Here is a 71375-nt window from a genome sequence, read left to right as displayed (position 1 = left end):
CTTTCAAATGCTGTGTTTTATGCTTTGTTGCCGTTTTTATGTGTATCAATGATGTAAAAAATGTATGAGCTGTTTTTAAAGGAAATGTGTCAATAAAACTTTTCCACAAAAAAAATAAAAAATAAACTTCAACATACCAATTAGGATCTGGCTAAAAATACTTGAATCAGTTATAGAACCCTTTTTGCCTTTGTGGTTGTGAGTTCTGGAGTCACCAACCAAGAATTCACAAAATGTGACAAACACCAAATTGAGACTCTACGTAAAACACCAAATAACGCATGCAGAGCAGAATTAGGCTGATACCTGCTAATGGTCAAAATCCAGAAAATAGTCGTTCAATTCTTCAACCTCCTAAAAGGAAGCGATTCTCAAACCTTCCATAACAAAGCCATCACCTACAGAGAAATTAACCTGGAGAAGAGCCCCCTAAGCAAGCTGATCCTGGGGCCCTGTTCACAAACACAAACAGACCCCACAGAGCCCCAGGAGAGCAACACAATTAGACCCAAACAAATCATGAGAAAACACAAAGATAATTACTTGAGACAATGGAAAGAATTTACAAAAAAAACGAGCAAACTAGAATGCTATTTGGCCCTAAACAGAGAGAACACAGTGACAGAATACCTGACCACTATGACTGACCCAAACTTAAGGAAATCTTTGACTATGTACAGACTAAGTGAGAATAGCATTGCTATTGAAAAAGGTCGCCTAAGGCAGACCTGGCTCTCAAAAGAAGACAGGCTATGTGCACACTGCTCACAAAATGAGGTGGAATCTGAGCTGCACTTCCTAACCTCCTGACAAATGTATGACCATATTAGAGACACATATTTCTATCGAATTACACAGACCCACAAAGATTTAGAAAACAAATCAAATTTGATAAACTCACAGATCTATTGGGTGAAATATCACAGTGTGCCATCACAGCAGCAAGATTTGTGAGATGTTGCCCCAAGAAAAGGCAACCAGTGAGGAACAAACACCATTGTAAATACAACCTATATTTGTGTTTATTTACTTTCCCTTTTGTACTTTAACTGCATATTATTACAACACTGTATATAGACATAATATTACATTTGAAATGGCTATTATTTTGGAACTTTTGTGAGTGAAATGTTTTATTGTTTATTTCACTTTTGTTTAACTATTTCACTTGCTTTGGCAATGTAAACATATGTTTTCCATGCCAATAAAACCTGTTAAATTGATATTGAGAGAGAAAGAGAGGTTCTCAGAGAATCACACCTCTCCATCTGGACAGGCCCCTTTCCAAATCTTAATCACAGCAGGGACCCCCATTTTTCAACCTACATCAGGGACAACTCTCTTTAGAAGACTTTGGGGGTAAACAACTGCTGTTTTTTTTTTGGGGGGGGGGGGGGGGGGTTGTTGGTTTTTGGTCCTCACTTTCTAGATTCACTTTCTAGGACGTCAATCATCAACTGTTGTCAATCGTCAACAATAATTTCCACATCAAGTTACACTGTGTCTTACGTTTAGACAATTAGTATAAGTTACAGGACCATTTATAAGATTATATACGTACTTTTATAAAACTAACCACACATGCATTCCATGTTTAAAACTTTGTGTTGTTCTTGCCGAGAGATAAAACAATGGTCTTTAAATACCTATGCTAAACTTTGACCCATGGTAAAGCACACTGGGTCCAGATCAACTCAGCCTTTTCTGTGTAAATCTGTGAGTTATATGTGCCACCTGCTACAGTATATCGATCAATGATAAGGTAAGCCTACAGAGACCCATCAACTTTATTTTACCATAAGATTCAACCTGTTCAGTATAGTCATCTTGACTCTGACAAACGTATATTAGCACTGGTGTGTGTCTCCCCCCTTGTGTTTAATGATGAACTAGGCAACCCTTTCAAGCTCCAATAACTCTGTTCCTGTTCCCAGGACAGAACAATCTACCCCGAGAGAAGGGGAATCTCAAATGTTGTAATAGTATTACAGAGTTACAAGAAAACGGGAGTCAGAATCATTAGACTAAACAATAGGAGCAATACTGACAGCAGAGGACAAGATATTGGCACTAAAAATATTTTTTTTTTAAATATTTTTTTTCCCCCATCGACTGTTATGTATGCTTGGGTACAGTGAAGAAGTGGGTATACTCTAATTTTGTAAAACATTTCCCAAATGGCTCGCCCGGGGAAGGAAAGAAAAATTATTTGAGAACAGTGACAAACACTCTGAATTACCTAAAATTATAAATCCCATATTGGTCTTTCACAGTAATGCCAACCCAAACTGTACTGTGCAAGTAGGCTAACAGTAGGCCTACTATTGAAACAGATAAATGAGGCTGTCAACTGAGTAAAAAAATGGCCGCTGGATTGAAGCAAATAATCATAATATCTTTATGCTAGATAGGAATAGGCTACTTTATAGCTAGTTAACATTTAATTGAGAAGTTTACTGGGAAAGCCTTTCTATCTACCAGAAGATGGTTAGGCCTATCATTAGCATTGCTATATTTTTCCTGTTCCTCAATTGTTTGAAACCTAAACATTTTACTTGTCTTACTTTGCTTCAAAGTAGCCTATAGCCAAAATTCCACCATAGAAACTTGGAGGCAATTATATTATAATGACTTCCTTATATGCATTCTGTTCTATTGGTTTTCTTTCAACTTTCTTTCATTGTCTAGCAGCCAAAGCAATTATCCTACTCATGTTAGCATCCCATGATAGTTATTGCATCTTTAGATCTCCCCTCTTTCTAAATTTCTAATGGGTATTTCCAAATCTGTCCATGAAACCTCTCGCATGTATGGTGCACATTTTAGAACATGTTTCCCTCAAGTTGCATTACCGCCATGAGCACATTGTTGCTCCTTAAATGTGAATAAATAATAGTTCATCAACATTTTAAGCTAAACATTCAATGCAGTCATGCAGTCTTCGCGATTTTCATTTGAAGCTTTTTTTATATATGTGGCTTGTTTGTATCAATTGTAAAGACATTGGCAATGTTGTTTCTGTAGTCAACTTTGTTCTGAAGTTATCAGTGGTCAAATCTAACAAAGCACTTTGCTGTTCTACCAGTGGTCTGAAGCGGGTGTTAGATTTTATCGTTTTCAAGCGCAACTTTAAGAAGGATGGTTTTGGGAAACAGCTCGGAGATTAACGATGCTCCTATAAAGGTTTTAATGATGAACCTAGCCTTAAAATATAAACAGTACCCTAGGCTATATAGCCTATTTCAATCATATTGAAACACGTCATAATCAATCAATTGACTTATACTTTGCTTCTTGTAGGCTCTATCTGAAACTTGTCTCAATATATTTCATGATGTGTAGCCTAACGTGCGCAATGATGTGCCAAATTAGTCATTTTGTGCATTTTCATTGGATAAGCTTCATAATAAGCAGCCTCAGTATTTGCAGTCATGGGTGGTAAAATCTCTCTAGGTCTCGTCAGTATTGTGAAATAATTATAATGTTAAGGTAAGATTTGAATGGAGAAAGCTGATCAGAGAGCCTTCATTTCAATCCTATCAGCAGCCCTATCTACACATGCTCCAACTAGCACTTAGCGAACATTATTTTTGTGTGGTGTTTTGGGAAATGCATGTTAGGCCTACATCTTCAGCGGTTGTAGGAAAGATACATCGTTAACACTCGTAAGTGTTCCATGCCATCGAGAAACCAGGCCCTGATCTGCTCCATCAGCTTTATTAATTCATATGGCGTATAGCCTACTTCCGCTACACTACTTTGATATGCATCGTGGGGATAAAGAAGTTAGCAGGCCTATACACAATGCCCATTGAAAAATATGTGGGTATACAACGTATACCTGCGTAAACCCTCCACTACACCACTGATTGCGTATTTAGCCTCTCTCTCATGTCTACCGATGAAATAACTTTATGTTAAAAGTAAAAGAAACGAGCAAAGGAAATAGCAGTGGTGGAAAAAGTACCCAATTGTCATACTTGAGTAAAAGTAAAGATACCTTCATAGAAAATGACTCATGTAAAAGTGGAAGTCTAAAAGTATTTGGTTTTAAATAAACTTAAGTGTCAAAAGTAAATGTAATTGCTCAAATATACTTAAGTATCAAAAGGAAAAGTACAAGTGAAAATAATTTCAAATTCTTTATATTAAGCAAAGCAGGTGGCCACATTTTGTAGTTTTTATTTATTTACTGGTAGCCAGGGACACACTCCAACACTCACATAATTTACAGATGAAGCATGTGTTTAGTGAGTCCATCAGATCATAGGCAGTAGGAATGACCAGGGATGTTCTCTTGATAAGTGTGTGAATTAGACCATTTTCCTGTCCTGCTTATCATTTAAAATGCAACGAGTACTTTTGGGTGTCAGGGAAATGTATGGAGTAAAATTACCATCATTTTGTTTAGGAATTTATTGAAGTAAAAGTTAAAGTTGTCAAAAATATAAATGACAAAGTAAAGTGCAGATACCCCAAACACCTACTTTAAAGTATTTTTTACGTAAGTACATTACACCACTGGGAAATAGGGATCTACTCCCACATTTGTTGGCCACACTAGAATCGGTGGCTTTGGCGACACCACATGGACATCTTCGTTCATTGCAGATAAAGTTTTGGCGCACTTTCTGAACCGACCCTTTCTGAACGCCCCTGCTCACAAATAGGCATGCGTGTTTCTCATTCATCACAGCGTTTCCGCTTCCTTTATGTCTCCCGTTCTTTTTGAGAGGTATGTTTATAGCTAGCTAGCTATGTTGTTAACGTTTGCAGTACACGTGCTTGTATTTTCCCGTACAATGTTCAAATTGTGACTCACAGGCCAGAAATGTTTTGATAGCAACTATAATCTTCCGGTTGATGGTGTTTGAAGTTTTCCATTTGGCTTCTCTGTAATGGAAATGGCTCGTTTGCGAGTAACAACTGTAGCTAGCTAAGTTCGTTTGTTAGCCTAGCCAAGGTTAGCTATCAATAATAATAAGGAAGCCCTTTGCGACAATTGCAATGTTTATACTCCACTGTATGATATAAGGAATTGTAAGATGAAGTTGGAGCATCTGTGTAATTGAATTGATCACCATGTTTGTGTCCTGCTAACGTTAAATCGGATTTTCCAACACCAACCAGATTGAAACCCACTGTTTTGTTGGTGGCTACATCATGGGAGCTTACTTGTCGCAACCCAACACAGTGAAGTCCTCTTCCAATGGTGGAAACCAAAAGATGAGCTTCGGCTTTGCAGCCATGCAGGGCTGGCGTGTCTCTATGGAGGTAAGATGATCTAAAGACATTGCTTGTTGGATTGGATTCATCAGTAGTTCTTTGCCAATGTTGTCTAGTTACCACCTAGCAAAAATGCGAATGACATGATTTGGTTTAGACGGCAATAAAAAGCTTTATCTAACTGGCTGTAAGGGATAGGTAGTCCTTATATAACTTTAACGTTTGGCATCTTAGGTAACTAGCTATATGATTCCAACCATTCATGTGTCAGAGGCTTAGATATGAAACTCAACGTTGTTGTGCAGGAATACTTTGTTTCTAGCTATCGTTAGCTGGGTAGCTAAATTGTTAGCTAGCTACAAAGCTAACTAGCTAGCTATGTAGCTAACGTTCCTGCATGTACTGATATGGAGATTCCACGCTAAATTTGATTTGGTATGTTCCCCTTTAAAGCCACGTCTGTACGATGTGCATACCATTAAGACTGTACCAACAAATGCATCCCATTACATTTTCACATTCAAATGGCACTAGTCTGATTTAATGATTTATAAAATCCGATGGAAGGCTCAAAATGTGTCTATTTATTTTACCAGGTAAGTTGACTGACACATTCTCATTTACAGCAACTACTTGGGGAATAGTTACCGGAGAGAGGTAGGGGGATGATTGAGTCAATTGGAAGCTGGTGATGATTAGGTACAGTGGTGGAAGAACTACCCAACTGTCAAACTTCAGTAAAAGTAAAGATACATTAATAGAAAATGACAAAAGTAAGTCACCCAGTAAAATGCTACTTGAGTAAACGTATTTGGTTTAAAATATACCCTAGTATCAAAAGTAAAAGTGTAAATCATTTCAAATTGCTTATATTAAGCAAACCAGGTGGCACCATTTTCTTTTTTTATTTACAGAAAGGGGCTGAAAGCCAGGGGCACACTCTGTCATAATTTACAACCAAAGTGTTTGTGTTTAGTGAGTCCGCCAGATCAGAGGCAGTAGTGATGACCAGGGATGTTCGGTTCATAAGTGTGTGAATTTGACTGTTTTCCAGTCCTGCTAAGCATTCAAAATATAACAAGTACTTTTGGGTGTCAGAGAATTTATGGAGTAAAAAGTTAAATTTCTTTAGGAATGTAGTAAATTAACCCCCAAAAAACAAATTCAGTACTTTTAAAGTATTTTTACTTAAGTACTTTACACCACTGATTTGGTATGATGAGGATCAGATTGGGAATTTGGCATTCCATGAGAGTAAAATGTTTTTGTTTCTTGCAACAGGATGCTCACAACTGCATTTTAGAACTGGATGATGAAACAGCCATGTTTTCTGTGTATGATGGACATGGAGGTACTGTGTATTCTTACTATCCCTAAGATCAACTTTTTTGAGCATACCACAACCTTGTTTTTGTTAATACCGGAGACTATTAAGCTAGTTACTTTACTTAAATGAATCATTACTTAAAATGCTTTTGCCTTCACAGGTGAGGAAGTTGCATTGTACTGTTCCAAGTACCTACCTGATACCATTAAAGAACAAAAGGCTTACAAAGATGGCAAACTGCAAAAGGTGAGTGGAAGAATTCATTTGGGCTAGGGAAAGGAATCCTTTTGACATGGGCAGTTTAAAAAATACAATTTAACCTTCATTTAACTAAGCAAATCAGTTGCTTTGGGGAACAGTGGGTTAATTGCCTTGTTCAGGGGCAGATTTTTACCCTGTCAGTCCGGGGATTTGATCAACAACCTTTCAGTTACTGGCCCAAAGGTCTAACCACTAGGCTACCTTCTGTTGGATATGTAACAATTAAGCAGGCCTACCAATAAATAATGCATTTTGGGAACCCTTAAAGCTACAATGTAACATTTTGGGTGACATGACCAAAATATTTTTTACTTTAGTTTGTTTAGTAAATATTTTCTTTATTTCTTGAACTGCATTGTTGGTTAAGGGCTTGTAAGAAAGCATTTCACGGTAAGGTCTATCTATACCTGTTGTATTCGGCGCGTGTAACAAATACAATTTTATTTGAAATATGCGTAGAAATGTGTTTTTATAGAATGTCAGTCATTGAAAGCAAGTCGATGCGGTGTATGTTCTATGTGCTCTATTTCTATGCTTCCCGTAAAGTTTTGTTGTTGCTGCTTTTGTCCATCAGCTGTAAATATACTAGATTTTTGGTTATGGAAAATATATTTCACAGCGGTTTAGACGGTACAATGATTTTCTACACAATGACTGCTTGTGCTGTCACAAACTGAAACTAGGCAAACTATTAGAATTTAAGCAACTAGGAAATGGTGGAGCAATTTCTGCAATATTGCATCTTTAAACGATATTAAAGTGAGTACCAATTTTGGTTGTAGATCTTGTGCTCTTTGTCAAACTTTCCTCCATAGGAGCATACATTGTCTTACTGGGTGGATGCATGTCGATGTGTTTCAGGCTTTGGAGGATGCATTTCTGGCAATTGATAGCAGGGTGACCACAGAGGAAGTGATCAAAGAGCTTGTTCAGATCGCTGGCCGCCCACAAGAGGAAGCACCAAATGAAAAAGTTGCTGAAGAAGATGATTGTGAGTAGACTCCAACTGCCCAAGATCTAGTCAAATTATTGGTCACATGCGTGTTTAGCAGGTGTAGCAAAATGCTTCATATGTAGTTAGACATTCCTGTGGCTGGAATCATAAACCATTATTCAAAACAAATTATTTGTAATTCAAACCCGTGTGTTCTTTTCCCTCTGTTAGTGGACAATGAGGAGGCAGAACTTTTGCATGAAGAGGCCACCTTGACCATTGAAGAGCTGCTCGTTCGCTACGGACAGAGCCGCAATGCACTCAAAAACAAGAAGCTCTGTCCGGAGGACAATAAAGAGTCTGGGGAAGGTGAACCACATTCCTATGGGGAGAAGGGCATCAATGGAGAAGTGGAGGGTGAGATGGACAGCAATGGGAAGGCCAAGGCTGGTGGTGGTGCAGGATTTTCCAAGCTGCGGGCCTGCAGGAGAGCAGGAGCGGACAGCTCTTCAGCGACAGGAGCAGCAGGGTCCTGTGAAGGAGAGAAGGACACCGGGCCTTCTTGCTCTTCGTCAGCGGCCCCGGCTCCGGGAGATACCAGCTCCAAGTTCTTTGAGGACAGTGACGAGTCGGGGGAAGAGGAAGATGAGGGAAGTGAAGAGGAGGTGAGGTGGAAGAACAAGCCTTCAGGAATTACTGTAACTCTGGCCAACCCTCTACCTGAAGAGCTACTGGGTGTGTAGGCTTTTGCCAACGGTTCTTACTCACCTGGTTAAGATAATCATCGTCCTGGTGAGCAGCTATTGTCTGAGATTCTGGTTGGAGAAAATGCCTGCAGAAGGACTGCTCTCCAGGAGGAGGGTTGGTCACCTCTGCTGGATCTGATTTCCCCCACTGGATTTGAACAATTAAACAGTCTTAAGCTTTTTATACTTTTTTGAAAGAATCGTATGTGGGTTAATGATGTAATTATGTTTCTACAGGATGGCAGTGAGGAAGGTGAAAGCAGTGATGATGAAGAGGAAGACACTGAAGAGGGAGAGGATGAGGAGGAAGAGATGTGCTACCCCGGAATGGATGGAAAAGAAGAGGTAGAATACACAGCTTAATTTAGATCCTGCCATAACCCTGAAGGAAACATAAACCTGAATGGAGAGCCTGAGTAGCCCTGGTTGTTGTAATGGGGCTATTCATGTCTATCTGGAGTAGTGGTCACTTTTTGTCTCACTAATGCAACATTCTATCCTGCCTTTGTGTTTTGACCTGGATTAAACTGAAGGCGGCTATTCTCCGATAAGAGCTCTGTGTCTCTACCTCTCCTAGCCTGGCTCAGACAGTGGCACTACAGCGGTGGTGGCTCTGATCAGAGGGAAACAGCTGATTGTAGCAAACGCCGGGGACTCCCGCTGTGTGGTGTCTGAGAAGGGCAAGGCCATAGACATGTCCTACGACCACAAGCCAGAGGATGAGCTGGAGCTGGCCAGGATAAAGAATGCTGGGGGAAAGGTCACCATGGACGGCCGCGTCAACGGAGGACTCAACCTCTCCAGGGCCATCGGTAAATGGATCCTCCTGCATATCCTAGCCCTGGCATTGGTGTTTCGATTGAAATATCAGGCATAGTTTCCAGTAAAGAATGGCCTTGCTGTTGAAGAACGGGCATCAGACTGAAAGGACATAACTGAATGGCCTTTGTTGTGTTTTCAGGCGATCACTTTTACAAACGAAACAAGGCCCTTGGCCCAGAGGAGCAGATGATCTCCTCAATGCCTGACGTCAAAGTGCTCACCCTCAACCCGGAGCATGACTTCATGGTCATTGCATGCGACGGAATCTGGTACAGCTTGTTTGATACTAGCGTTTTATAGTAATGTTTTCTCTTAAATTAGGCCGTACTTCAATAATCAATTTGTGAAATGGAACCACCTCTGAATTGCTCCTTAATGAGTGTCATCAACAGGAATGTCATGAGCAGTCAGGATGTTGTGGACTTTGTCAGTCAGAAAATAAAGCCTGATGCCAGTGGCGTTGCCAGGCCTCTGTCCTCCATTGTTGAAGAGGTAAGAGATATAGCTTTTTTAATATATATTTTTTTACTTGATCCATCAGTCTGTCCACCTGTATGCATAACATTTTTCATTCTTTAACAATGAACTATGAACTTTTTATTTGGTCTCCGTAGCTACTTGACCATTGCCTTGCACCTGATACGTCTGGAGATGGTACAGGCTGTGACAACATGACCTGCATCATCATCACGTTCGGCGCTCACCCTGGCAACAGCATGGCCGACATCACCAATAAGAGAAAGCCTGAAGAGATTATCCCAGAGAAGAACGGGAATGACAGCAAGAAGTCAAAAAGCGAATAGAACTGCCAACAAGTAGAATAGCTCCAGTCCTTTTCACAAGCCAGGACTTTTTCTCTGGAAACTTTTAAAGACAGTGGTCTCTGGAATAGGATGAGTTTTAGTTAATGTCCCAAGATACAAGAATAAATGGAAAACAGAAAAACATTTTCTTGGTGTGTAGTTGATTTTGCTTATCTGCCCCATTGGAAATGTGACTCCTAGTGTACTGTTTGTCACCACGCCCTTTATGTATATACTTGTTCATTAAATAAATGCATTTCTTTAATTATGGATCAATGTGACATTTGGTGCATACTTCTGACACCATTGTAATTACAAATACATTTTAAATGTGATGAGTGACATCTTGTCTACTTTACCAGGACAATCCCTGTTTGCATTGGGCACGTGTCCTCTGACAGAACACTAAGAAACTACTCAACAGTTAAAAGATTTAAACATATAAAATGATTCAATTCATGTAACATTTTATACTAGCTGTATTTTAATGAATACATTTTACATTCCTTGCACTCACTGATTCCCGGAACTTAGCCAACCTGCTGAGTTAAGGCCACTTGCTATTTAAATGTATCTCATACCTTGGTTTGCACATCCTACCTTGGTTTCTCTAACTATGCCTTGAATTTCGCATTACTCGATTTTGGTCCAGGTTTAGCAAATGCTTTTGTTAGTAAACTATTCAAGGGACAGAAGCTCCACTTAATCTGTTTTATGCTGGACTAAAAGGTCCACTCAGTTAAAGGGATACTAAAATATATTTTAGTACATTTATTACTTTCAGAGAACATTGTGAGTTCCACATGAACAATCACATGAATATTTTTTTCCCTCCCTAAATCAATAAAGTTGACAAACCTGTAATTTTGTTTCTATTTAATCAGTGATGGATATGGCAAGGTTGCACAATCATGTAGCAAAGCACTAAAGCATGATGCCAATAGTTTCATACCTAAAAAATAAATGGTTTGTAACTAGCCTGTTTATGTGATCATTCTATGCCGTCAAGGAGTGGAATGAAAGCACAAACTGACTGGTACACAGGCTAGTTGGAACTACTGTTCCCAAAATACGAGTGAGATTATTTTACTTGGTGAACAAAGTTTTGATGCTGGTATCCAAAAGCAAATGGAATTTCCATACCATTCAAACTTTCTTCATCTTAGATTTTCAAGATATTTAACAGTTAAAATCCGATACAAAGATGTCATAATAGGTATTCATTAACCAGATGGAATGGAAAGTTCCTTAAACACGTTGGGCCTAGGTGTTTTCTTCTACCACATAGGTGTTCTGATGAACATCCCCAACCAGCTGTTGTGAGAATCAGCCATCTGAAACAATATCCTATATAAAACACATTCTGAATGTCACATAGCCAGTAGACTGTTTGTGGTACACGTCTTAGTGCTCGAATCGAGTAAACCCTCATCCTGTATGCAGTAACAGAAAATCTATTTTTTTAATCTGAAAATCACACTGCCCATATTTGTCATCAGCAATGATTACCTGCATTCTTTTATGAATACATCAACTGTAGGTTCATCAACAATTTCCTATCAAAAAAAGAAAGAATAATTGAGTCGACATGGATTTACATGTATGATAATACTGTAATTCGATTATAATTCGATTATAACCAGCTGAACCAATGTGTCAGAGAAAACACAGTTTAACTGACGACCGAAGTCAGCCTGCAGGTGCCCAGTCTGCCACAAGGAGTCGCTAGAGCACGATGAGCCAAGTAAGGCCCCCCTGGTCAAACCCTTCCCTAACCCGGATGATGGTCCAATTGTGCGCCACCCTATTGTACTCCCGGTCACGGCCGGTAATGACACAGCCTGGGCTGTAGTGAAAGCTCGAACCCCAGGCTGTAGTGACTGCGCAACACTGCGATGCAGTGCCTTAGTCCGCTGCGCCACTCGGAAGGCAGATTTTTTCATTTATTTAATCCATTTTAGAATAAGGCTGTAACAAAATGGAAAAAAAATGAAGGGGTCTGAATACTTTCCGAATGCACTGTGTGTGTGTGTGTGTGTGTGTGTGTGTGTGTGTGTGTGTGCTATCCTTAACGAGGCATGTGGTACACAACATTACGAGCTATCATGACTGGCTAATATCTTGGCTAGCAGGCTAGAAGCAGCATGACTCACATGGAATAGGAATAACTTTATAAACCTTATGAATATGGTAAATACTTTTCTGTCTTAGAAATACCCAACTAAAACTCCATGACATGTTGGAGAATACTTACATGCACACACTAAACACAGGTCAAATAAAAGAAACATGAGGAATAGTCCAGTGAGTCCATTCTTATTTGACCTCGATCTCACTCTGACGGCATTTGCTAGATTGAGTGAGGAGAGCGGGGAATTGCGGACTATGGCCAGTACAAGTGGTGTGACTTGCAGGTACACTAATAAGATATAAGGGGTGTTTGGCAATTACAACAAATTAATGGTTATGGGGTGCTGAAACTGCTCAATAAGAGCTGGCCTTTTCAACTCGCTCTCCTGTTTGTGTCTGGATGGCACAATGAGCCAGAAGAGGCGGGCTCAGGTCATCTAGGAGATACAGAGCGGCGCACTCGGGAGTCCATTGATCATGCTGTTGTCACTCAAAGCCGGAGGGGGGGGGGGGTAAACCTCACTGCCGCCTCACGTGTCTTTCTCATGGACCCAGTGAGTGTGAGTACCATGCAGTAACTTACATACACACCGAGATGTGTGTACCATGCAGTAACAGACACTCTGAGATATGTGTGTGTGTGTGTGTGTGTGTGTGTGTGTGTGTGTGTGTGTGTGTGTGTGTACCAGGCTTGTCACCCCTGTCACCGCCTCAGCCAGAAGAAAGATGTTGTCATCACTAAGGTCAGAGGTTACATGGCTGGAGGTTGACGGTAATGTAGTCACTAAAGTGCATAGTTTTGGTGTGTAGTCTAGACTGAAGGACAGAGCGGCAGGAACACAGAAATAGAGTTTCTGTGACAAACCAGATATACATTGGTCTTGTTTCTTTAAATATTGCAAACATTTTTGTTGTTGCCCCTGACAAACTCACCTGATTCAACTGGGGTGGCAGGTAGCCTAGTGGTGTTGGACTAGTACCCGAAAGGTTGCAAGATCGAATCACCGAGCTGACGAGGTTCAAATCTGTCGCTCTGCCCCCAAACAAGGCAGTTAACCCACTGTTCCTAGGCCATCATTGAAAATAAGAATTTGTTCTTAACTGACTTGCCTAGTTAAATAAAGGTAACAAAAAAAACTCAAGGTCTTGATGATTATTTGACAAGTTGAATCAGGTGTGCTTGTCCGGGACTACAACAACAACGTGTGCTGTTGGGAAACACTCCTATAGAGAATGGGCGAGGCATGGTTCTACTGTACAATTTACTGACTTGCTTTTCTTTAGAGGCCAGATGAAAATGTTCTGAAGCTAAACGAATGTGATTCCTAACAAAACCAAGATCTGAAATAATCTTGATACCAGTGTTTGCTTCCCCTTTTTGGCCAACTGCCATATAATGCTAAACCAGCAGAAACTCACACTGGCATGTAGGCTAGAGGGTATTTGTTGACAACACTTATTGACAATTACTGCATCCCAAACAGTACCTAATTCCCTATATAGTGCATTACTTTTGACCAGGGCCCATAGGAGACACACATATTTGTTTGTAATTTATCAATTTCATATGGCTGTTAGCCTATAACCAGAGAATATTCCCCACTGTAGTTCTAAAGGGAAGTAACAGTTAGTTTGGTCACAGACTCCCAGGAAACCAGATGATGTTTCATAAGGGACTGAATAGAACTATATATTGAGTCACTCCCATTTTTCATAGCTCTCTGCGTGTGTGTTCTTGTTCCCCAGTCTCCATTCTCTCAGTGTTGTTCCTATACACAGTCAGTAGAACAGGAAATGATACAGAGGCAGTCAGGCAAGTTGAAACCTGTGCACACACACACAGCCCCGTGGTAGACAACTAGGCTTTATAACCGACACTACAGGAGCTCAAAACTTTCTTGGACAAGTGAACTGTAATGTGATGGAAAATATATGCTAAAAGAGAAATAATTACCAGGTGTAATATGATGGGAATTAATGCAAATGGTAGATTTATTAAACTTACTCTAACGTCTGGGATCCACTGAACATTCAGAGAGTAGAGGACAGAGTTTGTACAAGTCTTCTGGCTGTATGCCCACCTCCAGGTATGAATACCTACTGTATTGTCAAGCCTTGAATTACATTAGTTTTATTGTAAAAGTTTGATGTACTGTTAATGTGCATTATTATTTTAACATGAGATTCCCTTTGAACAACACTTCTGCTAGACCCCCTTAGTGTGGATTACATCATGTTTAATGTATTCTAGTCCCCCTTACTGGGGATGAAATCATGTTTAATTTCTGCTAGTCCCTTTTAGTGGGGATTAAATCCTGTTTAATTTCTGCTAGTCCCTTTTAGTGGGGATTAAATCCTGTTTAACTTCTGCTAGACCCCTTGGTGGGGATTAAATCATGTTTATCTTCTGCTAGGCCCCTTTAGTGGGGATTAAATCATGTTTAACTTCTGCTAGTCCCCTTTAGTGGGGATTAAATCATGTTTAACTTCTGCTAGTCCCTTTAGTGGGGATTAAATCCTGTTTAACTTCTGCTAGACCCCTTGGTGGGGATTAAATCATGTTTACCTTCTGCTAGTCCCTTTTAGTGGGGATTAAATCCTGTTTAACCTCTGCTAGTCCCACTAAGGGGGAAATCATAGTTCATTTCTGCTAGTCCCCTTTAGTGGGGATTAAATCATGGTTAACTTCTGCTAGACCCCCTTAGTGGGGATTAAATCATGTTTAACTTCTGCTAGACCCCCTTAGTGGGGATTAAATAATGTTTAACTTCTGCTAGTCCCTTTTAGTGGGGATTAAATCTGTTTTCCATGCACTATTTTACCTTTAGTTAACTAGGCAAGTCAGTTAAGAACAAATTCTTATTTTCAATGACGGTTTAGGAACAGTGCCTTGTTCAGGGGCAGAACAACAGATTTGAACCTTGTCAGCTCTGGGATTCGATCTTGCAACCTTTCAGATACTAGTCCAACGCTCTAACCACTAGGCTACCTGCCACCCCTATCTGACTCCTTATAATTTAGGGTTGGATTGTTACTGTACGCTATAGCAAGTTCAAAAAGTTACCCTTTCCTAAAGAAAATATTTAAAATTCACTCTTACTAGAACAATTGAACTAAGTATTATGTCAGTTGACAACAAAAAAACAACTGTCATGTTGACAGATCAGTTGGTCCACTCACTTTGAATGGGTTAGTATGGAGAGGGAATAGACTTGGACTTCTGACCAGTTATTGGTCCTGGTTGTCAATGATGTCACTACTGAAATTAGTTTTCGGAAGTTCTCCCCGTGTTTCTGGAGGCCTTATATGGCAAACTGAGATTGCAGCTTGACAATGGAGTGAGCTGTGCATCATCAACCCAGGTTGGTGCTGGGCTACAGGCTTCCTGTTCTGTGGGCTCTGTGTTGTGAGTCTATAGAGCTCTTTAAGTTTTGACATTCTGAACTGTAGTGACTGCTGGCAGCAACTTCCTGTAATAATATTTTTATGCATAGCAATGGGAGACAACCTTTACTGATGTCTGCTTGTCCATTGTTCAGGTTAAAATCATGAAACAGAAACAGCCTTACTGGTCACTGCATTCTTTATGATGATAATCTGTAAGGCAGAAGTGGATCATGTTGATTGAGGACAACTATGACGTTAGTAACTGAGTACTCCCACCTCAGAGATCCTATTAAAACACATGTATATAATTCAATGACTCCGATAATGTTGAGGTTTCCAAATGTCTACTACTGTATGGCCGGAGTCCTGTCTCAGTGTACTGGATCTGAATTTGTTTTCATCATGTTTTTAATGTGTGTATGTCCCAAATGCCCACCCTATTCTCTATGTGCCCTGGTTAAAAAGTAGTGCACTATAAAGAGAATAGGGTGCTGTTTGAGACGCACAAAGTTAGATATGCCCATTTTAAATGTACTGTTTTGAATGTTTCCAGCTCCAAGATGAACTCTTTTGAACCGTGACCATCTGCATTTCAACATAGAGGCTCCAGCCAGCAGAGCGGCTAACTAGGCCTAACTACAGTAACTGTAGGCCTAACTACAGTAACATGGCGATGGTGCAGGTGCAGTTTGAGTATGAGTACACAGCCAAGGACGGGGCTCTGGTCTCCATCAAGCCCAACGAGAGGTAATTGAATTGAAAATCTTTATATTCCAGAAAATATTTCACAAAATGGAAATTAGTCTTTAGGTAAAAAAGTAAAATTACAAAGGAACAGATCAGACAACATGATATAGATGATAGAACTTAACAATACATGCACAGTACACGCATCATTGCACAGCCCAAACACATTCTTCACGTTGCCTTTCTGGGCCTCTAATGTTCACAGGTACATCCTGGTCTCCAGGACCAACAACTACTGGTGGCATGTCCGGAAGGACCAGAGGACCAAACCCTTCTATATCCCTGCCAAGTATGTGAGGGAGCTCTCTGTGAAGACCCAGGGCCCACTGGACCTCACTAATTCTGGGACTCAGAGTCGCACATTCTTGCAGTCAACGACTGACAGAGAGCCACTGGACATGTCTAACAAAGGTCAATGGTCAGGTGCTGTGACGAAGGTCCGCATGTCCACGGATCACTCTGCGAGAGCCACCACTCTCAGGATGTCCACGTTCGGGGTCTCACTCGACATTGATGATATCAAGCATTATGAGCACATGAAGACCATGGTGGGACTGCAGACCTCCAATAACGAGACTAGAGATATCCCGCCACATGATCTGAAGAGGCGAAGTTTAGCTCCAGGTTTCTCATTCACCTCAGCCTCAGACGCTCAAGGTCTTGGTGATATGTTGCAGCACTGTTCCCTAAAGCTCCATGTTTCACCTGAGTCCACAAGCGGACTTCCCCAGTTGCAGTCAAGCCCTCCTACACGTATCAAGGATCAAGATAAAGAGCTGATCTCAGATGGCCGGATAACGAAAACACTGCCAGGGGATCCTAGTGGGCTATCTCATTTATCTCAGGACTCAGATATCTATGAGACTATATCAGATGCCCAGCACTCAGAGTTGACAGACTTTGTGGGAACAGAACTGGCTGGATCTTTGGGTTCAACTGAAACACCAGCAGAACAACAGCAGAGCCTGGATCGAACTTCTGGTCTGATTGACATTACAGCCCCTTCCCCTACAGCTCAGGTAAGATTAAGTTTCACTGTAGACATTCATAACATCCTACATACATTTAGAGTATGCAAGTATTTTATTTGACTTTATAATGATTTACATGAGGCCATTTGTAAAGGATGTGAGTTGGATGGGAACGTCAGAGAAAATAACTGGAATTACTAACTTCTGACATCAGTGTGCTGTTCAGTCATGGTAGAACTGGCATCCAGACAAGCATTAGAGGTCTGATGGATAAGCACAGAAGTAATCAAGACTTGCAATGCTCTGTCAATGCTTTTTTCCCTCAGCTTTTTTGAAGAAATTATTACTGAGGTTGGGAATCACTATGTTCACTATTTGATTTGTTCATTGTCGTTACCCTGTTGTGTTTATCTTAAGAAAATGAGAGATTTTATCCAAGATTCACAGAGGAATTATTGTTATACTCTGGGAAATACTCAATGGTTTGCTTCCCCAATGGCACCCTATTCCTTATATATCAGGGGTACTCAACTCTTACCAGTGGTCCAGGGCCTGCTGGTGTTCTGTTCTACCTGATAACTGATTGCATGCACCTGGTGTTCCAGGTCTAAAGGGGAACAATGAAAAAACGTAGAGGAACTGGCTTTGAGGTCCAGAGTTGAGTTTGAGGGCCATATACAGTGCACTACTTTTAACCAGGGCCTCTGTTCAAAAGTAGTGCCCTTTATAAGGAATAGGGTGCCATTTGGGATGCACAATGAATCACAAACAGATGAGAACTAGGCATATGACTTATTCTGTCAGATTTCCCAAAAGTTAATTTGGTCAACAGGACTCAGCTAATGAATCACAAACTATATCACATTCAGGGAAATAGTTATACCATCTGGTTTCCAAAAGCATGACTCAAAAGATGCTTTCAGTAAGTGAGCCTTGTGATCTGCATTAAAGATACATGGTGAGTTTGTGGATAACAGAATGCAGTGAGTTTGATTGAAGGTTGTGCTGTTGTCTTGTACAGACATGTACAAGTTATCCATGAAAGGGTAAAATCCCTGCTAATGTATGGAAAGATTCCTAACATAGCATATACTAGCTATAGTAGACTCCATGTCTTATTCTGTGGCAGCTCATATACACAAGCCCTTTTGCTTTTGTGTGCCAGTCCAATGGGGTAAGGGGTGCCACTGCCCCTAGAATGCAACTGTAGGGTCTGGACCAGCTGATTCAAGTGCTCTATCTGGTCCTTTCGGTACACCTGTCTGGAATACGATTCGCAGGACACAATCACTGTTAGGTGTATGGACCTATGCAATTTGATTGGAACATTTGACTATCTGAGATTTCCCAAAAGCGGAATCCTCTTTCTACCTTTTCTTTCCTCTTCTTTTTTACTTTCGTGAATGTGGGTTAGGGGAGTTGGTGGGGCAACCACGGAACAGGTTGGAAACCGGTTAGTTCGGCTGGTTCAAATACATACCTACTGTAACCAGAAAGGAAAGAGTTAATCAGAAATGTAGGCTACCAACAAACCACTCCCAAACGACTGGCTGTAGCTTCCAGCTGCTACCTGTTTCCAGAGCACCGGTGACGTTGACGAGAATTATACCGCCGTAAAAAATATAAACATTTTGCAAACGCAAATTACATTGACTTCAGTTGGTTGGTTTGACAGGCGTCACAGTGAAGCAACATCGTTTTTTTGAGAAAGCTGAAACATTCCGTGAGTCTGCTTTTCATCGTTGGTTCACCTGTTCCGAGGTAAAGTGACGTAGGCCGCTCCTAGTATCAGGATGTTGTCAAGCATGGAACGAACATTTTATAACCTTCTCAATGCTGAGAATGAATGTATTACATTGTTGCGCTTGCGGGTGGCAATGTGTACACATTTACATTTCTGTATAAACTAGTGTGCAGTGTTTGAAAGTAGTCTGTAAAGTAGGCCTACATTGTTGTTACATTTGCTATAACAGAATTTGAACTAGTTTGCTAACTTGAAACTTCCAGAGAGCTGGTTTGTGGCTCTCCACAATCCTCCTCAGTGGAATTAATGACCCCCTCACTTTCCCCTGTTGGGACACTGATATGCATCCCAAGTGGCACCCTATTATGATAGACGAGCTGTTACTTATGTGGACTTGCCAGGACCCCTCAAGTGGAGCCCCACTGTCCCACAATATAGGTTCCGTTTCCATGATGATGTGGGGGGATTAGAGTTTAATTTAGTCGATGAAGCTAGCCAGGGCTTAGGTTAGGTGGCAGTGCCAACCATGCCGTGTGTGTGTGTGTGTGTGTGTGTATAGGCTGTGCGCACTGGCAATCAAGATAACATTATTGGTAATTTCTCATCGCTACTCAGTACATGTACCTTAGGCTAGTTCCATTGTTTCCTGATTTTAAGCCTTCTAGGTAAATAGTTCATTTGCATACACTGTATACAGATGTTCTATTGTGTTATTGTCTGTAATTTTGTTTATCCCATGTGTAACTCTGTTGTTGTTTTTGTCGCACTGCTTTTCTTTATCTTGGCCAGGTCGCAGTTGTAAATGAGAACTTGTTCTCAACTGGCCTACCTGGTTAAATAAAGGTGAAATAAAAAAATCTGGGATGGTTGATTGGCTAGGCTGTTCTGGATGATAATTGAATGCTGCTATGCAGCAAGTGCAGAATTCCAAATGGCACCCTATTTAGTGCCCCATAGGGATTTGGTCCCTATGGTCAAAAGTAGTGCACTATATAGTTCTGTCCTTTCTGGCATTGGATCCATCCACAGTTCATGTGTTAGTGCCAGCTATTTGCACATTCTATACATTTCCTCTCCCAGCTATGTCATTATTTTCATGCATCCAAATCAACATATGCTAAAAAACATGTTTTTGTAACATTTAAGTTGTGTACAGTACAGTGGATGCATTCTAAATTCTGATGAATAATCTTTAATCAAACAGAATGTACAGAGAGCCTTCAACCTGTATTCACTGTGTTCTAGAGCTGTAATGATGTGCCATGTGCTACAGATTCCTGAAATAAGTAGATGTTTTGGTGCAGCTAGATATCAGTCCTGAAGGCTTTTTCAGGAGTGAATGACAAGGGGTTTTACACTTTGACTCCGTTTTTTCACTTTAAAATGTATGCTAACAAAAAACATTGATTTCAAAGTTTAACAAACCATACAGGTCTATGCACAATGACTACTTTTAACAATTTCCACTGAAAAATGTACAAAATTAAATTTAGTGGAAGAACTGTGCAGATTCAAACTTTGGTAAAGAAATTACAGTAAAATCATGCAATCGCGTTTTCCAAAGAACTGTTAAACATCATGGCAACATGAGTTTGAAAAAGTATCTTTTGGTTATTGAACTACAGTAAGTGAAGTGGATTTGCAGTTGAAGTTTACATTAACTTAGGTCGGAGTCATTAAAACTTGTTTTTCAACCACTCCACAAATTTCCTGTTAACAAACTATAGTTTTGGCAAGTCGGTTAGGACATCTACTTTGTGCATGACACAAGTCATTTTTCCAACAATTGTTTACAGAAAGATTATTTCACTTATAACTCACTGTATCATAATTCCAGTGGGTCAGAAGTTTACATACACTAAGTTGACTGTGCCTTTAAACAGCTTGGAAAATTCCAGAAGATTATGTCATGAATTTAGAAGCTTTTGATAGGCTAATTTACATAATTTGAGTCAATTGAAGGTGTATCTGTGGATGTATTTCAAGGCCTACCTTCAAACTTAGTGCCTCTTTGCTTGACATCATGGGAAAATCAAAACAAATCAGCCAAGACCTCAGACATTTTTTTGTAGACCTCCACAAGTCTGGTTCATCCTTGGGAGAAATTTCCAAACGCCTGAAGGTACCACGTTCATCTGTACAAACAATAGTACGCAAGTATAAACACCATGGGACCACACAGCTGTCATAACGCTCAGGAAGGAGACACGTTCTGTCTCCTAGAGATGAACGTACTTTGGTGCGAAAAGTGCAAATCAATCCCAGAACAACAGCAATGGACCCTGTGAAGACGCTGAAGGAAACAGGTACAAAAGTATCTATATCCACAGTAAAACAAGTCCTATATCAACATAACCTGAAAGGCTGCTCAGCAAGGAAGAAGCCACTGCTCCAAAACCGCCATAAAAAAGCCAGACTACGGTTTGCAACTGCACATGGGGACGAAGATCGTACTTTTTGGAGAAATGCCCTCTGGGTTGAACTGTTTGGACATAAATAGATCTGTTTGGTCATAATGACCATCGTTATGTTTGGATGAAAAAGGGGGAGACTTGCAAGCCGAAGAACACCATCCCAACCGTGAAGCACGGGGTGGCAGCATCATGTTGTGGGAGTGCTTTTCTGCAGGAGGGACTGGTGCACTTCCCAAAATAGATGGCATCATGAGGAAATAAATTATGTGGATATATTGAAGCAACATCTCAAGACATCAGTCAGGAAGTTAAAGCTTGGTCACATCCTTCCAAAATTGTGGCAAAATGGCTTTAGGACAACAAAGTTAAGGTATTGGAGTGGCCATCACAAATCCCTGACCTCAATCCCATAGAAAATCTGTGGGCAGAACTGAAAAAGCGTGTGCGAGCAAGGAGGCCTACAAACCTGACTCAGTTACACCAGCTCTGTCAAGTGGAATGGGCCAAAATTCACCCAACTTATTGTGGGAAGCTTGTGGAAGGCTACCCAAAACTTTGACCCAAGTTAAACAATTTAAAGGCAATGCTACCAAATACTAATTGAGTGTATGTAAACTTCTGACCCACTGGGAATGTGATTAAAGAAATAAAAGCTGAAGTAAATCATTCTCTCTACTATTATTCTGACCTTTCACGTTCTTAAAATAAAGTGGTGATCCTAACTGACCTAAGACAGGGAAATTGTTTTTTTACTAGGATTAAATAAATGTCAGGAAATGTGAAGAACTGAGTTTAAATGTATTTGGCTAAGGTGTATGTAAACTTCCGACTTCAACTGTACAGCCGATAATGGAAATACAGTAACAGAATTGCATCATGGGTCCTTAATCTGTACCACACAGAAATGCATAATTATGGATATGAATGTCCAAACTTGTGAAACATGAGAATGACATCACAGCAGAGTACAGTACAATGTATTCTACCTTTCTTTACTGTACTGTACTATTAGATTGTGCAGTACTGTGTTCTACTCACTGTATTGTGCTCTACTCTACTGTGCTCTACTCTACTGTGCTCTACTCATTTTGCTCTACGGTGCTCTACTCACTGTATAGTACACTACTGTGCTTTACGCACTGCTCTACTCACTGTGCTCTACTCACGGTAATCAAATGTGTTCTAGTCACTGTGCTGACGTTGCTTTCAGAGGCAATTTTTTTTCTTTGGAAATGGTGCCTTCTATGCCTTCATTTCCCAATAAGATAGACTCTTAGCTTTCATATGACACCAATTTGATATGCTCCTATTCGATGGAAATGCCCATCACCTTTACATGTCTTGTAACTGTAGCCTTCACTTACGCTGTGCAATAAGAAATGTAGGGACTAGGGTGCCATTTGGACCTTGATTTCAATCCCTTTCTGACAGCACCCCTTTTTGATTTGAACAAAACCTTCCATACGTGTTTGCCCATGGTAGAAGTGGTCAGAAAGTGACTTTTTAGACCTGAATGCCAAAACATTCAGGAGATAGAGGTGCTCAAAGTTGACCCATTTTACATACCCCAGCCTCTCATGAAACATCCATATCATCATCACTGGAAAATCAATCAACGGTTGAGTTTGATATCATTTGAAAGCTTATAAAAAGTTTTGTCAAACTACTCTATGATTTCTTGAAAAAAAGTATACAATAAATAAACATCTACAGTACCAGTCAAAAGTCTGGACACTTACTCAAGGGTTTAACAAAAAAAAATGTTTTCTATATTATAAAATAATAGTGTAGACATCAAAAACTACGAAATAACACACGTGGAATCATGTAGTAACCAAAAAAGTGTTAAACAAATGAGATTCTTCAAAGTAGTCACCCTTTGCCTTGATGACAGCTTTGCACACTCTTGGCATTCTCTCAACCAGCTTCACCTGGAATGCTTTTCCAACAGTCTTGCAGGAGCGTGTTGGGTTTGAAAAACAAATGGTAGTCCTACTAAGCGCAAACCAGATAGGATGGCGTATTGCTGCAGAATGCTGTGGTAGCCATGCTTGTTAAGTATGCCTTGAATTCTAAATGAATCACTGGTACTGTAACCAGAAAAGCACCATCACACCTCCTCCTCCATGCTTCACGGTGGGAACCACACATGCAGAGATCATCCGTTCACCTAATCTGTATCTCTCAAAGACATGGCAGTTGGAACCAAAATCTCAAATTTGGACTCATCTGACCAAAGGACAGATTTCCACCAGTCGAATGTCCATTGCTTGTGATTTTTGGCCCAAGCAAGTCTGTTCTTCTTATTGGTGTTCTTTAGTAGTGCTTTCTTTGCAGCAATTTGACCATGAAGGCCTGATTCAGTCTCCACTGACCAGTCGATGTTGAGATGTGTCTGTTACTTGACCTCTGTGAAGAATTTATTTGGGCTGCAAATGTTGAGGCTGGTAACTCAAATGAACATATCCTCTGCAGCAGAGGCATCTCTGGGTCTTCCTTTCCTGTGTCGAGAGCCAGTTTCATCACAGCCCGTGATGGTTTTTGCGACTGCACTTGAAGAAACTTTCAAAGTTCTTGTTCCGATTGACTGACCTTCATGTCTTAAAGTAATGATGGACTGTTGTTTCTCTTTGCTTATTTGAGCTGTTCTTGCCATAATATGGACTTGGTCTTTTACCAAATAGGGATATCTTCTGTATACCACCCCTACTTTGTCACAACACAACTGATTGGCTCAAATGCATTAAGTAACTTTTAACAAGGCACACCTGTTAATTGAAATGCATTCCAGGTGACTCATGAAGCTGGTTGAGAGAATGCCAAGAGTGTGCAAAGCTGTCATCAAGGTAAAGGGTGGCTACTTTCAAGAATTTGCTTAACAGTTTTTTCGGTTACTACATGATTCCTTAGGTGTTTTTTCATAGTTTTGATGTCTTCACTATTTTTCTACAATGTAGAAAATACAAAAAATAAAAACCCTGGAATGAGTAGGTGTGTCCTAACTTTTGACTGGTACTTTGTGTCATTGTATAACATTTAACATTAATTAGGGTACGGTATGCAAAATATGTCAGCTTTGGAATGAACCAGGTTAAAAAAAAAGCTTTTTCTGTTTCTAATTAAATTTACTGGCAAAAATAATGCATTTATTTGATCAGAGTTCAAAGTTTTGATTGAATATTGACCTCTGCCTGCCAAAATCAAATGCCAGGAAACTGCTCCAACAGATTGTGTGAGAGAGAGACCTATCTATCTGATCCTGCTCTCTGACAGAAAAGAAGACTGAACACTGTCTGTTTTTTTTTCTCCTCATAAACAGCAACACTGGCCCAAATGACTCCCGATTCCCTATATGGTGCATCTTATTTGTATGGTGCACTTAATACTTTTTACCAGAGCCCTATGGGTCATTCCCTATGGCCCTGTTCAAAAGTAGTGCACTATATAGATAATAGACAGTAATTTGGGACACATGCTAGGCTTGGCTTCTCACTGGGCACAGACGTCAATTCAATGTCTATTCTTCTTTGATTCAACCAACATTCATTCAACCAGTGTGTGCCCAGTGGGTTCTTACTGAAATCATTGGGAGGTTATTTGAGAGTAAGGATGGGTGAATACATTTAGATGAATCCAACATTTAGGGTAACACCGGATGTCATGATCCCAAGACTAAATGGACTCAATTTACATGATCAAAAGAACCATAAATTCCTTAACTATTGTTATAAACAAAATATGAACGTAAAAAACGGTTGTGATCATGTTGATATCGTCATGTTCATGCATACTTCACCAGATCACTAGGTTATTTGCATTCGTACTGGTAAATTGTAACTGCCAAGGACCGAAAGGCTCCTTAGCAGCTAAGACGTAAGACTGCTGAACATCCCCCCCCCATCCCCACTCCTTTTTGTTTGTACACTGCTGCTGCTCACTGTTTATTATCTATGCATAGTCACTTCACCCCTACATACATGTACGGATTGCCTCGGCTGGCCTGTGCCCCCCGCACATTGTCTCTGTGCCTGTACCCCCTGTATATAGCCTCGTTATTTTATTGTGTTACTTTTATCATTTTTTACTTTAGTTAATTTGGTAAATATTTGTTTCACTCTGTCTTGAACTGCATTGTTAGTTAAGGGCTTGTAAGTAAGTAAGCATTTCACGGTAAAGTCTACACTTGTTGTATTCTGCCCATGTGACAAATAATGTTTGATTTGATTTAGTAAACGTACACACACCATTTGAGAGAGAAATGGAAATTCAGCATTTTTCTCTGTGCTTGTTGTGCAAATCTCCTCTAGAGGCTCCCAATGACCGCCCCTCAGCTGTAATGAGACTATTTCATGTTGTGTTTACACAGGCAGCCCAATTCTGATATTTTTTTTCACTAATTCAGATCAGCTCTGAAAAATATCTGATGTGATTGGTCAAAAGTCTAATTCATGAGGAATAAATATCAGATTTGGCCTGCCTGTCTAAACGCAGCCTTTGGCCACGTTCCTCTGCCTAGGTGCTGCTGATGCCTGCCAGATCTTACAATGCCTGGGTAGGTATTTTATTTATCAGCTAACCACATATGTTATAGCAATCTGTCAGTCGATGACATGGCACGCAACCATTGGTTGATGCATGCAATCTTTGGTTGATGCATGCAACATCTGAGCAGGGGAACGCAACCATTGTCTAAAGCAGGTATTCCCAAACTGGGATACGTGTAATGCTGTCGGGGGTACCCCAAATAAAAATGTGATTCACATTAAAATATATATCATAATATTACGTTTTTGAATTTTTTTTTTCCTTCACATTTTCAGAGTATCCTGCCTTGGCAAATCGCGCTGTTAAGACACTGATGCCTTTTACAACCACGTACCTACAGTATGTGAGAGTGGACTCTCAGCCCTCACTAGCATGAAAACTAAATACAGGCACAGACTGTGTGTGGAGAATGATTTAAGACGGAGACTCTCTCCAATACAACCCAACATTGCAGAGTTACGGTGCATCCTTCTCGTTAACTTGTGGTGAGTTATTTAAATAAGGTTTTATATGTAAGATGGTTAAAGAAAGAGAAAAATAATTTATTATTATTATATTATTATTTGTGCCCTGGTCCTATAAGAGCTCTTTGTCACTTCCCAAACTCACACTCATTCTTATGTTTAATAAATGTATAGTGTGTGTGTGTGGCAGTCTTACAATGATGGCAAAAAACATTTGAAAGTGTGCTGACCCTGGTGCTGGAGGGGTTACGCAGCTGGATGTTGAATGTTTGAAGGGGTACGGGACTATAAAAAGTTTTGGAACCACTGGTCTAAAGTATCTTGTTTCCTTAGTCATAGAATCATATTAGATCTGGAATGTCTTTAATTTCATCTTGATGCATGGTTCTTTTTTATGTACTCTATGTTTGTTATGATAGGGTTAACTGCTTGGGACTTCGCTATCAAAGCTCTTGAGATCTACATATCTGTAAATATGCATTTTAACTAAGCAGCTTTACTGCCCTTACAGAAACAACACATTAGTTCACATGTGAAATGTGTTTTCGGAACACTTCACATGTGATCACGTTTTCACTTGTAGTGTCATTTTATCATGTGTTGCTTTAATGCTATCACATTAACTTCACATAAGTTCACATGAAAACATGGATTTTTGGAACACTTCACATGTGAAATGTATGTTTTTTCCGTAAGGGTGTGTACAGTACCGTATGCATTCTTGGACAGCAGTTGTTACCCAACACCTAAGTCAGTTTCGGTATCTTATGTTTCAGACATTGCAGTATGTTCAGAGATTACCATATCTTCTCTTTTTTTCTCTATCCATACATGTAGAATGTATACATCTCTCTGTTCCATCTATGTTCTAGAATTTCTATGTTCTCGAAAATCTATGTTCTCCTGCTTCATATGCGAGCAGGTTCTCTGCCTCGGGGCAGTCAGAAGAGACATGTCAATCAGCCTGGCCTGAGTTAAAGTGAAGTGAGGAGATGGGTAGGGAAGTGATACGGCTGCTGTGCTGTATGTAGATTGTAAATGGAGCCATAACTGCCGTCTCTGGGGTAATCCAGGATTCTGGGCCAGGAGGAGTGATGTAACGGGTAGGAATCAGACTCCATTAATAGGCCGACTGTGTTTTTGTGGCCTGATTTTGGGCCCCAATTTGCTCCTCCATTGTTTTATTGGATGATTTCCAAAGCAGTGAAGTAATTAGGCAGATTGCTGCTTTGTAGCATTGCTCAAGGCTATAAGAGAAAGTTCTGATTATTCTCCTTTAGGGCAATTGGAGGCTATACAAAATATGGCTACCATTTCCTTCTTCAGGAGCTAGTTCAACATCACAACGATGTTTCCTCTTCAACCATTTCCTTCTTCAGGAGCTAGTTCAACATCACAACGATGTTTCCTCTTCAACCATCTCCTTCTTCAGGAGCTAGTTCAACATCACAACGATGTTTCCTCTTCAACCATCTCCTTCTTCAGGAGCTAGTTCAACATCACAACGATGTTTCCTCTTCAACCATCTCCTTCTTCAGGAGCTAGTTCAACATCACAACGATGTTTCCTCTTCAACCATCTCCTTCTTCAGGAGCTAGTTCAACATCACAACGATGTTTCCTCTTCAACCATCTCCTTCTTCAGGAGCTAGTTCAACATCACAACGATGTTTCCTTTTCCGCAGTACATTGCTGTCCCTCTTTTAGTCAACATTATTCATTATAAGGGATGATATTTAAATTTTAAACACTAATTTGAAATACTATTGGTTGGGGTGTTATTATGATACTGTTGGGTGTTATTATTATTATATTGGTTGGGGTGTTGGGAGTTATTGTGATACTATTGGTTGGGGTGGTATTATGATACTATTGGTTGTGGTCCCTTATGGGAAAAATCACATGATTTCACATTTTCTGATCCAAGATGGCATAGCAGTCAGACGTCTTTGTCCTGTCGTGTCCCTTGTATATATCGTTTTACATATTTTTCGTCGTTCTGAAGGCACTGTATTTGATCACAACCCAAATTATGCTAATGAGCCCCAACCAGTACACAGTACAGAATTATACTACATTTGACAGTAAGTTAAATCAGAATACAGCAGCATTTGATTTGATACTGTCATTTTATAGAAATAACACCTTCAGGTTGTTGTATATTTATTTTTACTGCAAAATGCAAAAAAAATTGTGGCAATAAATGTATAGTCATTCTCCATTATGTCCATAGACTAGTGGCTCAGTTGGAACTTCAGGTAGCTAGCAGCCAAGAGGTTGCGAGTTTAAATCCTGAGTGAGGTTGAGTCCTCAGTAATCAGAATACAGTCACATACAGTACTTTAACATTAACACCTTTAGCTGTAAAAATATAGTAACTAGTTATAGATTTACTGTATTTTCACCACAACTAGAAAACACCTACAGGGAACCATAATACAAAGTTCTGAGACCATCCTGAAAATGTCCTTATGGACGTCTCTGCGTGGAACAAACTGGAATAAACAGAGAACTAGACAAAACATGACTGTTTCAATTGAATTCATGTCTTTTAACGTAAAGTATTATTAATTACATATAACGACTGGGCTTTCACATGTGCTCAAAAGTTGTCACGTGTTCTAATACAGTATGTTGAATTTTTGGATCACCATTTCACATTAATTTAACATGAGATCGTGTTCTCAGATGTGCTCACATGTTGTTGCGTGTAGTTTTATGTTACCACATTGCTTCACATGAGATCACGTGTTCACATGTGAAATTCATGTGGTTTCTCCATAAGGTGTGGTATGATGATACTATTGGTTGGGGTTTCTACTTTTAATGTCACATGCACAAGTACAGGGAAATGCCTTTCTTGCAAGCTCTAACCCCAACAATTCAGTAATCAATAACAATGTAATACTAAAAATAACGAGGTAGAACAAAAACACACAAGAAATAAAAAAAGAAGAAGAACATGAGAAAGTAAGTCAGCATACAGGGTCAGTTCCAATACCATATTTACAATGTGCAGGGATACTAGAGTGATAGAGGTAGATATGTATAAGGGTAAGCATACTAGATACAGGGTCAGGGGTGTTATTACGATACTATTGGTTGGGGTGTTATTATAACACTATTGGTTGGGGTGTTATTATGACACTATTGGTTGGGGTGTTATTATGACACTTGGTTGGTGTGTTATTATGACACTATTGGTTGGGGTGTTATTATGACACTATTGGTTGGGGTGTTATTGTGATGCTATTGGTTGGGGTGTTATTATGACGCTATTGGTTGGTGAGTTATTATGACACTATTGGTTGGGGTGTTATTATGACACTATTGGTTGGGGTGTTATTATGACACTATTGGTAGGGGTGTTATTATGATGCTATTGGTTGGTGTGTTATTATGATACTATTGGTTGGTGTGTTATTATGACACTATTGGTTGGGGTGTTATTATGACACTTGGTTGGGGTGTTATTATGACACTATTGGTTGGTGTGTTATTATGATACTATTGGTTGGTGCGTTATTATGATACTATTGGTTGGTGTGTTATTATGACACTATTGGTTGGTGTGATATTATGACACTATTGGTTGGTGTGTTATTATGATACTATTGGTTGGTTTGTTATTATGACACTTGGTTGGTGTGTTATTATGATACTATTGGTCGGTGTGTTATTATGACACTATTGGTTGGTGTGTTATTATGACACTATTGGTTGGTGTGTTATTATGACACTATGGGTTGGTGTGTTATTATGACACTATTGGTTGGGGTGTTATTATGATACTATTGGTTGGTGTGTTATTATGACACTATTGGTTGGTGTGATATTATGACACTATTGGTTGGTATGTTATTATGACACTATTGGTTGGTGTGATATTATGACACTATTGGTTGGTGTGTTATTATGATACTATTGGTTGGTTTGTTATTATGACACTTGGTTGGTGTGTTATTATGATACTATTGGTTGGTGTGTTATTATGACACTATTGGTTGGTGTGTTATTATGACACTATTGGTTGGTGTGTTATTATGATACTTGGTTGGTGTGTTATTATGATACTATTGGTTGGTGTCACGGCCGTCCTCCTCTTCATCTGAAGAGGAGAGACGAGATGGATCTGAGGACCAATACGCGGCGTGGTAAGTGTCCATGGCAAATCTTTAATCAAGAAAGACTGAACACTATACAAACGAGTAACAAAAACAATAAACCAAATTCGACCGTGAAGCTACAAAATGAGACCTGTGCTGAAACAAGCCATCAACATAGACAATCACCCACAAACAAACAGTGCAACCCAGGCTACCTAAGTATGATTCTCAATCAGAGACAACTAATGACACCTGCCTCTGATTGAGAACCATACTAGGCCGAAAACATAGAAATGCCCCAAAACATAGAAAAACAAACATAGACTGCCCACCCAACTCACGCCCTGACCATACTAAATAAATACAAAACAACGGAAATAAAGGTCAGAACGTGACAGTACCCCCCCCCCAAAGGTGCGGACTCCGGCCGCAAAACCCTGACCTATAGGGGAGGGTCTGGGTGGGCGTCTGTCCGCGGTGGCGGCTCTGGCGCGGGACGCGGTCCCCACCTCATCATTGTCTTAGTCCGCCTTATTGTCCGCCTCCGTGGCTTTCTCAGCATGACCACCCCTCTCAATGACCCCACTGGACAGAGGGGCAGCTCGGGACAGAGGGACAGCTGCTCGGGACAGAGGGACAGCTGCTCGGGACAGAGGGACAGCTGCTCGGGACAGAGGGACAGCTGCTCGGGACAGAGAGACAGCTGCTCGGGACAGAGAGACAGCTGCTCGGGACAGAGAGACAGCTGCTCGGGACAGAGAGACAGCTGCTCGGGACAGAGAGACAGCTGCTCGGGACAGAGAGACAGCTGCTCGGGACAGAGGGACTCCGGCAGCGGCGCCGGACAGGCGGGAGACTCCGGCAGCGGCGCCGGACAGGCGGGAGACTCCGGCAGCGGCGCCGGACAGGCGGGAGACTCCGGCAGCGGCCCTGGACAGGCGGGAGACTCCGGCAGCGGCGCCGGACAGGCGGGAGACTCCGGCAGCGGCGCCGGACAGGCGGGAGACTCCGGCAGCGGCGCCGGACAGGCGGGAGACTCCGGCAGCGGCGCCGGACAGGCGGGACCACCTGCAGGGAGGAGACAGAGAGACAGCCTGGTGCGTGGGGCTGCCACAGGTACCACCAGGCTGGGGAGCCCTTCAGGAGGCTTGGGGTTAGGAGGAGGCACCTGAAGGACCGGGCTGTGGGGGAGCACTGGAGCTCTGGTGCGCAACCTTGGCACCACCTCCCCAGGCTGGATAACCACTCTAGCCCGGACCGTCCAGAGTGCAGGCACAGGTTGAACCGGGCTGTGGGTAAGCACGGGAGATCTAGTGCTTACTACACGCACCTCTCCCTTCGGCTCCATTCCCACATTCGCCCGGCACGAGCGGAGCGCAGGCAGAGGACGCACTGCACCTTCCCAGCGCCCCGGAGACACAGCACGCAGAGCCGGCGCAGGATACCCTGGACCAAAACTGCGTACCGGCGACCAGACCCGCTGAGCAGGCACCATACGCCCTGGCTCGATGCCCGCACTCGCATGACACTCTCGGGGGGCTGTCCTATAGCGCACCGGGCTATGGACACGTACTGGCGACACCGTGCGCTTAACCGCATAACACGGTGCCTGCCCAGTATCGCGCTGCTTATAATAAGCACAAGGGGTGAGCGCAGGTCTGCTACCTGGCTTAGCTCCACCCCTCGTGTGCCCGCCCCCAACATTTTTTTGGGGCTGTCTCTCGTACCTGTCGCACTGCCGTGCTGCCTCCTCATATCGCCGCCGCTCAGCTTTCGCTGCCTCCAGCTCTGCTTTGGGGCGGCGATATTCCCCAGCCTGTGCCCAGGGTCCCTCTCCGTTCAGTATCTCCTCCCATGTCCAGGAGTCCTGTGATACCGGCCGCTGTTGTTGTTGCTGCTGCTGCTGCTGCTGCTGTCGTCGCTGTTTTCTACCACGCCGCTTGGTCCTTGGTTGGTGGGTGATTCTGTCACGGCCGTCCTCCTCTTCATCTGAAGAGGAGAGACGAGATGGATCTGAGGACCAATACGCGGCGTGGTAAGTGTCCATGGCAAATCTTTAATCAAGAAAGACTGAACACTATACAAACGAGTAACAAAAACAATAAACCAAATTCGACCGTGAAGCTACAAAATGAGACCTGTGCTGAAACAAGCCATCAACATACAGAATCACCCACCACAACAGGACCAAGCGGTGTGGTAATGGGCAACGGAAAAAGCAGCAGCAGGAGCAGCGCGAGGAGGTATGGACATGGGAGGAGGAATTAGACGGAAGAGGACCCTGGGCTCAGCCAGGAGAATATCGCCGTCCCAAAGAAGAACTGGAGGCGGCGAAAGCAGAGAGGCGCTGGTATGAGGAGGCAGCGCGGCGTCGTGGATGGAAGCCCGGGAGTCAGCCCCAAAAATTTCTTGGGGGGGGGGCTAACAGGGAGTATGGCTACGCCAGGTAGGAGACCTGAGCCAACTTCCTGTGGTTACCGGGGGGCTGGAGAGACCGGGCAGGCACCGTGTTATGCTGTGGAGCGCACGGTGTCCCCAGTGCGGGTGCACAGCCCGGTGCGGTACATTCCAGCTCCGCGTATCGGCCGGGCTAGAGTGGGCATCGAGCCAAGTGCCATGAAGCCGGCTCTACGCATCTGGTCTCAAGTGCGTCTCCTTGGGCCGGCTTACATGGCACCAGCCTTGCGCACGGTGTCCCCGGTTCGCCTGCATAGCCCAGTGCGGGCTATTCCACCTCGCCGCACTGGCAGGGCGACCGGGACCATTCAACCGGGTAAGGTTGGGTAAGGCTCGGTGCTCAAGAGCTCCAGTGCGCCTGCACGGCCCGGTCTATCCGTCACCACCTCCACGCACCAGCCCTCCGGTGGCAGCTCCCCGTACCAGGCTGTCTCTCCGGCCCATCCTTGCAGGGGCTCTCTCCTCTCCAGCGCTGCCGGAGTCTCCCGCCTCTCCGGCGCTACCAGAGCCTTCCTCCTCTCCAGCGCTGCCGGAGTCTCCCGCCTGTTCGGCGCTAGGAGAGCTACTCAGCCCAGCGTTGCCGGAGCTTCCCGTCTGCCCAGCGCTGCCAGCGCCGCCCGTCTGCCCAACGCCGCCAGCGCCGCCCGTCTGCCCAGCGCCGCCAGTGCCGCCCGTCTGCCCAGCGCCGCCAGTGCCGCCCGTCTGCCCAGCGCCGCCAGTGCCGCCCGTCTGCCCAGCGCCGCCAGTGCCGCCCGTCTGCCCAGCGCCGCCAGTGCCGCCCGTCTGCCAGGAGCCGCCAATGCCGCCCGTCAGCCAGGAGCCGCCAGTGCCGTCCTTCAGCCAGGGGCCGCCAGTGCCGCCCGTCAGCCAGGGGCCGCCAGTCAGCCAGGGGCCGCCAGTGCCGCCAGTCAACCAGGGGCCGCCAGTCAGCCCAGCGCCAGCGCCGCCAGTCAACCAGGTGCCGCCAGTCAGCCAGGGGCCGTCAGTCAGCCAGGGGCCGCCAGTGCCGCCAGTCAGCCAGGGGCCGCTAGAGCCCCTCCGCCCGGAGCAGCTGCCCCTCTGTCCCGAGCAGCTGCCCCTCTGTCCCGAGCAGCTGTCCCTCTGTCCCGAGCAGCTGTCCCTCTGTCCCGAGCAGCTGTCCCTCTGTCCCGAGCAGCTGTCCCTCTGTCCCGAGCAGCTGTCCCTCTGTCCCGAGCAGCTGTCCCTCTGTCCCGAGAAGCTGCCCCTCTGTCCCAAGCAGCCCCTCTGTCCAGTGGGGTCATTGAGAGGGGTGGGCATGGTGAGTAAGCCACGGAGGCGGACAATAAGGCGGACTAAGACAATGGCGAAGTGGGGTCCGCGTCCCGCGCCAGAGCCGCCACCGCGGACAGACGCCCACCCAGACCCTCCCCTATAGGTCAAGGTTTTGCGGCCGGAGTCCGCACCTTTGGGGGGGGGGGTACTGTCACGTTCTGACCTCTATTTCCTTTGTGTTGTATTTATTTAGTATGGTCAGGGCGTGAGTTGGGTGGGCAGTCTATGTTTGTTTTTCTATGTTGTGGGGCAGTTCTATGTTTTCGGCCTAGTATGGTTCTCAATCAGAGGCAGGTGTCATTAGTTGTCTCTGATTGAGAATCATACTTAGGTAGCCTGGGTTTCACTGTGTGTTTGTGGGTGATTGTTCCTGTCTTTGTGTTTGCACCAGATAGGGCTGTTTTGAGTTCTCACGTTTCTTGTTTTCGTTAGTTTGTTCATTGTATAGTGTCTTCATTAAAATACAATGAACAACCACCACGCTGCTTTTTGGTCCGCTTCTACTTCACAACAAGAGAAACGTTACAGTTGGTGTGTTATTATGAGACTTGGTTGGTGTGTTATTATGATCCTATTGTTTGGTGTGTTATTATGATACTATTGGTTGGTGTGTTATTACGATACTATTGGTTGGTGTGTTATTACGATACTATTGGTTGGTGTGTTATTATGATACTATTGGTTGGTTTGTTATTATGACACTTGGTTGGTGTGTTATTATGATACTGTTGGTTGGTGTGTTATTATGACACTTGGTTGGTGTGTTATTATGACACTTGGTTGGTGTGTTATTATGACACTAATGGTTGGTGTGTTATGACACTTGGTTGGGGTGTTATTATGACACTTGGTTGGTGTGTTATTATGACACTTGGTTGGTGTGTTATTATGATACTATTGGTTGGTGTGTTATTATGATACTATTGGTTGGTATGTTATTATGATACTATTGGTTGGTGTGTTATTATGACGCTATTGGTTGGGGTGTTATTATGACACTTGGTTGGTGTGTTATTATGACACTATTGGTTGGTGTGTTATTATGATACTATTGGTTGGTGTGTTATTATGACACTTGGTTGGTGTGTTATATTGACACTTGGTTGGTGTGTTATTATGATACTATTGGTCGGTGTGTTATTATGACACTATTGGTTGGTATGTTATTATGATACTATTGGTTGGTGTGTTATTATGATACTATTGGTTGGTGTGTTATTACGATATTATTGGTTGGTGTGTTATTACGATACTATTGGTTGGTGTGTTATTACGATACTATTGGTTGGTGTGTTATTATGATACTAGTGGTTGGTTTGTTATTATGACACTTGGTTGGTGTGTTATTATGATACTGTTGGTTGGTGTGTTATTATGACACTTGGTTGGTGTGTTATTATGACACTTGGTTGGTGTGTTATTATGACACTTGGTTGGGGTGTTATTATGACACTTGCTTGGTGTGTTATTATGACACTTGGTTGGTGTGTTATTATGATACTATTGGTTGGTTTGTTATTATGATACTATTGGTTGGTATGTTATTATGATACTATTGGTTGGTGTGTTATTATGACGCTTTTGGTTGGGGTGTTATTATGACACTTGGTTGGTGTGTTATTATGACACTATTGGTTGGTGTGTTATTATGACACTATTGGTTGGTGTGTTATTATGACACTTGGTTGGTGTGTTATTATGATACTATTGGTCGGTGTGTTATTATGACACTATTGGTTGGTATGTTATTATGATACTATTGGGTTGGCGTGATATTATGACACTATTGGTTGGTGTGTTATTATGATACTATTGGTTGGTGTGTTATTATGATACTATTGGTTGGTTTGTTATTCTGACACCTGGTTGGTGTGTTATTATGATACTATTGGTTGGTGTGTTATTATGACACTTGGTTGGTGTGTTATTATGACACTATTGGTTGGTGTGTTATGACACTTGGTTGGGGTGTTATTATGACACTTAGTTGGTGTGTTATTATGACACTTGGTTGGTGTGTTATTATGATACTATTGCTTGGTGTGTTATTATGATGCTATTGGTTGGTGTGTTATTATGACACTTGGTTGGGGTGTTATTATGACACTTGGTTGGGGTGTTATTATGACACTTGGTTGGGGTGTTATTATGACACTTGGTTGGGGTGTTATTATGACACTTGGTTGGTGTGTTATTATGACTCTATTGGTTGGTGTGTTATTATGATACTTGGTTGGTGTGTTATTATGATACTTGGTTGGTGTGTTATTATGATGCTATTGGTTGGTGTGTTATTATGACACTTGGTTGGTGTGTTATTATGATACTATTGGTTGGTGTGTTATTATGATCCTTGGTTGGTGTGTTATTATGATACTATTGGTTGGTGTGTTATTACGATACTATTGGTTGATGTGTTATTACGATACTATTGGTTGGTGTGTTATTATGATACTATTGGTTGGGGTGTTGTTATGATACTATTGGTTGGGGTGTTATGACACTTGGTTGGGGTAGTTCAAAGGCATCAGACAGTCAGCAGATATAACAGTCGGATCCCGTCCCTTCACTACCGTTTCCTGTGTCAAGTCAAGCACTCACCAACTCTGCAGAACTTCAGATAATCTGGGTTCATCCTTGTGTACTTTTACAGAGATGTTTTCCCCTGAAATGTGTACATTTCACCTCTCTCCAGTGCACAATTGTGTTTTGCTGTGTACATTTCAGATTTGTTGTCATTGATTTTAAAACCATACTTTAGTAGTATTGCTGTAGTTACTTTCAGGGTGATTACAGACGTGATGTTCAAAGGGAAGATGTAACCCAAACCAGAGTTGTAGCAGTGAACACATGAGCTGTGAGGACAGTGGACGAGATAAAGTTCCTTCTTATTTCAGAAAGAAGATAAACCAAGTTTTTTTTAGCTTTCTCTCTCTCTCTGAACCCCCTCCCCCTGTCATTGTAACAGAAAAGGCTGTTATTTTTTTCAAGGAATCTCTAACTGTCATTGGTCACCAGCAGACACAGCTGGTCTGAGAGGATGTGTGTGTTAGGGTGTGTGTGCCTGCCCGCCTGCCTCAGCTCGTGTCAATTCAGTCCTGTGATAGCTAGCGTAGCTGTCCTCTATTCAGCTGTAGGATTATATGGCTCTTCTCATTGGGATTACTTAAACATGGTGGATCTTTATGCAAAGCCCCAGCATGGGTACCGGGTCCGGGGGACCTTGGCTCTCCCAATACCAGCCCAGGTAGGTCCAGAACTAACTGTACACTATACTGTATATCTTGATACAACAGTACAGCCTCAGTAAAACTATGGCTAAATTAGGCTGTCCAAAATAGGGATCAGAGTGTGTTGAGTTTAATTAGGCTGTCCAGAATAGAGATTAGAGTGTATTGGGTTTGTTCAGTATGTACAATATTGACAGTATTTACGTCTACCTTGTTATCACCTTCCTACTTCCTGTTTAGTCTACTTAGTCTCACCCTACTGTAGATATATTGCTTCAGCTCAACTTTATTTTCCTGTGCTGCAGTGTAAGTCAACCCCAGAGAGCATGCAATAACACAAGCAATGCCTGCTTCAACATGTTTAGCACTCTTAATGTAGACTTGAGGTTAGAGTTTTGCTAGTTGTTAGTTGACACATTTGCCAACACAAAACCATAGTATCTCACATATAGGCATTTACTGTGGGCTGCTTACTGTGGGTGTTGATGCAATGGGGGTTAAGCCTGCAGTTTATTTTTATTGGTGACACTGACATTTTACCTCACAAACATCTGGTTAGTGTGTGCTTATTGTGGGTAGATATCTCTTTCCAGTGGGCAGGGGAGGGGGCATTCCACAATCAGAGAGATCAATGATGCAGCTCTCTCATTTCAACTCTCTTGTCTGTCTAGTCATGTGTATTGATTACCTTGTGGTGATAATGAGATCAATAATTATGTTATTGAGCTCCCGAGTGGTGGAGAGGTCTAAGACACTGCATCTCAGTGCAAGAGGTGTCACTACAGTCCCTGGTTCGAATCCAGGCTGTAGCACATCCGTCCGTGATTGCGAGTCCCATAGGGGAATTTGTTCTTAACTGACTTGCCTAGTTAAATAAATAAATAAATATATATATTTTTTGAACTAGATGGTGTACCGAGTCCATATCTGATCACCACAAAACATGAAATGGTCATATATACCCATTACTATACATATCTGCCTTCCGACCATTGACCTAAATAGGTTTCCGACCTGTCACCATTCCTCAATCCAGTGGTTGGTTGAGCAGGGAGAATATTTAACAAAAAAACAGTGCAAACTTGAATGCTATTTGGCCCTAAACAGAGAGTACTCAGTGGCAGAATACCTGACCGCTTTGACTATGTACAGACTCTGTGAGCATGGCTTCGCTATTGAGACTGGCCGCCGTAGGTAGACCTGGCTCTCAAGAGAAGACAGGCTATGTGCACACTGCTCACAAAATGAGGTGAAAACTGAGCTGCACTTCTTAACCTCCTGCCAGCTGTATGACCATATTAGAGACGCATACAGTGCATTCGGATAGTATTGAAACCCCTTGACTTTTTCCACATTTTGTTACATTACAGCCTTATTCTAAAATGGATTCAATAGTCATCAATCTACACGCAATACCCCATAATGACAAAGCAAAAACAGGTAAAAAAAAAAAAAACTATCACATTTACATAAGTTTTCAGACACTTTACTCAGTACTTTGTTGAAGTACCTTTGGCAGCTATTACAGCATTGAGTCTTCTTGGGTATGACGCTACAAGCTTGGCACACTTGTATTTGTGGAGTTTCTCCCATTCTTCTCTGCAGATCCTCTCAAGCCCTGTCAGGTTGGATGGGGAGCGTCGCTGCACAGCTATTTTCAGGTCTCTCCAGAGATGTTCGATTGGGTTCAATTCCGGGTTGTGGCTTTGCCACTCAAGGACATTCAGAGACTTTTCCCGAAGCCACTCCTGTGTTATCTTGGCTGTGTGCTTTGGGCCGTTGTCCTGTTGGAAGGTGAACCTTCGCCCCAGTCTGATGTCCTGAGTGCTCTGGACAGGTTTTCATCAAGGATCTCTCTGTACTTTGCTCTGTTCATCTTTCCCTCAATCCTGTCTTGTCTCCCAGTTCCTGCCGCTGAAAAACATCCCCACAGCATGATGTTGCCACCACCATGCTGCCAGGTTTCCTCCAGACGTGACACTTGGCATTCAGGCCAAAGAGTTCAATCTTGGTTTCATCACACCAGAGAATCTGTTTTTTTATGGTCTGAGAGTTCTTTACTCCAAACGGGCTGTCGTGTGTCTTTAACTGACACCACTACCATAAAGGCCTGATTGGTGGAGTGCTGCAGAGATGGTTGTGCTTCTGGAAGGTTCTCCCATCTTCACAGGTGTGTGCCTTTCCGAATCATGTCCAATCAATAGAATTTACCACAGGATGATCAACGGAAACAGGCTGCATCTGAGCTCAATTTCATAGCAAAGGGTCTGAATACTTAAGTAAATAAGGTATTTCTGTTTTTAATTTTTAATACATTTGCAACAATTTCTAAAACTTGTTTTTGCTTTGTCATTATGGGGTATTGTGTGTAGATGGACGTGGAACAAAATTAATTGAATCCATTTTAGAATAAGGCTGTAACAAAATGTAGAAAAAGTCAAGAGGTCTGAGTACTTTCCGAGTGCATGCACTGTATTTCTCTCAGATTACACAGATCCACTAAGGATTTGAAAACAAACCCCATTTTGATAAACTCCCATATCTAATAGGTGAAATACCACAGTGTGCCATCACAGCAGCAAGATTTGTGATCTGTTGCAACAAGGGCAACCAGTGGAGCACAAACAACATTGAAAATACAACCTATATTTATCTGTTAATTTATCTTCCCTTTCATACTTCAACTATTTGCACATTGTTATAACATTGTACATTGCCAATAATATAACATTTGAAATGTCTCTATTCTTTTAGTGTGTAATATTTACTGTTAATTTAGTTTATTTCCCTTGTTTCTTACCTATTCCATTTGCTTTGGCAATGTAAACACATTTCCATGCCAATAAATCCCTTTGAATTTGAGGGAGGGAGGGGGAGAGGGAGAGCACTCTCACAATGCCATGATGAGGATATCATAGGCAGCAGTGTTCCCAGGGGGACCCCACAGGAGTCATAAAGTCAGGCAGAGACCTCTCATGGGATACAGGAGGTGAGACTCTGGCCTCTAGAACAGATGAGACTCTCATGGGATACAGGAGGTGAGACTCTGGCCTCTGGAACAGGTGAGACTCTGGCCTCTGGAACAAATGAGACTCCAGGTGAGACTCTGGCCTCGAACAGGTGAGTTTCCAGGTGAGGCTCTGGCCTCTGGAACAGGTGACACTCCAGATGAGACTCTGGCCTCTGGAACAGGTGAGTCCCCAGGTGAGGCTCTGGCCTCTGGAACAGGTGAGACTCTGACCTCTGGAACAGGTGAGACTCCAGGTGAGTCTCTGGCCTCTGGAACAGGTGAGCTCCAGGTGAGTCTCTGGCCCAGTTGAGGTTCTTGCCTCTGGAACAGGTGAGGCTCCAGGTGAGGCTCTGGCCTCTGGAAGAGATGAGGCTCCAGGTGAGCCTCTGGCCCAGTTGAGTCTCTGGCCTCTGGAACATGTGAGGCTCTGGCATCTGGAACAGGTGAGCCTCCAGGTGAGACACTGGCCTCTGGAACAGGTGACACTCCAGATCAGACTCTGGCCTCTGGAACAGGTGAGTCTCCAGGTGAGGCTCTGGCCTCTGGAACAGGTGAGACTCTGACCTCTGGAACAGGTGAGACTCCAGGTGAGGCTCTGGCTTCTGGAACAGGTGAGACTCTGACCTCTGGAACAGGTGAGCATCCAGGTGAGACTCTGGCCTCTGGAACAGGTGAGCATCCAGGTGAGACTCTGGCCTCTGGAACAGGTGAGGCTCCAGGTGAGGCTCTGGCCTCTGGAACAGGTGAGACTCTGACCTCTGGAACAGGTGAGACTCCAGGTGAGGCTATGGCTTCTGGAACAGGTGAGACTCTGACCTCTGGAACAGGTGAGCATCCAGGTGAGACTGGCTTCTGGAACAGGTAAGCCTCCAGGTGAGACTCTGGCCTCTGGAACAGGTAAGCCTCCAGGTGAATATCTGGCCTCTGGAACAGGTGAGCCTCCAGGTGAAGATCTGGCCTCTGGAATAGATGAGACTCCAGGTGAGGCTCTGACCTCTGGAACAGGGTGAGCCTCCAGGTGAAGATCTGGCCTCTGAAACAGGTGAGACTCCAGGTGAAGATCTGGCCTCTGGAACAGGTGAGTCTCCAGGTGAAGATCTGGCCTCTGGAATAGATGAGACTCCAGGTGAGACTCTGACCTCTGGAACAGGTGAGCCTCCAGGTGAAGATCTGGCCTGTGAAACAGGTGAGACTCCAGGTGAAGATCTGGCCTCTGGAACAGGTGAGTCTCCAGGTGAAGATCTGGCCTCTGGAATAGATGAGACTCCAGGTGAGACTCTGACCTCTGGAACAGGTGAGCCTCCAGGTGAAGATCTGGCCTCTGGAACAGGTGAGACTCCAGGTGAGACTCTTGCCAAGGTGAGACTGCCCTCTGGAAGAGATGAGACTCCAGGGGAGACTCTGGCCCAGTTGAGACTCTGTCCTCTGGAACAGGTGAGGCTCTGGCCTCTGGAACAGGTGAGACTCCAGGTGAGGCTCTGGCCTCTGGAACAGGTGAGACTCCAGGTGAGACTCTGACCTCTGGAACAGGTGAGGCTCCAGGTGAGACTCTGGCCTTTGGAATAGATGAGACTCCAGGTGAGACTCTGGCCTCTGGAACAGGTAAGACTCCAGGTGAGACTCTGACCTCTGGAACAGGTGAGCCTGGCAATGTGGTATCAGTGAGTGAGTGTGCCAATGTTTACTGGAAGGATGGACACTCATTTACTTCTCTCATTTATTAAATTAAAACAACTTTATTTATCCCAAAGGAGCAATTACTTAAGGCAGCTGCAGCAATGACAACAAGACTAACATTTATGCTAACAAGGTTAACTCAACAATCCTTACCATGTGTATTGGCTTTGACTAGGCCTATATTTACATACTCTGAATTGCGTTTTGTGCTTCATACGGGAAAATAGTGGAACTTTCTATAGCTGTGGGTTCCAGAAAAGAGAAAGAATAAAATATATTTGAAGTTATATTCAGTCAGCTGTTTGAGTCATGTAAGCATTCTTGACATAGTTTTTTGACTGGCTTCAATTAGTAACCATTGTGTCAGTAACCATTGTGAAACTGTTGCATGAAACCTGAATATTGGCCTTGCGTACAGGGTTGGGGAGTAACTGATTACATGTAATCTGATTACAACAAAAAAACAAACTACTGTAATCAGATTAGATACTTTTGAAAAACTACATGATTATTTATTGGATTACAGTTCAATTCAGAAAGGATGTTTGAGAAATACATTGATACCTTTCTGCTTTCTCAATGACATTCAAATCAGCATCAAACCAAGGCGCAAGTTAAAATGTATTCCACCTGAGAGAGTCGACCAGAAGTCAGAGACCTCTATGATGGCACACAAAATGCTTTTGATGGATATTTTTTGTCTTCTAATGCCATTTAAGGGAAAAGTAATAAGATTACCTTATTTAGTTTGGGTAATCCAAAAGTTACATATACTGATTTACAATTTTGGACAAGTAACTGTTAACTGTAACGGATTACTTTGGAAAATAACCTACCCAACCCTGCTTGCATATTTCTTTGTGGACAGCTGTCATTAATCTTTATTTTCACTGGAAAACCCCACCTAAATGGAAGATAATGTCACATATGAATGCCTCGGCAGTATTGTGAAGCAGTACAGTTTCAGTTTGTTGAGTGGTGAACTTTGTACATCCCTGTTGCACCTCCAGTTTTGGCAATGCAGTTTCAGTGTCTGTAGGTAACTGGGTAATCAATCAAATCACATTTTATTTGTCACGTGCTGAATAACACATGAAATGCTTACAAGCCCTTAAACAACAATAAAGGATTTTTTTAAATTAAAGAAAATATTTGCTAAAAAATAAATGAACTAAAATAAGAAAAAATAGCAACACCATAAAATAACAATAACGAGGCTATATACAGGGGGTACCAGTACCGAGTCAATGTGCAGGAGTACAGGTTAGTCGAGGTAATATGTACATGTAGGTAGGGGTGAAGTGACTACTCATAAATAATAAACAATCAGTAGCAGCAATGTATAACATGGGAACAATGCAAATAGTCTGGGTAGTCATTTGATTAACTATTTAGCAGTCTAATGGTTTGGGATTAGAAGCTGTCGGATGCCGAGCAGTTGCCGTACCAAGCGGTGATGCAACCAGTCAGGATGCTCTCGATGGTGCAGCTGTATAACTTTTTGAGGATCTGACTACCCATGTCAATTATTTTTCAGGCTCCTGAGGGGGAATAGGTGTAGTAATAGTGGGCGTCTGTAAATTTAGACACAAATGAGGCGTTGGTTTGTGGTCTGGAGCTTGATGCTCTCTCTTCAGCTTTAGAATTTACTTCCTGAGCTGACTGCTCCGGAAGACCGTCTCTGTTCTGCTCTGTCACCCTCTCACTGAGTGCTATAAGCCTCTTGTTCCTCCAGAAAATAACTACTTTTATCTACACAGAACCAACTGACTGTCTGTAGAGGTGATAGACTAAAGTTGATTTTGGTTATGTTGTTCACAGGCTTGGCTCTCTGTTGCGAGAAGCATTTTGACCGTCTAGAGTGACTCAGTGTCACTTAGCCTCAATCTGGTCCCAGATCAGTTTGTGTTCCTGCTGTAAGTTTGTTGTAAAGACAGTGCAAACAGATCTGGCATCAGATAGTGTTCTACCTACTTGGTGTCACACTTTAGTTCAAAACTTTTCCAGCTGACCTCTGTCCCCATATTATCTGCTCTTCCCATAGGTCAAGGAGAGTGTCCAGAACGCTGTGTACGTTAATGTAGCGGAGCTCGGCAGAAACATCTCTGAGTCCCCTCCCTCAGCCTTCTCCCCTGCCTGCACTCCTCCATACCTGGACTCTAAGGGATGGGAGGTGCACACTGACCAGGAGAGTGGACGGGAGTACTACTACCACCCCGAATCGGGGCAGACCACCTGGGACAACCCCCACATAGACCCTGAGGCTCCCGCCGAGGTGTCTGTGTGTTCGCCCTCCTCTCAGTTCCCCTCCCTGTCCCCCACCTCCGCCTCCCCCCCTGCATGGACCTCTGACTGGGAGCAGTGTTTGGATGTGACCAGCGGCTGCCAGTACTTCTACAACCCAGTATCGGGGGAGACGTCTTGGGAGTCCCCAGAGCCACAGTGCCCCTACCCCGTTCTGATGGAGCCTCTGAGTGGGCTCCGGTCTCTGGAGGAAGGGCCGGTAAGGCCTGCTCCACTTAAACACCCAGTCTATTTTAGTTTCATCATGGGACGTCTACAAATAATACGCTCATCTTTTTAATGAAGTTTAAGCTCCTGCTAAGTCATACACCTACCCTTTCCATAGCAGACAGTTGGTTTTCATAGATTATGTAAATATCCTCCTGCTAAGTCCTACACCTACCGTACATAGCAGAGAGTTGGTTTTCATAGATTATGTAATTATCCTCCTGCTAAGTCCTACACCTACAGTACATAGCAGAGAGTTGGTTTTCATGATTATGTAATTATCCTCAAACTAGTAGGCATTCTGTACATTCCCACATTGAACTTTTTGCAAACTGCATTGTTGAGTTTTCACCATTCTAAAGAGGCTTGTGAAAGAAAAAGCTGAAAGCTGTTTAAACTGTTCAGTTGAATTGAGGATCTTTGAAAAGGTAAAAGGAAGCTAGAAGGTAAGTCATCCATTGTCCTGGTCTCCATCTGTTTTGAAGTAGAACACTGAATGTAACATTCTCACAACGTGTGTGTCTGTCTGTGTACATGCGTATGGGTGTGTGCATGTGTCTGTTTACACACCTGCGTGCGTGTGTGTCTGACATGATGTTTGTGCAGTGCATAATGTGTGTGTGTGTGTCCAGCCTCCCCTGCCTGAGGAGGACTACCAAGCAGATGACTACACAGCAGATAACTACCCAGCCGAGGTTGACCTACCAGAAGAGGAGTTGTTGGCTGTGTCCCCTGTGACCCCTCACTCCTTCCCTAAGGACTACACCCCCAGCCACGTGACCCGGGCAGTCATCCCCAGGGCCAGCCTGGACAGGAGTGCCCCGACGGGCTGGAACCTCAACATAGACCCTGATGGGACTTGGGTGTTCTCCAACAGACACTCACCTGATCAGGTACACAGACTCTTTATTTAGACGTTATTTATTCTGGTTAGTCTTATTGGCCCTTTATTTAGACGTTATTTATTCTGGTTAGTCTTATTGACCCTTTATTTAGACGTTATTTATTCTGGTTAGTCGTCTTGACTCTTTATTTAGACGTTATTTATTCTGGTTAGTCTTATTGACTCTTTATTTAGACGTTATTTATTCTGGTTAGTCGTCTTGACTCTTTATTTAGACGTTATTTATTCTGGTTAGTCTTATTGACCCTTTATTTAGACGTTATTTATTCTGGTTAGTCTTATTGACTCTTTATTTAGACGTTATTTATTCTGGTTAGTCTTATTGACTCTTTATTTAGACGTTATTTATTCTGGTTAGTCTTATTGACCCTTTATTTAGACGTTATTTATTCTGGTTAGTCGTCTTGACTCTTTATTTAGACGTTATTTATTCTGGTTAGTCTTATTGACCCTTTATTTAGATGTTATTTATTCTGGTTAGTCTTATTGACCCTTTATTTAGACGTTATTTATTCTGGTTAGTCTTATTGACTCTTTATTTAGACGTTATTTATTCTGGTTAGTCGTCTTGACTCTTTATTTAGACGTTATTTATTCTGGTTAGTCGTCTTGACTCTTTATTTAGACGTTATTTATTCTGGTTAGTCTTATTGACCCTTTATTTAGACGTTATTTATTCTGGTTAGTCTTATTGACCCTTTATTTAGACGTTATTTATTCTGGTTAGTCTTATTGACCCTTTATTTAGACATTATTTATTCTGGTTAGTCTTATTGACCCTTTATTTAGACGTTATTTATTCTGGTTAGTCTTATTGACCCTTTATTTAGACATTATTTATTCTGGTTAGTCGTCTTGACTCTTTATTTAGACGTTATTTGTTCTGGTTAGTCTTATTGACCCTTTATTTAGACGTTATTTATTCTGGTTAGTCGTCTTGACTCTTTATTTAGACGTTATTTATTCTGGTTAGTCTTATTGACCCTTTATTTAGACGTTATTTATTCTGGTTAGTCTTATTGACCCTTTATTTAGACGTTATTTATTCTGGTTAGTCTTATTGACCCTTTATTTAGACGTTATTTATTCTGGTTAGTCTTATTGACCCTTTATTTAGACGTTATTTATTCTGGTTAGTCTTATTGACCCTTTATTTAGACGTTATTTATTCTGGTTAGTCGTCTTGACTCTTTATTTAGACGTTATTTATTCTGGTTAGTCTTATTGACCCTTTATTTAGACGTTATTTATTCTGGTTAGTCGTCTTGACTCTTTATTTAGACGTTATTTATTCTGGTTAGTCTTATTGACCCTTTATTTAGACGTGATTTATTCTGGTTAGTCTTATTGACCCTTTATTTAGACGTTATTTATTCTGGTTAGTCTTATTGACCCTTTATTTAGACGTTATTTATTCTGGTTAGTCTTATTGACCCTTTATTTAGACGTTATTTATTCTGGTTAGTCGTCTTGACTCTTTATTTAGACGTTATTTATTCTGGTTAGTCTTATTGACCCTTTATTTAGACGTGATTTATTCTGGTTAGTCTTATTGACCCTTTATTTAGACGTTATTTATTCTGGTTAGTCTTATTGACTCTTTATTTAGACGTTATTTATTCTGGTTAGTCTTATTGACTCTTTATTTAGACGTTATTTATTCTGGTTAGTCTTATTGACCCTTTATTTAGACGTTATTTATTCTGGTTAGTCTTATTGACCCTTTATTTAGACGTTATTTATTCTGGTTAGTCTTATTGACTCTTTATTTAGACGTTATTTATTCTGGTTAGTCTTATTGACCCTTTATTTAGACGTTATTTATTCTGGTTAGTCTTATTGACCCTTTATTTAGACGTTATTTATTCTGGTTAGTCTTATTGACCCTTTATTTAGACGTTATTTATTCTGGTTAGTCGTCTTGACTCTTTATTTAGACGTTATTTATTCTGGTTAGTCTCATTTGAGAAAAAAATTTACTTTTCAAGTGAGAGCTGTCCATGAACGCAGTCTAGGGGTAAACCATGTCACTCAGCTTGAAGGAATATCACGGCTAAATGCACCGTTATGCTATTAGACTAGAAGATGTCGTAAGTGTATGCACTACGTAATATGCACTACGTTTTCTCTAGAAAGGTTCAGTAAAGTCAATATTTAACCGTAAGTCTTTGTCATTGTGTGTGTGTGGTAACAGTGGATCAAATCGTTGGATGACAGAGGACTGACGTACTACTACCTTAGAGATGGCTCCAGATCCCAGTGGAACCTGCCTGAGGTAGAGATCAAGATTAGAAAACACCCATAACGAGTATGAAATGGAAGATCTCATTCATGTGAATAGATTGATCTAAATTTGCCTATAGCAAAGACAACATTCTGTTATTATTACTCCTCTTCATTCCCATTGGAACACAAGGCCACAGTGAGCTCCTCCCTTTCTTCATGTCCTCAGCAACATGTTGTGCATGACTTAAAGAGAGGTTCATCTTGGCCGGTTTAGATCAGTGTTTTCCTCATGTAGATGTGAAAGATTTCTCCTCTGTGAACATGCATTTCTCCATTATCATTTGACCAACCAAGGCCCCTGTAGTGTCAGGCCAGTCCAAGGTGGGGAACGGTGTTGAGCTGGACGGGGTCTCTTTAACGGTCATGAAGAACTGGAGACACACCATGGGTGCAACTTATGTCAGCTCAGCCCTGCAGGAGGTGGTGAGGACTAATAACACATACTGGAGCATTAACATACCTCACGTCCCCCTACCCAGAGCCCACCACAGTAGAGATATGAGGTATAGTAGGTGTGTCAGCTGGCTCTGACCACAGTGTTCAGTAAGGCAGAGTGAAGTGACTGAGCACCTTATGAAACCCCTGACCCTCAGCTTTCATACTGAGCCACCCTGACACCGCTTTCTAAACGAGAGTGCGCCCAGCACCTGGGACATTTCAGTCATCCGTGTGTTCAGTGTACCACAACAGAGTAGACAGTGTACCACAACAGAGTAGACAGTGTACCATGACAGAGTAGACAGTGTACCACGACAGAGTAGACAGTGTACCACGACAGAGTAGACAGTGTACCACGACAGAGTAGACAGTGTACCACGACAGAGTAGACAGTGTACCACGACAGAGTAGACAGTGTACCACGACAGAGTAGACAGTGTACCACGACAGAGTAGACCGTATACTCTGGGGTAAGATTAAGTGATTGCAGACACTAGGAAGTTAGGAATTAAGTAAAAGTAAAGCATCCATTATTCTTCTCCTTTTGGGCAAAAGTTCTCCCCGACTCACAGAAGAAATGCCTCAGACTACGGCTCCTGTGTGAACAACTCTCCAGAGATGGGGCAGCACCACGTGAGTTCTCCTCCTCCTCCCCTGTCCTGTCCTCCTCACCTGCCCTCCCCTGCTGATCCTCATCAGATTAGATCAGTCCTGTTCTAGCTAAAATGACAGTTCTGTGATGCCCCAAATAGAGCACTGTTTTGTGTTTTTTTTCCTGAAGGCCTAATTGGTTGAGACTCCAAAGAAGCCTCTCCAATCGGAGCCCAGAGTCTCAGCGGCACAATGTGTTTAAAAAAAAGAGATCTAATTTGTTTTACGATTTTCTACATTGTAGAATAATAGTGAAGACATTACAACTATGAAATAAAACATGGAATCATGTAGTAACCAAAAAGTGTTAAACAAATCAAAATATACTTCAAAGTAGCCATCCTTTGCCTTGGTGAAAGCTTTGCACACTCTTGGTATTCTATCAACCAGCTTCATGAGGTAGTCACCTGGAATGCATTTCAATTACCTTGTTGAAGTTAATTTGTGGAATATCTTTCCTTCTTAATGCATAAGAATTTGTTCTTAACTGACTTGCCTAGTTAAATAAAGGATTATTTATATATATACAGTGGGGCAAAAAAGTATTTAGTCAGCCACCAATTGTGCAAGTTCTCCCACTTAAAAAGATGAGAGAGGCCTGTAATTTTCATCATAAGTACCATTCAACTATGACAGACAAAATGAGGAAAAATCACTTTGTAAGATATTTTATGAATTTATTTGCAAATTATGGTGGAAAATAAGTATTTGGTCACCTACAAACAAGCAAGATTTCTGGTTCTCACAGACCTGTAACTTCTTCTTTAAGAGGCTCCTCTGTCCTCCACTCGTTACCTGTATTAATGGCACCTGTTTGAACTTGTTATCAGTATAAAAGACACCTGTCCACAACCTCAAACAGTCACACTCCAAACTCCACTATGGCCAAGACCAAAGAGCTGTCAAAGGACACCAGAAACAAAATTGTAGACCTGCACCAGGCTGGGAAGACTGAATCTGCAATATGTAAGCAGCTTGGTTTGAAGAAATCAACTGTGGGAGCAATTATTAGGAAATGGAAGACATACAAGACCACTGATAATCTCCCTCGATCTGGGGCTCCACGCAAGATCTCACCCTGTGGGTCAAAATGATCACAAGAACGGTGAGCAAAAATCCCAGAACCACACGGGGGGACCTAGTGAATGACCTGCAGAGAGTTGGGACCAAAGTAACAAAGCCTACCATTAGTAACACACTACGCCGCCAGGGACTCAAATCCTGCAGTGCCAGACGTGTCCCCCTGCTTAAGCCAGTACATGTCCCGGCCCGTCTGAAGTTTGCTAGAGAGCATTTGGATGATCCAGAAGAAGATTGGGAGAATGTTATATGGTCAGATGAAACCAAAATATAACTTTTTGGTAAAAACTCAACTCGTCGTGTTTGGAGGACAAAGAATGCTGAGTTGCATCCAAAGAACACCATACCTACTGTGAAGCATGGGGGTGGAAACATCATGCTTTGGGGCTGTTTTTCTGCAAAGGGACCAGGACGACTGATCCGTGTAAAGGAAAGAATGAATGGGGCCATGTATCGTGAGATTTTGAGTGAAAACCTCCTTCGATCAGCAAGGGCATTGAAGATGAAACGTGGCTGGGTCTTTCAGCATGACAATGATCCCAAACACACCGCCCCGGGCAACGAAGGAGTCGCTTCGTAAGAAGCATTTCAAGGTCCTGGAGTTGCCTAGCCAGTCTCCAGATCTCAACCCCATAGAAAATCTTTGGAGGGACTTGAAAGTCCGTATTGCCCAGCAACAGCCCCAAGACATCACTGCTCTAGAGGAGATCTGCATGGAGGAATGGGCCAAAATACCAGCAACAGTGTGTGAAAACCTTGTGAAGACTTACAGAAAATGTTTGACCTCTGTCATTGCCAACAAAGGGTATATAACAAAGTATTGAGATAAACGTTTGTTATTGACCAAATACTTATTTTCCACCACAATTTGCAAATAAATTCATTAAAAATCCTACAATATGATTTTCTGGATTTTTTTCTCTCATTTTGTCTGTCATAGTTGAAGTGTACCTATGATGAAAATTACAGGCCTCTCTCATCTTTTTAAGTGGGAGAACTTGCACAATTGGTGGCTGACTAAATACTTTTTTGCCCCACTGTATATAAAATTTTTTTTAAGCCAATGAGTTCTGTTGTGACAAGGTAGGGGTGGTATACAGAAGATAGCCCTATTTGGTAAATTTCAAGAAATGTCAAGAACTTTTAAAGTTTCTTCAAGTGCATTCGCAAAAACCATCAAGCGCTGTGATGAAACTGGCTATCATGAGGACCGCCACAGGAAAGGAAGACCCAGACTTACCTCTGCTGCAGAGGATATGTTCATTTGAGTTACCAGCCTCAACATTTGCATCCCAAATAAATTCTTCACAGAGTTCAAGTAACAGACACATCTCAACATCAACTGTTCAGAGGAGACTGTGTGAATCATGGTCAAATTGTTGCAGAGAAACCACTACCAAAGGACACCAATAATAAGAAGAGACATGCTTGGGCTAAGAAATACGAGCAATGGACATTAGACTGGCTGAAATCTGTCCTTTGGTACCACAACAGAGTAGACAGTGTACCACAACAGAGTAGACAGTGTACCGCGACAGAGTAGACAGTGTACCGCGACAGAGTAGACAGTGTACCGCGACAGAGAGACAGTGTACCGCGACAGAGAGACAGTGTACCGCGACAGAGTAGACAGTGTACCGCGACAGAGTAGACAGTGTACCGCGACAGAGTAGACAGTGTACCGCGACAGAGTAGACAGTGTACCGCGACAGAGTAGACAGTGTACCGCGACAGAGTAGACAGTGTACCGCGACAGAGTAGACAGTGTACCGCGACAGAGTAGACAGTGTACCGCGACAGAGTAGACAGTGTACCACGACAGAGTAGACGGTGCCAACGGTTTATCTCTGCATGTGTGGTTCCCACCGTGAAACATGGAGGAGGAGGTTTGATGGTGTGGGGGTGCTTTGCTGGTGACACTGTCAGTGATTTATTTAGAATTTAAGACACACTTAACCAGCATGGCTACCATCCCATCTGGTTTGGGCTTAGTGGGACTAGAATTAGTTTTTCAGCAAGACAATGACCCAACATACTTCCAGGCTGTGTAGGGGCTATTTGACCAATAAGGAGAGTGATGGAGTGCTGCATCAGATGACCACAATCACCCAACCTCAACCCAATTGAGATGGTTTGGGATAAGTTGGACCTCTCAGTGAAGGAAAAGCAGCCAAGTGCTCAGCATATGTGGGAACTACTTCAAGACTGTTGGAAAAGCATTTCAGGTTAAGCTGGTTGAGAGAATGCCAAGAATGTTCAAAGTTGTCAGCAAGGCAAAGGGTGGCTACTTTGAAGAATCTCAAATGTAAAATCAATTTTTATTTGTTTAACACTTTTTAGGTTACTACATGATTCTATATGTGTTATTTCATGTTTTTGAAGTATGCACTATTATTCTACAATGTAGAAAATAGTAAAAATAAAGAAAAACCCTAGTGTGTCCAAACTTTTGACTGGTACTGTAATACATGCATGCTATCTATCGAAGGGCTAATGGTGTGACGTACTAATGGTGTGTTGTACTTGTAGAGTAGTAGTTGCTTGGGACTATTCTGATATGGCATAGCTACCCCTGGGAGAGTGGAAAACAGATGTCACTTGGGAAATCTAATATTTCCTGGTATATTAATTGATTTCCCTTCTGAGGACAGCTGATGTCACATCACCATTGGCAAACTGTTAGCCAAAACCACGAACTGCCACACCCCCTCATCACACCTCACTACACCCTGAAAGAAAGCATGCACTAGTCAAAAATGTCTGTGCTTTCATCCCCTCCATGCTGTTCATTATAAAACATAGAGGTAGAGGTGTCTGTTCACGAGCTAAGACAAAGTAGCTTGTTGTGAGAGTTTAGCCACAGTTGTCAAATCCGCCTGTTGCTTTTTTGTGCATTTCTATTAGTAGAGCTTAAGGTTAGTATCAAGGCACCAATAATGATGTCTCACTTGAACACTTGGCCTCACATCCTTAAAAGCATGTTATGTGTGGATCCTTTTTCAGGTGCAGAGTTTGGAAAAAGTTGGAATACTCAACAAAACTAAAGTGTCAGAGAACGGGAAAAGAGTAAGGTAATTCTGACCCCATCCAAAGTCTGGGCATAGCTGACATGAAAGACATGGAAACAAGTGATGGAATAATCAGCCATCTACTTGAATGTATAGTCATCCATTATCCATTACATCCATTACATTACCAAATGACTTTCTACACTGCAACATTCCCTGAAGTACAGTACAGCTCACACTCAGTGACTTTCCTGTAGGAAAAACTGGGCCCAGTCATGGACGGTTCTTCACGGAGGGGTTCTGACCTTCCATAAAGAGCCCAAGTCTGCAGCCACGGGAGCCTCTGTGAGTGAGAGGTGTACATGTGTTACCTGCACAGAAAAAATATTTCTAACATCTTCTTGGTTACACATTCCCTCACCTGACTATGTGGGAAGTCTACATTCCTGTTCTGGGACATTCAGTACATTTCTGAGGGAGTGAGGGAACTAACAGCTTTGAGACATTAGCACTGAGCTGAACACCTAGACATGGTATCAGAAACATCTACAGTAAAATGTTTCACTGTGTCTTATTAGAAGGAATGAAAGAAAATGCTGTTAACATCTTAGAATACAACATACAGGATGTTGTGTTGAAGCCATGACAGAGTGACTGCTCAGCACAGACAAGCCCTGAAGGCTCAATGAGGCATGACAGTCAAAGCTTTGTCCAGCTGTCTGATTTCATGGAATGTAGTGCTGTCAGTTTTCATCAACTGGTCCTCCATGATGTCTTTCTCTCTTCACAGATCAAGACCAATCAGATCGTCCCAGAGGTCACGGTGGATCTACGAGGGGCAAAGATTGGCTGGGCTCTCAGGGACAAATCCAGCAAAAAGAATGTTGTAGAAGTGAGTTGACAGTTGGTTGCTATGGAATCATAATAGGAGTTGTACTAGATACAGAAAAGACAATCCTGACAGGATAGACTTAATTCAAGCATACCAATTTCCTGCCCATTGTGATAAGTGATTCTGGGAAGCAACATCATGTGAGAATACATTTGCCATTAATCCAAGACTGTTACCCTCTGTATAAATCTGTAAAGCAAATGTTTAATGAATAATAACCTCTCTATGTTGTCTTCAGTTAAAAGACAGAAATGGCGTTGAGTTTCTGCTACAGTACGACACTGAGAGTATCATCAACGACTGGCACAAAGTTCTAATGGACACCATACGACAGCTGGTATGTTTCTTTAAGTGAAATAACTCGCACACGTTAACGTGCTACCAGGTACATGGAGACAAATATGTTCTGGATAAAAAGAAAAAACAACTCCCTAATGAAGGTTAATTTAGGTCGGTTAACTTAATGGCTGCTGGTTCAAACATCATGCATGTTAGTCAATGACATTGCAGGACCAGGAACACCACCAATCTGAGGAGGAGGATGGGGACGTCAGTGAGAAGTCCTACAGTACAGACAGAGATCAGAGGTCACCTGGTACCATGGACAGGAGGAGGAGGTGTAAGTTATCCTTGCTACAAATATACTGTAGCAGACGTTTCAGCTGCAATAGCCTCCGCTAGGTCAACTTGCTCATGTTTCGTGACTGTGTACCCCCCCTCATGTACCCTCCCTCCTCTTCCTCCTCCTTGTCTTCCTTCTCCTCCTCCCCAGCTTCCAGACCGAGCACGGCCACCTCCTCTGGGGGAGAGACCGAACAGAAGAAGGTTCGTACCAAGCTGATGAAGTTCCTCCTGAAACGACCCACACTGCAGTTCGTCAAGGAGAAGGGTTACATCCGAGGTGGGCTCATAGGGTCTTCCTTCCTACAAAGCAGCACATGTCTAACTGGGTCCAAATCAGGCTACATAACATTTACTGTCAGGATTTGTCACGACGATGTTACTAATCCAGAGAGGGATCATATGTTCATATCTTCTGTTGTTGTGATATGGGTCAGGGTTGGGGTCAAGAGAATTTAATCATTGAAGGAATTGGAATGTCAATGTACTTCCTGAATTGACTGGAATTGAAATGGAATTGACCCCAACCCTGATACGGGTCAGCATCACATATATACACTGTACACACTAACCTCCATCATCGTTTCCCTCAGACAATGTGTTTTGCTGTCATCTGGCTGCACTGTGTGCCCAGGAGAAAACTACAATCCCCAGCTTTGTGGAGAAATGTATTCGAGCAGTGGAAAAGAGAGGTAATGATTAGTAGTCACACTGATGATGATTGTTATATGCCAGCAATAACATTATAATAGCAGTGTATTATTCAGCACAGTGTATATGGTAATAGAAACAAAGGTTACCACAGTAGTTGATTGACCCATATGCTGATGTGTGTGTGTGTGTGTGTCTTCACAGGTCTGGACATGGATGGACTCTACAGAGTCAGTGGGAATCTAGCTGTCATTCAGAAACTACGCTTCAAGGCAGATCATGGTAATGCCTTTACATTTACTGTGTGTGTGAGAGACTGTGTTCTGTGACTGTGTTCTGTGACTGTGTTCTGTGAATGTGTTCTGTGACGTCCAGAGGGTCATTATACGTTTTATGTTAGCCTCCATATTGTTTTATGGGTTCCACTGGTGTGGCTGAATATTATTTTATGGGTTCCACTGGTGTGGCTGAATATTGTTTTATGGGTTCCACTGGTGTGGCTGAATATTGTTTTATGGGTTCCACTGGTGTGGCTGAATATTGTTTTATGGGTTCCACTGATGTGGCTGAATATTGTTTTATGGGTTCCACTGGTGTGGCTGAATATTGTTTTATGGGTTCCACTGGTGTGGCTGGATATTGTTTTATGGGTTCCACTGATGTGGCTGAATATTGTTTTATGGGTTCCACTGGTGTGGCTGAATATTGTTTTATGGGTTCCACTGGTGTGGCTGAATATTGTTTTATGGGTTCCACTGGTGTGGCTGAATATTGTTTTATGGGTTCCACTGGTGTGGCTGAATATTGTTTTATGGATTCCACTGATGTGGCTGAATATTGTTTTATGGGTTCCACTGGTGTGGCTGAATATTGTTTTAAATGGACATATATCAAACGTATATCAAAAAAGTAATTGTGTTCCACAGAGGAGCTGGACCTGGAGGATGGCCAGTGGGAGGACATCCACGTTATCACAGGGGCTCTGAAGCTGTTCTTCAGGGAGCTTCCTGAACCCCTTTTCCCCTTCAGTCACTTCAGCCGCTTCATCCAGGCCATCAGTAAGCAGCAGGCCGGACGCTGTCCCCTTAATGGAACCTCAGTTTCCTCATTCAATGTCGTGTAGTCTGAAACTGTTAATTATTAGCCCCACAATGCCACCTCAGTTTCCTCACACAGTGTAGAATAGTCTGAAACTGTTAATTATTAGCCCCAATTATTAGCCTCACACACTGTAGAATAGTCTGAAACTGTGCATTAGCCCCACAATGCAACCTGTTTACTCACAGACTGAAACTGTATTAACAGTGGGTTAACTGCCTGTTCAGGGGCAGAACGACAGATTTGCTCGGGGATTTGAACTTGCAACCTTTCGGTTACTAGTCCAACTCTCTAACCACTAGGCTACCCTGCCGCCCCTGAAACTGTATTAAGCATTATCCCCACAATGCCAACTCAGTTTCCTCACACTGTAGAATAGTCTGAAACTGTGTTGAGCATTATCCCCACAATGCCACCTCAGTTTCAAATCAAATCAAAGTTTATTTCTCACGTGCGCCGAATACAACAGGTTACAGTGAAATGCTTACTTACAGGCTCTAACCAATGGTGCAAAAAAGGTATTAGGTGAACAATAGGTAAGTAAAGAAATAAAAACAACAGTAAAAAGACAGTGAAAAATAACAGTAGCGAGGCTACAAAAGTAGCGAGGCTACGTACAGACACCGGTTTCCTCAGTGTAGAATAGTCTGAAACTGTGTTAAGCATTATCCCCACAATGCCACCTCAGTTTCCTCACACAGTGTAGAATAGTCTGAAACTGTTCATTATTAGCCCCACAAAGCCAACTTAGTTTCCTCACAGTGTAGAATAGTCTGAAACTGTTAAGCATTAGACCCACAATGCCACCTCAGTTAACAGTCTAAAACTGTTAAGCTATTACTTCACTATCAAGGAAGGACTAATCGTGTTTACCACCTCACTTCTCTTTTTAATAAGCAGTGGAGATTGTAACACACTTGTGCCCTTGAATCTATACATTAGTAAAAATGTGTATTGTTCTATCCTGTCTTGTTTACAGGAACTGTTGATTACCACCACAAAGTGTCTTACATGCGAGAGCTTGTTGAGTCTCTCCCTCGGCCAAACCATGATACCATGGAACTCCTCTTCAGCCATTTACGCAAGTATGTCTTTCACACACTCACATTTAGCCTGTGCCCTATTGTATTGATGATATTATGATAACTAATGATAACTGGTTGTATTCTGCTTCTCTCTCTTGTCTTCTTGCTCTCTCTCTCCCCTCTTTCTCCCCCCCCTATCGTCCCTCGTTCTCTCACTCGCTCTCTTTCGCTTTCGCTCTCTTCCCACCCTCCTCCCCCCCCCCCCCCCCCCCCTTGCCCCTCTTAGAGTGATAGAGTATGGAGAGGAGAACCGTATGACTGTGCAGAACGTGGCTATCGTCTTTGGTCCCACGCTGCTCCGGCCAGAGATGGAGTCAGCCAATATCACCATGCACATGGTTTTCCAGAACCAGATAGTGGAGCTAATCCTCAACCAATACGAATACATCTTCCATTCCAGTTGAACCAATGGTAAGCATCTGTCAGTCAGAGGACAGGGGTCAAATTAGGGGAAAAGGGGAAAAAACACAATCACTACCGCACAGAGGGTGCATCCAACTAATCTTTCCTTCTTTCTAAAGTGTGCACTTGTTCACTACTCCTCACAAATTGCATTGGTGTAGCATGGACTAGAGGGAGTTTAAATATAGACCTACCTGTCATTTCCTTTCAAATCCATGAAGGGAAGGGAACAAGCGCACACTACAGGAGAAAGGAGAGATTGGGAGGCAACCACGGAGAAGCTAGTTGAAGGGGATGTCAAATATTTGCACTGCATTTATTGTAATATCTGCATTTGATAATCATTAACCAATTCAGATTGTTCTCTGAATTTCTGCAACTCATTGCATTCCTCATTGTGAAATAGCACACCTGCTCAAGGCATCACTTATGTGCAATCTAAAAAGACATGTGGGTTGCTATAGGCCTACTTTGAAATCTTCCTTTCATGTAGAAATGTAACATCACAATAACGTGATTTTATCTTAACACCCCAATTCCCAAGGCAACCTGGAAAGACACTTTGATACTTTGTTTTAACCACAGATCAGACAAACCATTTCAGATGTATTTTTAAAGATTACATTGAAATGTTTAAAGGTGGATCTGATGTTGCTGTGTAGCTCAGAAGTCCTGTGTTATGAATGTGTCTTATTCAGTCAATGTATATGACTCATTTAGACATTTATAAAATACATGCTGTGACACTGACTTCCCTTGTACAGCCTCTCTAGATGTTGTACTGGATAATCAGATGACATCTTTTTTTAAATACATTTAGTTTTAACTTACAATGAGAAATTTGTTTAATTAACACAGAATGATAATAACGTATGGCGGTACTATTTAAGGATGTTTGTTAGCCTTAATAGAGTCAAGAAAGACCAAAATGAAAAGACAGGTGTGATAAGCATGACATTAGGTTTTTGTTCTGTACATAGAAATAAATATCATATTTATGCTGTAAATTACTGAAATTGCACAATGTGTTTCTTTAATAAAATAACTGCACAAACGTGTCAAGTAACATGACTCACTCCTTTCTCAATATGTCTTGTAATATAAATCAGTTTTTCATGACATAATGTAACTTATCCACAGATGTGTGATAGATGTGTGTGATATATAGCCCAACCGGCCGCCAGATTGCGCTATTTAAGCAATAAGCATGTGGGATATGACACAACACAGAGTGCCTGGATACAGCCCTTAGCCATGGTGTATTGGCCATATCCCACAAACCCCTGCGGTGCCTTATTGCTATTATAAACTGGTTACCAACGTAATTAGAGCAGTAAAAATGTTTGTTTTGTCATACCTGTGGTATACGGTCTGATATACCACGGTTGTCAGCCAATCATCATTCAGGGCTCGTACCACCCAGTTTATAATATTCCTTTTACGTCATTTGTCATCGGATGAGTTGAGGAATAATATCATCCGATGACAAACGACAGGAAGAGCACGCTTGTTTGAAATGGAATAGCGTTACGGTAAAGAAGAACATCCAGACGAAGCGTCTGCTTTGTAAGTGGGTTGTACTGTTGAGCGTTACATTGTACGGAGATTGTGACAGCCGGTTAAATGCATCCCTTGAGAATGCAAGAACAAGATGTATATCAGGAGAAGTGCAGTGTTATCATAAGGAGACGTATACTTGGAATACGGAGGAGGAATGGCAGGAAAAAGAGAGGCAGGGGAGGTCTAAGAGAGAGGAAGGAAGAGGGTGAGCTTGAGTCGGTTAAAAATGCTGGAGAAAAGGGAGATGGTTTCTTAAAGAAGAATGGTAGAAAGTGTAAGCAGAATGAGCTGAAGACAGGAGGAGAAAAAGAAGTGAATGAGGTTGAAGTATTGGAGGTTATAGGTGTGGTGAAGTTCTCGGAGCCTGATGCTTGCACCAAGGGTCAGGATAAAGATGAGTCTGTGACAGTAGGAGTGAAGTTTTTGGAAAATGTGGACCCTTGCCTTTTGGCAGATCCATTTGCGGTTTCAGGGTGGGTGAAAACAGAGTTGGTTGCTGTGAAATCGGTGAAGGTAACCAGAAGTGGTCTTGTGATAATTGTTTGTGTTTCTGATGGTCAGAGGGAGAAGGCGCTCCGCGTTAAACGAATGGGGGCAAGAAATGTGAATTGTTTTGCTCTCAAGAAAAAGGCACCATTGAAAGGACTGATTTCTGGGGTAGCAGTAAATGTAAAAGTTGACCAACTGAAGGGGAAGATTCCCAGTGTTTGTGATGCTTGTTGTTTGGTGCGACACAGACAGGGTGGCATGAGGGGTGAAACAGAAGTGTCATTGTTCTTTTTGAGTTTTTTATTTAAAAAAATATGTATTTCACCTTTATTTAACCAGGTAGGCCAGTTGAGAACAAGTTCTCATTTACAACTGCGACTTGGCCAAGATAAAGCAAAGCAGTGCAACACAAACAACACAGAGTTACACATGGAATAAACAAACGTACAGTCAATAACACAATAGAAAAAGTCTATACACAGTGTGTGCAAATGAAGGAAGATTAGGGAGGTAAGGCAATAAACAGGCCATAGTGGCGAAATAATAATAATAAACACTGGAGTGATAGATGTGCAGAAGATGAATGTGCAAGTAGAGATACTTGGGTGCAAAAAAAATAACAATATGGGGATGAGGTAGTTGGGTAGGGTATTTACAGATGGGCTATGTGCAGGTGCAATGATCTGTAAGCTGCTCTGACAGCTGGTGCTTAAAGTTAGTGAGGGAGATATGAGTCTCCAGCTTCAGTGATTTTTGCAATTCGTTCCAGTCATTGGCAGCAGAGAACTGGAAGGAAAAGCAGCCAAAGGAGGAGTTGGCTTTGGGGATGACCAGTGAAATTTACCTGCTGGAGCACGTGCTACGGGTGGGTGCTGCTGTTTTGATGTTGAGTCTTTGCTCGACAAAGTGATGTTAGGATGTATAATATATCCTGTATGAACTTTTGTGCCAAATACATTATGTTGTTACAGATGTCAAGCTTATGGGAGAAGTGTGAGAAGTGTGCAGAAGGGCATGAGACAAAGGAATGTGTAGCATCGGGGAAAGTAGTGGTATGTGTTAATTGTAGGGGTGCCCATGGGGCTGGGGATCAGAAATGTCCCATGCAAGAGAGTCAGGTTGAGGTTTCCAGGGTTAGAGTATTTATGCTGCAGTAGTTTGTGTCGGGGGGCTAGGGTCAGTCTGTTATATCTGGAGTATTTCTCCTGTCTTATCTGGTGTCCTGTGTGAATTTTTAAGTATGCTCTCTCTAATTCTCTCTTCCCTCTTTCTTTCTTTCTTTCTTTCTTTCTTTCTCTCTCTCGGGGGACCTGAGCCCTAGGACCATGCCTCAGGACTACCTGGCATGATGACTCCTTGCTGTCCCCAGTCCACCTGGCCGTGCTGCTGCTCCAGTTTCAACTGTTCTGCCTGTGGCTATGGAACCCTGACCTGTTCACCGGACGTGCTACCTGTCCCAGACCTGCTGTTTTCAACTCTCTAGAGACAGCAAGAGTGGTAGAGATACTCTCAATGATCGGCTATGAAAAGCCAACTGACATTTACTTCTGAGGTGCTGACTTGTTGCACCCTCGACAACTACTGTGATTATTATTATTTGACCATGCTGGTCATTTATGAACATTTGAACATCTTGGTCATGTTCTGTTATAATCTCCACCCGGCACAGCCAGAAGAGGACTGGCCACCCCTCATAGCCTGATTTCTTCCTAGGTTTTGGCCTTTCTAGGGAGTTTTTCCTAGTCACCATGCTTCTACACCTGCATTGCTTGCTGTTTGGGGTTTTAGGCTGGGTTTCTGTACAGCACTTTGATATATCAGCTGATGTAAGAAGGGCTACATAAATACATTTGATTTGGAGTAGTGCAGAAGTTGTCATATGCTGAGGCAGTGAAGAAAGTAGAGGAAGATGGGACAAGGGGGCGGGATCCTGAGAGGAGTGGTGTAAGTAGATCTGTACCAGTACAGAGGGATAGGCCAACAAGTGATATGTTTCAGTGAGATTGGGTTTATTAGCATTTATAGTAATGGTTATCAACTGTACTGTAGCGATGGAACGTACGTCGCAGAAAATTGAGGTTGTGGTGGAAGCTGCAGTTAAAGTATTTGACTTTGCGAGACTTGACATCAGAAGACTTACTGAGTGTGTTAAGTGTTGGTGTCCCATCCTTTCAGGTTGTTGGCCTGAGGTAGGACCAAATATATGAATAGTGGAGTAGGGTGGTGTTATATTTTATTAATATTTGGTATTTTTATTTTGGTAAGTGTAGTGTTCGATGGTAGTGTATTTGTTTATTTATTTATAGATTTTTCAAGCAAAGTATAACGAAGTTGTACTCCAATCTAGTAGGTGGCGGCAATGGAACATTTATTGGATGCCAACCGCCGTTGTCGCATTGAAGAAGAAGATTTATAGGTTTCACTTACTTCCGGGTGTCAGCTGTGCGTAAATTTTTTTGCAATGAGTTTTGAGTGGCCTTGGCAGTATAATTTCCCTCCGTTTTTTACGTAAGTGAACACTTTTCACAACTAAACTGCGATTCCAGGTATAAAGAAGTATTGTGTTTTCGAATAAAATTGTTTTCCTGCTTTACAATAATGCTAGCTGAAGCTAGCTAGGGAAGTTAGCTTTAGCCATCCAAGGCAAACATATTTTAGGTTCGATTCAAGGTTTCGATGCAATGAATGATTGTAGTGCTTTGCTCGATATGTAGCTAGCTAGATAGCTATTCTTCTTGATGTTATAACTACTTCGTTTATAAATAGAGTTAACGTTAGCTACCTATGATATATTAGCTAGCTGGCTCGTAAAGCTTGTTAACTAGGATGGTCAATTGTCTAGATGCATTGCATTCAATTTTCAAATTTGCAACAAATAATGTATGATGTGGTTGTTCCCAGCTAACGTTTATGATTATTATTCACCTCTCCAACTTAATCAAACTTACTTAGCCGTTAGTGAGTGGTTATCTAGGTACTTCTGTCTCTTAACTTAGCTACATGCCAATATAAGTTGATGCAATGGTTACTTTTGATTTTTGACAGGTTACAACCCAATGTTGACACCAGACAGAAACAGCTTGCAGCATGGTGCTCCCTTGCTCTTTCCTACTGCCGCCATCACAAGCTCTACACTTTGGACATCATGGAAGTCCAAGAGAGCCCTGTGTTCAACCACAAGAATATTGATAGTATCCTTTTATTCGCCGTGTTCTAAGTTTCACTTACTGACCATATGTCATAAATTTAACCAATCCGAAAAAAACACAAGAGGCCATCTCTGGATTTACTGTCCTGTTATTTGTTGTTGGATAGTGACTTTGAAGCTATGGAAAGGTAATAACTTAAACTTTATACGGATGTTCTTTGAAATTATACCCCCTGAACATTTCCCCTCATATCTGCTAGAAACCTTAACTGATCTTGCAGGAAAACTATCAACGGAGGCCATACTAATTGTTTTTGAGGAATTGAGGAAAAAAGGTAACAGGGCTGCTTTCATTGAAAGATGTATTTGGATTCTTATTATGACACTAACAATAATTTAACTGGATATTGCTTGCAGGGAACCTGGAATGGTTAGACAAGAACAAGACACAGTGTCTAGTCATGTGGAGGAGGCCAGAGGAATGGGGCAAACTAATTTACCAGTGGGTGAGTAGGTCTGCTATGGGTCCTGGTCTAAAGGAATACACTATATAGGGAGTAGGGTGCTTCTCTGGACGCAGCCTAGATCGCCATTTACATTGTTGGAAGAATACTGTAATGTATTATCATTATAGAAGATGTGCAGTGGTCTAGTAGATTTTAGAGGTCGACCGACTATGATTTTTCAACACCGATACCGATTATTGGAGGACCAAAAAAAGCCGATACAGATTCATTGGCAGAGGAAAAAAAAGTATATATTTATTTGTAATAATAATAATTACAACAATACTGAATGAACACTTATTTTAACTTAATATAATACATCAATAAAATCAATTTAGCCTCAAATAAATTATGAAACATGTTCAATTTGGTTTAAATAATGCAAAAACAAAGTGTTGGAGAAGAAAGTAAAAGTGCAATATGTGCCATGTAAGAAAGCTAACGTTTAAGTTCCTTGCTCAGAACATATGAAAGCTGGAGGTTCCTTTTGGCATGAGTCTTCAATATTCCCAGGTAAGAAGTTTTAGGTTGTAGTTATTATAGGAATTATAGGACTATTTCTCTCTATACGATTTGTATTTCATATACCTTTGACTATTGGATGTTCTTATAGGCACTTTAGTATTGCCAGTGTAACAGTATAGCTTCTCCTCGCTCCTACCTGGGCTCGAACCAGGAACACATCGACAACAGCCACCCTCGAAGCAGCGTTACACATCGTTCCACAAAAGCCGCGGCCCTTGCAGGGCAAGGGAAACAACGACTCAAGAGTCTCAGAGCGAGTGGCGTTTGAAACGCTATTAGCGCGCACCCGCTAACTAGCTAGCCATTTCACATCGGTTACACCAGCCTAATCTTGGGAGTTGATAGGCTTGAAGTCATAAACAGCGCAATGCTTGAAGCACAACGAAGAGCTGCTGGCAAAACGGACAATAGTGCTGTTTGAATGAATGCTTACGAGCCTGCTGGTGCCTACCATCGCTCAGTCAGACTGATCTATCAAATCATAGACTTAATTATAACATAATAACATACAGAAATACGAGCCGTAGGTCATTAATTTGGTCGAATCCGGAAACTATCATCTCGAAAACAAAACGTTTATTCTTTCAGTGAAATACGGAACCGTTCCGTATTTTATCTAACGGGTGGCGTCCATCAGTCTAAATATTCTTGTTACATTGCACAACCTTCAATGTTACGTCATAATTACGTAAAATTCTGGCAAATTAGTTCGCAACGAGCCAGGCAGCCCAAACTGTTGCATATACCCTGACTCTGTGTGCAATTGAACGCAAGTGACACAATTTCACCTGGTTAATATTGCCTGCTAACCTGGATTTATTTGTAGCTAAATATGCAGGTTGAAAAATATATACTTCTGTGTATTGATTTTAAGAAAGGCTATGATGTTTATGGTTAGGTACAGTCGTGCAACGATTGTGCGTTTTTGTTAAATCATCCCCCGTTTGGCGAAGTTGGCACCCTTTGTCAGGGAGAAATAGTCTTCACACAGTTCGCAACGAGCCAGGCGGCCCAAACGGCTGCATATACTCTGATGCGAGAGAAGTGACACCTTTTCCTTAGTTAAAATAAATTCATGTTAGCAGGCAATATTAACTAAATATGCAGGTTTAAAAATATATACTTGTGTATTGATTTTAAGAAAGGCATTGATGTTTATGGTTAGGTACACGTTGGAGCAACGACAGTGCTTTTTCACGAATGCGCACCGCATCGATTATGTGCAACGCAGGACACGCTAGATAAACTAGTAATATCATCAACCATGTGTAGTTAACTAGTGATTATGATTTATTGATAGTTTTTTATAAGATAAGTTTAATGGCTTCTTACTGCATTCGGGTGACAGGCAGTCTCCTCGTGGAGTGCAATGTAAAGCAGGGGGTTAGAGTGTTGGACTAGTTAACGGTTAAGGTTGCAAGATTGAATCTCCGAGCTGACAAGGTAAAAATCTGTCGTTCTGCCAACAAGGCAGTTAACCCACCGTTCCTAGACTGTCATTGAAATTAAGAATGTGTTCTTAACTGACTTGCGTAGTTAAATAAACATGTTTTAAAAAATAAAATAATAATCGTCCAAATCATTGTCGAAAAATACAGATTTCCGATTGTTATGAAAACTTGAAATCGGCCCTAATTAATCGGCCATTCCGATTAATCGGTCGAGCTCTACTAGATTTACTAGTAATAGTCTAAATCCTGGTGATCTCAGTATGCTGTTATTGATACTTCTTTATGAAGTTTGTGTTTCCTCTCCCTATCATTTCAGGTCTCTAAAAATGGTATGGTCAATACGGTGTTTACACTCTACGAGCTCGCCAACGGTGACGACACAGAAAGCGAAGGTACAACAACAGAAATGTGCATTTTTGACGTACAGTGCATTCGGAAAGTATTCGACACCTTGACTTTTTCCACATTTTTTTCCCCCGTTACTGCTTAATTATGAAATCGTTTTTTTGCCTCTTCAATCTACACGCAATACCCCATAATGACAAAGCGAAAACAGGTTTTTTGAAATTTTTGCAATTCTATTAAAAATAAGAACTGAAATACCTTTTTACATAGGTATTCAGACTCTTTCCAGAAGGACAACCATCTCTGCAGCACTCCACCAATCAGGCCTTTATGGTAGAGTGGCCAGACAGAAGCCGCCACTCAGTAAATTGCACATAGCACGCTTGGAGTTTGTCAAAAGGCACCTAAAGGACTCTGACCATGAGAAACAATATTCTCTGGTCTGTTGAAACAAAGATTGAACTCTTTGGCCTGATTGCCAAAGGGTCACGTCTGGAGGAAACATGGCACCATCCCTACGGTGAAGCATGGTGGAGGCAGCATCATGCTGTGGGCATGTTTTTCAGCGGCAGGGACTGGGAGACAAGTCAGGATCGAGGGAATGATGAACGGTTAGATCCTTGATGAAAACCTGCTGCAGAGTGCTCAGGACCTCAGACTTGGGCGAAGGTTCACCTTCCAACAGGACAACAACCCTAAGCACACAGCCAAGACAACTCAGGAGTGGCTTCGGGACAAGTCTCGCCCAATACGGAAGTGGTCAGATGACACGGATGCTAGGCTACGCTACAGGACTGTTTTGCTAGCAGAGACTGGTATATGTTCCGGGTTTCATCCAATGTCGTTGAGTATACCACCTCAGTCATTGGCTTCATCCAAAAGTGCATCGACGACGTCGTCCCCACAGTGACCGTACGTACATATCCCAACCAGAAGCCATGGATAACAGGCAACATGCACATCGAACTAAAGGCTAGAGCTGCCGCTTTCAAGGAGCGGGACACTAATCCGGGTGCTAAGAAATCCGGCTATGCCCTCATACGAACCATCAAACAAGCAAAGTGTCAAAACAGGATTAAGATTGAATCCTACTACACCGGCTCTGACACTCGTCGGATGTGGCAAGGATTTAAAAATATTACGGACTACAAAGTGAAACCCAGAGGCGAGCTGCCCAGTCACGCGAGCCTAGCTAAATACCTTTTATGCTTGCTTCAAGGCAGGCAACACTGAAGCATGCACGAGAGCAGCTATTCTGAATGACTGTGTGATAACGCTCTCAGTAGCCGAGGTGAGCAAAACCTTTAAACAGGTCAATATTCACAAAGTCGTGGGGCCAGATGGATTACCAGGATGCCTACTCGAAGCATGCGCGGACCAACTGGCAAGTGTGTTCACTGATATTTTCGACCTGTCCCTGACCGAGTCTGTAATACCTACATGTTTCAAGCAGACCACCATGGTCCCTGTGCCCAAGGATGAGAGGGTAACCCGCCTAAATGATTACCGCCCCATAGCACTCATGTCGGTAGCCATGAGGTGCTTTGAAAGGCTGGTCATGGCTCACATCAACAGCATCCTCCTGGGTACTCGAGACCCACTCCAATTCGCACACCGCCCTAACAGATCCACAGATGACGCAATCTCAATCGCACTCCACACTGCCCTTTCCCACCTGGACAAAAGGAACACCTATGTGAGAATGATGTTAATTGACTACAGCTTAGCGTTCAACACCACAGTGCCCACGAAGCTCATCACTAAGCTAAGGACCCGGGGACTAAACACCTCCCTCTGCAACTGGATCCTGGACTTCCTGACGGGCTGCCCCAGGTGGTAAGGGTAGGCAACAACACATCTGCCACACTGATCCTCAACACTGGGGCCCCTCAGGGGTGTGTACTTAGTCCCCTCCTGTACGCCCTGTTCACCCACGACTGCGTGGGCAAACACGACTCCAACACCACCAAGTTTGCTGATGACACAACAGTGGTAGGCCTGATCACCGACAACGATGAGACGGCCTATAGGGAGGCGGTCAGAGACAACACCCTCAATTTAAGCAAGACAAAGGAGCTGATCGTGGACTACAGGAAATTGAGGGCCAAACTGTCTCCCATTAACATCGACGAGGCTGTAGTGGAGTGGGTCAATAGTTTCAAGTTCCTTGGTGCCCACATCACCAACGATCTGTCATGGTCCAAACACACCAAGACCGTCGCGAAGAGGGCACAACAAAAACCTTTTCCCCCTCAGGAGACTGAAAAGATTTGGCATGGGTCCCCAGATCCTCAAAAAGTTATACAGCTGCACCATCGAGAGCATCCTGAATGCTTGCATCACTGCCCGGTATGGCAACTGCTCAGCATCTGACTGTAAGGCACTACAGAGGGTAGTGCGTACGGCCCAGTACATCACTGGGGCCAAGCTTCCTGCCATTCAGGACATATATAATAGGCGTTGTCAGAGGAAAGCCCATAAAATTGTCTGAGACTCCAGTCACCCAGGTTATGGACTGTTTTCTCTGCTACCACACGACAAACGGTACCGGAGCACCAAGTCTAGGACTAAAATGCTCCTGAACAGCTTCTACCCCCAAGCCATTCGACTGCTGAACAATTCATCAAATGGCTACCGGTCTATTACATTGACCCCCCCCCCATTTGTTTTGTACACTGCTGCTACTCGCCGTTTTTTATCTATGCATAGTCACTTCACCCCTAACTACATGTACAAATGACCTCTAACCTGTACCCCTGCACACTGACTCGGTACCGGTGCCCCCTGTATATGGCTTCGTTATTGTGTTACTTTTTTTTTTTTTTTTACTTTAGTTTATTTGGTAACTGCACTGTTGGTTAAGGGCTTGCAAGTAAGCGTTTCACTGTAAGGTCCTCACTTGTTGTATTCGGCATATGTGACAAATAAAGTTTGATTTGAACGTCCTTGAGAGGCCCAGCCAGAGCCTGGACTTGAACCCGATCAAACATCTCAGGAGAGACCTGAAAATAGCTGTGCAGCGATACTACCCATCCGACCTGACAGAGCTTGAGAGGATCTGCAAAGACGAATGGGAGAAACTCCCCAAATATAGGTGTGCCAATGTTTTAGCGTCATACCCAAGAAGACCTGAGGCTGTAATCGCTGCCAAAGGCACTTCAACAAAGTACTGAGTAATCAAATGTATTTATTAAGCTGTTTTTACATCATCCGATGTCACAAATTGCTATACAGAAACCCAGCCTAAAACCCCAAACAGCAAGCAATGCAGATGTAGAAGTATGGTGGCTAGGAAAGACTCCCTAGGAAGAAGCCTAGAGAGGAACCAGGCTCTGAGGGGGGCCACTCTTCTGGCTGTGCCGGGTGGAAGTTATAACAGTACATGTCCAAGATGTTCAAACGTTCATAGATGAACAGCAGGGTCTAATAATATTAAATGGCTTTTCATAGCCGAGCATTCAGATCCTGACTATAGAGTTAGAGACAGCAGGTGCGCTAGAGAGGAAGTCGAAAACAGCAGGTCTAGGACAAGGTAGCACGTCAGGTGAACTGGTCTGAATACTTATGTAAATGTGATATTTTGTGTTTTACTTTGTCATGTGATCAACAGTTTTTGCTTTGTCATTATGGGGTATTGTGTGTAGATTGATGAAAAAAAGCAATTTAATCTTAGAATAAGGCTGTAACGTAACAATGTGGAAAAAGTCAAGGGGTGTGACTACTTTCCGAATGTACTGTATTTCTTGCTATTTATCCCTACCACAAAACATTTGTACTGTTTTATACCATCTGAGCTGTACAGCATAAGTAAATAGCTGTAACACATTTCCCCCAGAATTCCATGGGCTGGAGGAGTGGATGCTGATTCGCTCGCTGCAGGCCCTGCAGACGGACGGCAAGGCAGAGGTCATCACCATGGATGACGGGAAGGGGGTCAAGTTCTTCTGAAGTAGCATTGCATTGTGGGATTGATCAAGGTCTCAACTCAGATTGGGAACCTTTAATCCTTATAGACTGTGAGGGTTCTGCTAGCCTGTTCCCAAATCTGTTTGTGTTGTCCTGCTAACTCATGTGGTCATTGGTGTGACACAGGATGTGACAAGACAGTGCAAACAGATCTGGGACCATGTTAATAGGGATACTGCTGTTTAAAAGGCTATTATTTGCACCTCTGCACCCAATCCACCTGCTTGATGAGAATAATAGTCAATTTTTGGTTCCTCATAAATTTAAAGCATTTTCTTATTGGAAGAGAACCAATCTAGATAGTAAATGTACATTTTAGTAATTTAGCAGACACTATTATCCATTTGCAGGAGCAGTTTAGGAGATGACTTTAGTTTGACTACTGTGGTAGTCACCTGGGACTTTTGATGTGGGCAGGTGTTCTGACAGACGTGTCAAATAATTCAGGGGAGCCAGTCCTATACATGTTTAGGTATTCTTGGAGAGAAACTTTCCCCACAACCTATCTTCCCCTTACTGTTTTCTTCTGTTTTGTATTTAGAACTCATTTTTATTGTCACCTTCCTGGTTAATAACAAATATACTTGCAGCGATGTGGTAGTGGTGCGGCAGAGCTGGGGACTTCTGCCCACCTGTTTTATTGCTGTTCCTCTTTACCAGAAATTCCAGTCAAGACACCCCTAGATACATTTGGGGAGTTTGAAAACCCCAGGAAGAGGAAACAGAATCTTGGTTTAGTTCAGCTGTTATAATGGTGCTGGATGTCTCATGCACAGACTGACTGCTGTAAACCCTTAGTACAGAACCTATGACACTGTCTCTGTGTTCCATTGAACCTCTTTTTTTTTTTTTTTTTACTAGTGGAATGCTGTAAGAAATAAATTGAATAGATATTGAGTCAAGGATTTGAGCGCCAATCTATTTTATATATATGAATGTCTATGGGGGCAACATACCATACATATCCTTGCTCAGGGGAGCTTGGATGAATTTGTTGTATTATAGTGCCCCCTAGTGTCAAAAGATAAATGCAGTTTCTGTATTACAGTTTTAATACGACTTTATGAATGGGCACCAGGCGTATATAGGGAAGAACATTATTTAGTTAAAGTAATACTAAAGGTTGTTTGAGAGCATCAAGTCATTGATGTTTTGTGGGACAATTCTGACTGACTCATCTACTAATGATAATGAGTGTTTATGCAGTGATTTGTAGATCAGTTAGTTGGCAGTCGTCTGCAATGTTGATCAAGCCCAGAGACTCTACATAACCAAGAAATATATAGCCTGCCTTACACAACCATGTTGGTAGCAACTTCCTAGGGATCACTAGACAGACTGACTGGGATGTTACTGTGTTTACCTACAGTTAATTTGTGAAGTATTCAGACCCCTTTACCTTTTTTCACATTTTGTTACGTTACAGCCTTATTCTAAAATGTATTAAATACATTTTTTCCCTTAT

The 71375-nt window shown here is 42.3% G+C and overlaps 3 protein-coding genes across 28 annotated transcripts; all 3 read left to right on the top strand.

Annotated features, from left to right (window-relative positions):
* Positions 1-4619: 4619 nt before the first annotated feature.
* LOC110502964 (protein phosphatase 1G) lies at positions 4620-10983 on the top strand. Of its 2 annotated transcripts, none has more exons than XM_021581312.3 (11): positions 4620-4735; positions 5131-5274; positions 6508-6577; positions 6714-6799; positions 7676-7805; positions 7980-8413; positions 8732-8839; positions 9072-9306; positions 9456-9585; positions 9709-9808; positions 9931-10983. In XM_021581312.3, the coding sequence occupies exons 2-11, from the start codon at positions 5164-5166 to the stop codon at positions 10117-10119; spliced, it is 1593 nt and encodes a 530-aa protein (XP_021436987.1). In that variant the 5' UTR covers positions 4620-4735; positions 5131-5163; the 3' UTR covers positions 10120-10983. The 2 variants fall into 2 exon arrangements, with proteins under 2 accessions (XP_021436987.1, XP_021436988.1); XM_021581313.3 differs by having other exon boundaries at positions 4725-4963.
* Positions 10984-14000: 3017 nt separating this feature from the next.
* Positions 14001-60845, top strand: LOC110502963 (rho GTPase-activating protein 27). 22 transcript variants are annotated; one of them, XM_090217505.1, is made up of 20 exons: positions 14001-14336; positions 16190-16383; positions 16589-17402; positions 44338-44796; positions 45437-45697; positions 47903-47983; positions 48289-48417; positions 48988-49065; positions 53167-53234; positions 53429-53516; positions 53962-54063; positions 54302-54400; positions 54574-54682; positions 54836-54964; positions 55278-55376; positions 55540-55617; positions 56262-56393; positions 57413-57518; positions 57745-57929; positions 60739-60845. In XM_090217505.1, the coding sequence occupies exons 2-19, from the start codon at positions 16304-16306 to the stop codon at positions 57920-57922; spliced, it is 3090 nt and encodes a 1029-aa protein (XP_090073631.1). In that variant the 5' UTR covers positions 14001-14336; positions 16190-16303; the 3' UTR covers positions 57923-57929; positions 60739-60845. The 22 variants fall into 22 exon arrangements, 18 of the variants coding, with proteins under 18 accessions (XP_090073631.1, XP_021436986.3, XP_090073633.1 ...); XM_021581311.3 differs by lacking the exon at positions 60739-60845 and adding an exon at positions 58142-58986; XR_016491141.1 differs by lacking the exons at positions 53429-53516; positions 60739-60845 and adding an exon at positions 58142-58986.
* Positions 60846-61290: 445 nt separating this feature from the next.
* Positions 61291-70807, top strand: LOC110502962 (vacuolar protein-sorting-associated protein 25). 4 transcript variants are annotated; one of them, XM_090217522.1, is made up of 6 exons: positions 61291-61466; positions 63015-63160; positions 63399-63452; positions 63535-63623; positions 65916-65991; positions 69780-70807. In XM_090217522.1, the coding sequence occupies exons 2-6, from the start codon at positions 63115-63117 to the stop codon at positions 69890-69892; spliced, it is 378 nt and encodes a 125-aa protein (XP_090073648.1). In that variant the 5' UTR covers positions 61291-61466; positions 63015-63114; the 3' UTR covers positions 69893-70807. The 4 variants fall into 4 exon arrangements, with proteins under 4 accessions (XP_090073648.1, XP_090073649.1, XP_021436984.1 ...); XM_090217523.1 differs by having other exon boundaries at positions 61291-61521; XM_021581309.3 differs by lacking the exon at positions 61291-61466 and adding an exon at positions 62333-62477.
* Positions 70808-71375: the final 568 nt, after the last annotated feature.

Source organism: Oncorhynchus mykiss, chromosome 23 (assembly GCF_057628025.1).
Source record: "Oncorhynchus mykiss isolate SJ-2025 chromosome 23, ASM5762802v1, whole genome shotgun sequence".
Lineage (NCBI taxonomy): Eukaryota > Metazoa > Chordata > Actinopteri > Salmoniformes > Salmonidae > Oncorhynchus > Oncorhynchus mykiss.
This window is presented reverse-complemented; position numbering and strand designations above follow the sequence as displayed.

What these genes read in the sequence shown, in the direction of transcription:
- LOC110502964 (XM_021581312.3), top strand. Translation starts at nt 5,164, where the DNA reads ATGGGAGCTTACTTGTCGCAACCCAACACAGTGAAGTCCTCTTCCAAT. An exon ending in GCTGGCGTGTCTCTATGGAG is followed by an intron (nt 5,275 to 6,507) that starts GTAAGATGATCT and finishes TTCTTGCAACAG; the next exon opens with GATGCTCACAACTGCATTTT. An exon ending in TGTGTATGATGGACATGGAG is followed by an intron (nt 6,578 to 6,713) that starts GTACTGTGTATT and finishes TTGCCTTCACAG; the next exon opens with GTGAGGAAGTTGCATTGTAC.
- LOC110502963 (XM_090217505.1), top strand. Translation starts at nt 16,304, where the DNA reads ATGGCGATGGTGCAGGTGCAGTTTGAGTATGAGTACACAGCCAAGGAC. An exon ending in CCCCTTCCCCTACAGCTCAG is followed by an intron (nt 17,403 to 44,337) that starts GTAAGATTAAGT and finishes CTCTTCCCATAG; the next exon opens with GTCAAGGAGAGTGTCCAGAA. An exon ending in TCGAGCAGTGGAAAAGAGAG is followed by an intron (nt 55,377 to 55,539) that starts GTAATGATTAGT and finishes GTGTCTTCACAG; the next exon opens with GTCTGGACATGGATGGACTC.
- LOC110502962 (XM_021581309.3), top strand. Translation starts at nt 62,431, where the DNA reads ATGAGTTTTGAGTGGCCTTGGCAGTATAATTTCCCTCCGTTTTTTAC. An exon ending in CAACCACAAGAATATTGATA is followed by an intron (nt 63,161 to 63,398) that starts GTATCCTTTTAT and finishes CTGATCTTGCAG; the next exon opens with GAAAACTATCAACGGAGGCC. An exon ending in TGAGGAATTGAGGAAAAAAG is followed by an intron (nt 63,453 to 63,534) that starts GTAACAGGGCTG and finishes TATTGCTTGCAG; the next exon opens with GGAACCTGGAATGGTTAGAC.